Source organism: Berghia stephanieae, chromosome 1 (assembly GCF_034508935.2).
Source record: "Berghia stephanieae isolate SIO BIC M18660-M18661 chromosome 1, UCSD_Bste_1.3, whole genome shotgun sequence".
Classification (NCBI taxonomy): domain Eukaryota; kingdom Metazoa; phylum Mollusca; class Gastropoda; order Nudibranchia; family Aeolidiidae; genus Berghia; species Berghia stephanieae.
Genome location: NC_088360.1, coordinates 128,627,978 through 128,700,066, shown reverse-complemented (window position 1 = coordinate 128,700,066; position 72,089 = coordinate 128,627,978). Strand labels below are relative to the sequence as shown.

Genomic DNA, 72,089 nt, shown 5'->3' with positions numbered 1-72,089 from the left:
CAACGCTTCTTAATATGGAACCACAGCTTAGCAGTGGATAGAACTCTCAAGGGCCCATTAACCCTCCATGTTAGCTACTTGTCTGAGGTCAATGGAGATTAACTGATATCAGGCAATACTGTGTCCAAATGGGGCAATTATGGATATTTACGGTCTTATAATTTGTTGGAATAGTAGGGAAAACAACAGCTTTTTTCACTTTATTAATTTCATTTGACAAATCAGTCGTTTCTCTAAACATCAGTCGAAATTCGATATTATTGTGCTTAATACCTAATTGTGTTATTTTGTGTTTTATTTTTTTATTTGTGTTTATTTGTTGTTTTTTGGGGGGTTTTTTATATCGCAAGATGTAGGTCTACTAATTTTTAAATGCTTGTAAAGTTTGGTATTCAAAAGTCACCAGTATGGATTTGATTTTAATTAAAATCAAAACTAGATGTGTGCACATTTGTGTTCTTATGCAGTACTATCATACTGGCACTTGCTTTTTAAACCCTATTTTTAGTTTTGTTAAATGGCGTTCAAGCACTATTTACGACCAAAACAATGACAATATACACTGTAGAGTGAAAGCATAACTGGTATACCCTTTGTAAACATAAGAAATACACATTCTAACGTCTTTGAGATGTGTCATCTCTCAGGCACTGGTCAGTGCATCGCACTTTATGTATTCATGGGTCTCACCACACCCCCTTTTCGGCTATCTTGAAAACCTCGGAATAATGACACCCCTGGATAATGACATAATTTTTCTGTCTCAGGTGATGTCATTATCCAGGAGTTGCACTGTATTAATATTATTATTATTATTATTATTATTATTATTACAATTATTATTGTTATTATTATTATCATAAATCTTACCAGCCAAGGCTGAGGCATATCTGACAACTGAAGTAACTGAACAATTTCACATGCAGGGATTCTTTTATCACCAGGAGTTTTCACACATGATAATATCAAAACTGGCAAATGTGGCGATGACATCCGTTCTCTCAGAACAAGATTGAGCTCCGTCGTGGACATGGAAACTGTGAGAGAATATAATTTATTTTTTTAAAGAAAAGGACAAAGCATTGAGATATCTCCTTAAAATGAAATGGCCAATGAAAGTGTCAAAGGAGGAGACCAGGAATATGTTATTCCAGTCTTCCCTTGGAGTCGACCCTAATGTCAAATTTCTTGGGGATGAATAAAGAGAATCTATTCTATTCATCTATATCAAACAGCTGTTTATATATATATAATTTGGTCAGGTTGATAATTTAACTAACATTTGCGGTTCCAATTACATGCCCTGAGTTGTGTTCTGTTTTGTTTTTTGTAAGAGAGAATATGATATGAAGATAAACAAAAATAATACCTATCACAGTTATGAAACATCTATCAAAGTCACATTTTCTTCTCATAAAGGCTAGATTGAAAAATTGTTTTTGAAAAATATATTCAGGTATGGTTCATTGTATGAAAAAGTAAATAAATAAATAAATAGATGAATAAATACCTACGTAAATTAATAAATGAATAGATAAAGAAGTAAATAAACAACCTTGCAATTATTAATCTAGTGAAAAAAAATGAAACTCAAAAGATTACAAGGGGTTCCTAGCCAATAGCAACACCTAACATGTAGGACAAGACTTGATGCCTGTAAGGAACTGTCTTTTATTGATAGATACAATGCTGTTTCCAGCTAGATATAATTTTAAACATGAGTGCAGTGAGAGAAAGTGAATAAAGAACCTTTATTATGACTCAACTGTGCACTGCCAAGAGTGGGACTTGGACCAGGAATCTCCTGATAAAATTGAAAGAATTGGCAGGTCTGGTTGAACTTAAAAGAGGCGAACTATTTATAGCACTTACTAATGTCATGGTCCTGGGAAGCATCAATGACATAAATGAAGGCATCGACTGTCTGACAAAATTGTCGAACTTGAGGATTCAAGCTGTATAGTGACTCTCTGTCTTCACCGTCATCATTACCCTGAGCTCCCTGTGCCTGGAGAGATTTCAGAAATAGAAACGTTGAGAAGTATCCTTGTATTTTCATCATTCAAAGAACACTAAATTTTTGACATTTATTTAGTGCATTATAGAGGAAAATACTTCAAAGTCTTCAGGTCATATATTAGCAAAAGATCCTTTAGATCTAGCAATGCAAAATTCACAAATTCGTTATGAAACAAACTAACATTGAATATATCTGTCGGATGTTTGAATAGTTTTCAGTAAGATATGAAGTGAATAGAAAAGTGCCAGAAGACAATAGAGAATAAAAAATTTTTTCGCGGCGGTGGTGGGGTTTGAACCTGCGACCTTATTGGTACGACAACTCCGCCTGGCAGGTGAGAGCGTGGCTCTACCGTGTGAGCTATCCACGAACACAAAAATATTCGTTTCAAACTCAAAGTCATTACTAGATCCCTCTCTCACCCACTTCTTGAGACCGCCGATTCGTTCGTACACCACCATCGCTCGCGATGGTGGTGTACGAACGAATCGGCGGTCTCAAGAAGTGGGTGAGAGAGGGATCTAGTAATGACTTTGAGTTTGAAACGAATATTTTTGTGTTCGTGGATAGCTCACACGGTAGAGCCACGCTCTCACCTGCCAGGCGGAGTTGTCGTACCAATAAGGTCGCAGGTTCAAACCCCACCACCGCCGCGAAAATTTTTTATTCTCTATTGTCTTCTGGCACTTTTCTATTCACTTCATATCTTGTTGTTACCAACATAAGTGCCTGCTCCACTCACTTTTCTGAATAGTTTTCAGTGCTCTATTAAATGTTTCTGACTGTTCTGTATCAGTAATTTCTGGTAGTGATGCAATCCATTTGCAAATGATTCTAGGGAAAAAAAAACAGATTTTATATGTGCTGAATTTTGCAAACCGTTACATGTGTTTTGATGCTGTGTTTCTGCTTGTGTTGTATTTGAATGGCTGCTGATGGATCGTTGATGGATTTCTGAAATGTCTTAAAGCGGGCCACTTTGCATCATTTCTCAAGGTGCCTCCATTTGGGACTTTGAACGGCAGATGTTATGCATCCCCATTCTTTTGATGTGTAGCCTGTCACAAATCATACAGCATCTCTTTGCACTTTCTCAATCATATTTATGTCCTTATGCTAATGATGATCCCAAGCTGCACTCGCATTTTCCAATACGGGTCTAACGAATATAATATCGGCCTGCAAGATGATGGTCTTGGACATTGATATGTCGGTTTTCTTATTTGCTATTGTCATCACAAAGCATTTTAACAAGTGGAGTTTCATGTGCCATGTATTTGCAGATCTGTCTGAAGCATATACGAATCTCTTGTTTTGTTTGCCTCATAGAACAATACCCTGAGTGTTTTGGAATTCCAAATTTTCTCTGGTGATTCTTAGGGTTCCAATCGATCAGTTGTAAATGTTAACTTAATTTCTATCTGGATGTGACGTAGCAGGTTTTGAAAGTCAGATTCTCACATTATTCCTACCTGCAGCATCCTGTTTCCTTGCAATCTGTCACCTGCTCCCCTGTTTTCTCTCTCAGACCTGGACGATGTGTATAACACTGACAAATGGAGACTGTGGCCACTTTGTAGTTTCAACGAAATGCCTCCTCCTACACCTGAAAATAGACAAGGCACAATATGAACAAAATAAGATCATTTATCATTTAACTCCTCTTTAGGTTTCTCTTTGTCTCTCTCTCTCCCTCTCTCTCTCTCTTTGTATATACATTATATATATATATATATATATATATATATATATTATATATATATATATATATATACATAAAGAAAGAAATTGAGCTTTTATATAGCGCAATATCCACTAAATGTGCTCAATGCGCTTTACAAGGGGTCCCTGGTCAACAGCAACATTTAACATGTCGGACAGGACATGCCGCCTGTTAGGCGATATTACAATTTCTGCTCATATCAACAAGTACCCGCAAAATGAACTAGGACGAGGTGACTTGCTCAAGGCCACGGAACGTAGCAGGTAGTCGAAGTCAGTAACTTTTGGGTACAAAGCAAAGACCGTACCAATGAGCCACGCTACCCCCATATGCTTTCATATTCATTTTCATCTGATACTTTTTACAATCCAGAGCTTATATCAGCTTGGTATTCATTTCGAGTAACTTAAAGTAAATACTCCTTAATTGAAATAACATTTTATTCTAAACTACAGGGTGTTATTATTTTTAGTATATGATAAAGAATTGAAATGGCTTAAAAACTAGAAATGATAGAACAATTTTTTTTTTTAGAAAGTAAGTTTTTTGTGGTGTTATTTTATATATATATATATATATATATATATATATATATATATATATATATATATATATATATATATATATATATAGATATATATATCTGCCTCTTTCTCTCTCTCTCTCTCTCTCTCTCTCTCTCTCTCTCTCTCTCTCTCTCTCTCTCTCTCTCTCTCTCTCAATTTATGCTCATATCAACAAGTACCCACCAGCTTGTCCAGGAAACATAGCAGTGCGGGTGAACACAGGATTTTCAATGTACAACATATTCCTAACTAATCCACTTGTAGTTTGCTCTAATCCAGGTCCAAACATCGCCACTTTAGGGACTTTCTTTGGCAGTAATGATTTTAACATAGAGGAAACTTGATGAAAAGCTGAATTTGATTGATGTGCAAGCGTCTTGAAATCTGGTGAGCATTGTAAGTATCTGAAAGAGAATTGTGCAGGAATCATTATAAATTGTATTTTGAAATGTGAGAATGCAATAGAGTCATGAGCTCCAAAAAGACAGAAGTTCCATGTTATCTTATTTTTTTTAAGCTTTCATATTCATTTTCATCCGATTTTTGTACAGTCCAGTCCAGAGCTTCTATCAACTTGATATTCATTTCGCGTAACTTAAAGTAAATACTCCTTAATTGAAATAATATTTTATTCTAAACTACAGGGTGTTATTATTTTTACTATATGATAAAGAATTGAAATGGCTTAAAAACTAGAAAGGATAGAACATATATTTTTTTTTTAGAAAGTAAGTTTTTTGGGGTGAAAATTTCAGGAAGATGCTATAAGCCATTACAGTACAGTTCCACTTTTGTAAAGAGGGAGAAATTTGACTTAAGCAATTTTTTCACAGAAAAATTGGAAGAAAAATAAAAATGCGTCTGATTTAGTTTCACACAAAATTTATTTAACACACAAAACAGGGCCATGCCATTTACAGCTAAACCTCAACATGGGATCCTCCATTATCTCTCAACATATCTAACCACTTTCTCAACTCTCTCCAAGTGTTTTGTAACATTTAAGGGGTAACTTTTGCCACTTCCCTTCTCTTGATTTGGAGATAGTTGCTATCTCTTATTCGGGTGGCATACACTGTTTTTAACGTAACCCGGAAAACGAAATCAAGAGGGGTGAAATCAGGTGACCTAGGTGGTCAGTTGATGGACCCACCCCTTCCAATCCATCTGCCAGGAAAGATTTTATCTGAACAGGCTCTCACATTCACTCCCCAATGAGGCAGTGCACCATCTTGCTGGAAAACGACTTTGTTAATAGCAACTGTATTGGCAATGCAAAAAGATTCAAGCATTTCTAAGTATAATACAGCAGTTACAGTGTTTTTGTTGAAAAAAATGGTCTAATCACACATTCAAACATTAAAGTGACCCAAACATTGACTTTCGGAGAGTTATGATTGTATTCAACTAGTTCATCTGGCCCTTCCCTTTCACTACTAAGTTCTTATACCACAAACGTATTGTCTTCATGTTTGGTGGGGTTTTTTTTGTTGTTTTTTTTTGTTACCATATTCTCATTTGTACAAACTCCTTACTTATGTAGGTAATTTGAAATCATGTAGCCACAAACTCAACCATGTATTGCAGTTTTGCCATGTATTACTTTAAATGCCATAATTCAGTAACCAAAGTTTGTGTGCAATTAAAATTGAATAATTTCTTAATACTATGCCCAAAAAAAAAAAAAAATGTCTCTAACGTTTTTAGTTTTTTAAAGCTATTTCAATTTCTTATTAGGTAGTAATATAAAAATCACCGTGTAAAATAAAAGTTCACATAATGGGGTGAAAACACAATGCAGGGACCGTATCTTATAAGTCGTGATATTGATGAATAAATTCAAAAATGTAAAATCACTTGCATTTAAAAAATCAATACCCCTTCTCCACCCCCGCACAAAAAAAAATATCACCCCCCAAAAAAAAAGAAAGAAAGAAAAAGAAAATTATTTATGAGGGTAGTGATGTTATAAATATGCATTACAATATTCCAGAGAGCATTAAATGAAAACTTTTCTTACATCTCCTTATTAGACCAGTCCGAGTCTACATCGAGATACATTTGAGGATTTGATAAATATGATATTTGATTCCAATGAATAGTGTCTTTCTCCAAACGGCACTTCCACAAAAGGTCATCGCATGCTAGCTCACTCCACTCCTTATTTACACAACAAGCCATGCATAATGATTTGGCATCAAGGAAGGAAAATATATGAAGTTTTAAATCAACCTGTATAAAGAGTAAAAAACGCAATCATACATACAGATATTTATTGATGAAAATGTATAAAGGGCATTTCCACTGATTTCCTTGATGTTCAATGCGCTGTACGATGTATCATTTATCTCCCCAATAGCCATATGAAACCTTATATCCATTTCACACAGTAACAGTCACCTGGTAGGCTTCTTTTTTTGTCCTAACACTCTACAACATCAGTCACTGCCAATAGCCGGGTACTCATTCGCACCTGATTCAAATGGGGTAAAGTGTGTAAAGTGCCTTACCCAAGGACACATCAGCACCAGAATGTTCCACAACCACTGTTATCCACCTGGCAACTGACCATGCTTTAAATTGATTGACTTTTGTGACAAGACAATAACCGTTTGGCTAAGACACCCAGCCACAAGTATGTGCACCTAGAGCTGTGTCTTCACGGGGCGTAGGCGCTATATAAATGATTTATTATCATTATTATTATTATTATTATTAATATAACTATTATTATTACTATTAATATTATTATTATTATTATTATTATTATTATTATTATTATTATTATTATTATTATTATTATCATTATTATTATCATTAAAATTAACTAAGTCATTATTTTCAAATCTAATATTTAATAAAGTCCCAATAATTCAGAAATCAGCCATTGAACAGACATTTTACAGCAGCAGACTCGAGTTTAAGCTCTCTCCTTAGTTGAGAAATGAATATTGTAATTTGAATTGTGTACTTCAGACACATTGTGTGTATGTGAAAACAAGTCATTGAAACGAGCGAGGGCATCTGTAAGTAGCTCTATATTATCATTTATTGAATTGTAGCTGTAACTAGATAATGTAATATTCGGCGCTTGATTTTCTCAGCCCACCTCAACACTCTTATATTTAAATGATAAACTTTGTAAGAATATAGAATTGGATTAAATAAATGGATGTATATCATGATAACTACTTTTCCATATAATGCGTTCTAGAGAATTATTATGAAGAGACGAAACAACTGAAATCAAATAAACACGTAGCTTCAAATGACCCAACTAAATAACTCACCGGCAAGTATTGTATCATGCAAATGGAATCAGCTACATCTGAATAATTGAAGGTAACTTCCTCATCCTTTTTATACAAAGCTTTCAATCTATTTGAGATGTTATAAAATGTACTTCCACCTTGATCTAATTTTCTTTTACTTCGTCTTATGATGAACTGCTGTAATCCACCAGAAACAACAGATGACTCCTTTGACTTGTTATACATTCTGTATTTCACGAGAAGATTTTGAATAAAATACAAGAATTCTTCAGATTCCTCTTGGAAATGAGTTTGTTTGTTTGAGGCAATGACGTTTGAACAGGAGTTAGTGGGATATAAGTTTTGCACCATTGCCACGGGTTGAAGGGTTATTGCAACAGTAGCCATTATTCACTGGTGTGGTCAAATCAAGAAATTCATTAGAGTCTTTCTGTATCTTAATATTCCAAATGGTGAAATCGCGCATCAGTTCCATTTTAAATACAGACACCCACGTCTGACTGAGCTACGCGTTATACTCCACGTATGATGTCTTCAACTTCCTGGTTGCCATTGTAAACAAGGTAGGAGGAATAACTCCAAAACACCTTTCAAGGGGAGGCTATCTCTTTTAAATTTCCGTTTTTTTCTCATGTTCCTTAGCTAACATCGTCGATCGTCCTTTTTTTGTACTTCCGGTCTAACAAAATGGTGAGCATCAACTTTCGGTTATAAATTTCTGTCTTAAAATCCAGTATCATCATACTATTCAGTGAATCATATGGAGTTATTGTTTGAATACTAGTACATTATTTATTTAATTGATGATTGCTATTAGTAACGACGATGATTTACTATTATTATGGTTTATATTTAGCCAATTTCAACCCATACATTCATACATCTTTTACTCCCTTATTTACATTGTGATTTTCTGTTTCCTAGACCAAAGGTACATCTAGTTTTGGAAAGAGACATATTAAGTCTCACACCTTCTGTAGAAGGTGTGGGCGCAGGTCCTACCATGTCCAGAAGAAAAGATGTGCAAGATGTGGCTATCCATCAGCTGCACTGAGAAAATGTAAGTCGAGTGTTGTCAAGTGTAATTTTGTAATTAGGTACTTTGGTAAAAAATTCAAATTGGATTGAGCTCAATGAAACCTATATCATTTTAAAGTGCTTTTCAATACGTTTCTAATGATACCAAAATTGTGAAAATCAGATAAGCAGAAAAAAAGTTATGTTAGTTTAAAGGTTGAAAAATGGTCTTCTATTTGTACTACCGCAAACTCGGGGACCCAAAAATTTCCCCAATAATTTCTGGCCAAATTTTTTATATTTTTACGCAAATTCGGGGACCCAAAAAATTGCTGGCCAAATCTTTTTTATTTTTTTACGCAAACTCGGGGACCCCCAAATAATTTCTGGCCAAATTATTTTTTGGCCAAAATTTTATTTTTTTAATTAATTTTTTTTTAGATCTAATATCTTTTAAAATATAAAATCTAGATCCAAATTATTTTTTGGCCAAAATTTTTATTTTTTTAATTAATTTTTTTTAGATCTAATATATTTTAAAATATAAAATTTAGATCGCTTCGAGATCTAAATATATCTATTTCTAGATTCATAGTAGATAATTAGATCTGGACTGGATTTTGTTTTGTTTTGTTGGGTTTTTTTTTTCATATACTAGTAGTAAACAGTATTTATAACTCACCCTATACTGGATACCACTGCGAAAGATGGAGAATAATATGTCGAAGGGCTTCTTGGTGAGTCTTCCCGTATAGCTCCCTCCACATAAATTCATCCAAATGAGATTCCAGTTGACTACTGTGGACACCCAGCATAGATTTGAACCTGCGTTTGCAGTTCTTCCAATAGCACTCAATAGTGTTGGTGCATGCGCCTGTCTGGGGGTCAACAAAGTTAGCTGTGTGGTTCACCACCAGGTGTTGATATGGAGGTTGGCTATCCCGTTGTATGCAGCCCAGCCGTCACTGTGTATAGTGGAACCAGGGCGATGTGCTCCTGAATAAGTGGCAACAGTCTAGCCGCTGATCTGTCGTTATCCACGACCACTAAAAATCCCTGTCCCGTCTCCCTACACACACCACCAAACACCCACCGTTGCTCAGCAACTCGGCCCACGTTGTTTTTTCTTTTGGCCACTAGACTTTCGTCGATCTCGACTGTGAGGCCTGGACCACCTATTTGGTACGGGTTGTTCAAAAGCCACCACGAACAAATGTCTCGAAAAAAACCATACCACTGTAAAACAGAATTTTCACTCACTCCAGTGAGCCCTGTACTGTTTAGAATCGGCTCCTTGAAAGCCCACAAAAGGAGCAGCTCAACAATTTTCCTCAGAGGAAGACACTGATGTTCAAAGAACGATCCTCTCCTTAAGGGAACTTTGACACTCTTGTGGGTAGGGCAACGCCAGTACCTGTTGTCACTTGTGGCACTTTTCTTTATAAGAGTGGTGACTCGGTTGCAAGTCGCACAATTTGGTGGATTTCTTGTTAATAACCCGTTAGTCTGGAGAAAGAGATTAGCGTCTTCTTCTGTCCTCGCATGAGCATATAATAATTGTAACGCCATTACGAGAATCGAAATGCCGCGGCGCGAAAAACACAAACACACCAGACAAAAAAAAAAACGGCAAAAAACCCCACGTGAAATCCAAATGATTGAACACGTCAAAAAATGTTTTACTGTTTTTATTACCCATTTTCAAATATACGTTTATTTGTTCAAAAACGGGTTCAAAAACGTATAAAAACATTAGACATTAAATTCGCATATAATACATATTATATTCATGTACATACATAATAATAATAAAACACATAATTTTGTAGAAAATGCTGGTCACGAAAAAAGAAAATGCCAATCTGGCATACAACGATGAGAATCGAAATGCCGCGGCGTGAAAAACACAAACACACCAGACAAAAAAAAACGGCAAAGAACCCCACGTGAAATCCAAATGATTGAACACGTCAAAAAATGTTTTACTGTTTTTATTACCCATTTTCAAATATACGTTTATTTGTTCAAAAACGGGTTCAAAACGTATAAAAACATTATACATTAAATTCGCACATAATAATAAAACACATAAAAAAGAAAATGCCAGTCTGGCATACAACGATAAGAATCTGGCATACAACAATAAGCAACATCCGGTGTCATTCCAGGCGGCAGACCGTATCTAGGGTAAACTAAGCAAGAGAGACTCGGGTCCCTGAGTTTGCGGTAGTACCCTTCTATTTGCCTTTGTTATTTACTGACGGACTTTGTGACCTGAAAATTGTTGCATTTCCGGTAGTAACCACCATTTGGATTTCAAAACTGGTCTAAAATGGCCGCTAAGATTTGAGTAAGGATTTTACTGGAACGAATTTCATGGATGCGGTATACAACTTTGCCCTGAATTTAATTTTATAAAAAAGTTAAGAAGTTAAATAAACGTGCCAGCATGAAATTTTGTTTTACCAAGTTCTAATCTTTAAATTATCCAAAGCTAAATTATACCCTATTTTATCCATAATCAAAAGTTATACTAAATTGTCATTGATTTTAAAATAAACTACACCAAACGATAGAGTAATTTATCCTGAAGAAAATAAGACATCAATCATTAAAATCCATCCATAAACAAAAAATCTATGGAACTTTTTCTGAGACTCATCACTCAAAAGTCCAAAAAATCGGGTCACAGCCACTAGGCCATTTATCGGCTCCCTGCTGGAGGGCCAAATGGACGTTTACCAAAGTACCTATTGTAATGTTTGTCATTGTCAGTAGTGTTGTCGTTGTGTTAGTGTCAGTTTTGTCTGTACACTGACTGATTGTGTACTCTTAGTAGTTAGGTACTTATGTTATAGAAATTCAAATTGGGTTGAGCTCAATGAAACCTATATCATTAGGGCCTATATTGTAAAGTGCTTTTCAACACGATTCTAATTATGTCCAAAATTTTGAAAACGGAGTGTCACGTAAATGGCAGTAGGTTAGTTATTAGTGAGCAGCAGTCAGTGGGAGTCAAATTGTGACCCAACTCACCCATAAGAATTTGCGGTTTTAGTGGGGTTCAATTAAAGATGCATAACTAGGCACTTTGATAAAATTTTCAAACTCAAAATATCTTAATTTGACCCAGTCAGGGGGATGGGACTTGAAAAGACATAAAATTTGATACCTTATTTGTTTCTCTACTACTTACGGTTCCAGAGTTATTTATATTTTTCTGTTGAAATTTTTTGTCAATTTTACAGAGAGAATCTGTGATCTCACTGCTGCCTCAAAACCAGCATCTCGCGGCTATCGGGAAATTTTGAGTTTTGCAGTCAACATGGCCCACTTATTGTTTTCAGTAATTTTGTTTCAATTAAAAAATAAATGGCAAGTGTTAGGTATCATTTTACGTAGTTTTTATGCACCTCCATTGAAGGTGTATCTTAACGGATCGTTTTTATACACCTCCGTCACGCATGCGCATTCCACCCAATTTCATTAGCGATATTGTGTTTCTGCATTTGGACATGGTGAAAGTTATATTGTGACATCTGTAGGATGTTTTTTGTTAATAAATTTATATAAAAATAATAATAATTTAAAAAATCGAAATATAAAACCAGAAAATAGAAGTTGCATTGAAGGTAAAATAATGTTTTAGAAAGACCTTATTAAATGTGATGAACAGTCAGGTGGCGCAGTGGACAAGCTGTCAGACTCCAACCTTGAAAGTACTGGGTTCGATTCCCGTTGACTTTTTTTTTTTTGGATTTACTTTGTTTTTGTTTTCTTTTTTTTTCAAAAAACTTTTTAACATGTTTTTAAAAAACTTCGATTTCGATTTTCTAAAATTATTTATTTATTTGAGATCAGTATTTGTGTGCCATGTTTTTTACTTTTGATTTTTTAAATTATTGTTATTATTCTTTAATTTATTATCATTGTACATTGGTAATCACTAAGCAGCATGCTAAACTACAATCTAAAACTATTTAAACCTCATGGTCGTATGCAGCAACAACTTTACCATCACCGGCAACTGAGGTGCATAAAAACAGTGCGTTTTGTACACCTCCAACGGAGGTGTATAAAAACTGTGCGTTTTTGACACCTCCAACGGAGGTGTGTAAAGACGACACCATCATTTTAAAGGTCAGAAAATAAGCTTTATTTTCATATAAATCATTTTCATGTATGAAAAGTATGGAAAAACTTAAGGATAAATGAAAATGGGAAGAAAATATGAGGTTTTTGTCCAGAAAGTGGGGTTGATGGCGGGAAAAATAAAATAATGAGCGAGTTTATCAATTTTGATGAAATTTTGCAAAGATGTTCTTCAATTAATTGTCTACCGATGTATGAAGTATAATTAAAATGTATCCATAATTTAAAAAGTTCTTATAATTCAAAAATTGATAAATTTTTATTTCAATAGTTTCTGAGAAATACAATCAGGAATTAAGAATAAAATATACCGTGAGAAAGCTTGTTTTGTGTCCTTTAAAATACTAACATTAGTCACATAGGTTCACAAATAACGCCATGGTGACCAAAACAGTAAAGGGCCAAAAATAAAGTTCCAAAATACGAGTTTCACCTTACAGTGAGCCTCTCAGCGGCCACTGGACTGGAGTTGTCAAAGTACCTAGCATAACTTCGTTATAAAGAGTAATATCGCAGATATTTTTGGTCTCATTCTCATTATTTTCGTTTTTAACCGGGCACCTAGCCTCTACGTACACGGTAACCTTCAATCTCGTCTTTAACTTTAATGGGTTAAATTGTATTGTTTGATTTTAAAAAGGCTGCCTCTATTCTCATCCAGGGTGAGAGTAGGAAAACATTTGACCTCTCATCCTGGGTCAGAATAAAGGTAGTGGCACCTTTTCGCTATTCTCACCCCATTTTTTTCCAGCAAGAAGGGTAGCCTAGCTAGGCACTTTGATGTAATTTTCAAAGGGCCATTCCATGTCGAGTGGACCAAGGGTGGGAACCACACCCTTTTGAATTTCCTCAAACTTGGCTCAATTGAAGATACTTATGATACATGTCGAATACCAAATTTTCAGTTCAGTATATGGATATTTGAATTTTTTATAATTTTTTGATATGATATGATATAAGTCCAGGTTTATGTAGGCTTTTACAGCCTTTTATCTGCTCTTGTGCATTCGTGAGCGTATTTAATTCAAGTCTCTCAAAACTGGGCATGCCACATAGTGGAAGGAGGTGTCTGAATTTAACTCTTTTTTTTTTTCAAATTTTGTCTCAAAACGTCAAAATCAAGTTTGCTCGTGGGTCCATTTTTGAGAGGCTATAACTTTTTTTATTAATCAAGCTAATTCTCTCAATTTTGGTAATCGTGTACAACTTTTAGCATGGATTACAATTATTGGAAGGAATATGATTATATTTATCAACTTTTGGAGTCGTCAGCCCTTGAATATGGCTCCCCGTGGTGTTCGGCAAAAAGAAAAAGAATTATTTCAATATTTTTTTCCATGACTTCATTTTTTTTTGCCGAACAGCACGGGGAGCCGTATTCAAGGGCAGACGACTCCAAAAGTTGATAAATATTTTCATTTTCCTTCAATTAATTGTAATTTATGCTAAAACTTGTACAGGATAACCAAATTTGAGACAGTTAGCTTGATTAATAAAAATGGACCCATGAGTAAATCTAATTTTGACGCATTTTGAGACAAATTTTATAGATTGTAAAAATTTCAAGTATCCATATTCTGAACTCATAATTTGGTTTTCTTCATGTCTCGTAATCAAAGTGGCAATTCGGACCCGAGTCTGAATTGCTTCCCCTGGAAATTCGAACTCCTGCCACAATGCGCCTGTGCAATCACAGTTCGTGCGAGTCGTCTTCACACACACACCTAGTCAGTAAATAACGCACGCACAGAAGTGTGTTGAACCGGACCGGAAGGTTTCTCTCAATTTTGCTACCGACACACATGCATATCTCCGGTTCTTATTTCTGTCTCTATATTTTTTTGGTTCGGTCAGGATGTGAGACGGAAAATTAAATAATGCGAAATAATTATTTTTCTTCGAAAGCCCTCACACACCGCCTCCTTCTTCTTCTTCTTCTTCTTCTTCTTCTTCTTCTTCTTCTTCTTCTTCTTCTTCTTCTTCTTCTTCTTCTTCTTCCTCCTCTTCTATAAGAATTAATCCAAATAAACGAAAGAATCAGTGTAGACATTTAACACAAGCAGGAGCGAAGATAAACATCATTCAAAAGGGTAGGAATTGTTCTTTTCCTTTTATTTTACTAACTCAGACCTGGGCCCTCAAATAAATTTTTTTTGGGTACCAAATAAGGACCTCGTTGTAAATAAATAGGGGAAAGTGACATGATTTGACTAGTCAATTGACGTGCCATATCTGTGTTGTGTCCATATTTTTGTCCTGTTGTGTCTATTTTCGCGTGTTCAAAGAGTTCCGACAATTTTTTCACCAACGATTTACAGGCCTGTACTGTATATGCATGCACACTGACACTGCTCTGTTTCATACACTTCTTTTCATATTTCTAAAACATTTTTCTTTTCTTTCAGTCAACTGGTCTAAAAAGGCTCGCAGGAGGAGGACCACAGGCACTGGCAGGCTCAGGCATTTGAGGACAGTTTTTAAGAGATTCAAGTAAGTGCATCAATTACTTTACTTTTAATGTGGTTAAGATCATGGGTGAAAGGTCACCGGCTTATGTCGGAAATTAGCTGTTGTAAGAGTCGCCTGCCGGCATTTTGACTTTTGCCAGCTTTATCATTGTCCCACAACCGCAACGTTAACTAGAAATACTGGTACACCAAGCCTGTGTGGACTATTTTAATTTTCTGTCATAAATTTGATCTGTTTACATTGGACACATCAGCTGGTGCGTCACATTTTGTACTATAATTGTCTTTTCAGTTGGTTATGAAAACCTAGTTTACACTAAAAACCTTTCACACCATTTTTGAAGCTTTGCATTGAATTATGCTTATATAATTAAGTGGGGAGCTGTCAGAACGTTTTAGGTTTGAAATAAGTGTACTAATACCGTTTTGTGGTATTCAACTTGTATATTACAAAGGTGGGTATTTCCCATTTACTTTGAACCAAAAAATAGTCGTAGTTGTCACCACTGCTACAACCACTACCATCATCACCACCACTACCAGAGCATCATCGCTACTATAACCTATACCAACACAAGTATTATGGTTGGGGTCTCTTGGTCACTTTGGGGTGTTTCTTTTTCAGGCAAATTGGCTTCACCAGTCTGTCTTATGGGCACATTGATCCCCGTTAATTTTCAACCACGGTCTAGTTATTACGTTGTAAGACTATTCTTGCTGGCTTGATTTTGGTTGTAATGATAATTTTACTGTCCGTGAAGACAATTTTTCATTTGATGTCATTATGTAAAAAATATCTTTGTTGTTGCATTACCTTGTTGCAACATGTCCTCTCTCTTTCTTCCAAAACTTACTGATGTGCCAGGTTGGTACATGCGTCGCATCAGTTTCGTTAGTTACATCTACAGCTCCTCTCTCCACTGCCACCACTATTGCTTCACCAGTTGTTACACCCTCTGTCACGGCATCCTGTTCTTGTGGCTGGGTGGATCTTTGGTGATCTCAAACTATGCACAATGATAGTATGCTGTACTATCCCATTTTCTTTCTTTATACTGCTGCTGAAATGGATGTGTCGTAAAACTTTAAAAAACAAGACAAACAAAACATCTGCTGCTACAGCCATAACCACTTTCACTGACTCTTATATCAATACTACGACAATGGTAGGGGTCTTTTGATGATTTGTTTATGTATTGATATGAATTTTCTCGATATTTTTCAATTTCTGAGACTTTGTCTAATTTACTCCGTTGACCAGTTAATGCCTTGATCTCTATAGAGATTTTCATGAATGATTATTTCAATGATTCAGGTTTGGTGTTAGTTTTTACAGGGTGTCCGGGGAAGTTGGAAATGTTGGAAATAATGTTGAGGGTGAAATTTCCTTTAAAATTGGGGAAAATTTGAATTTCTTGCTTAAACTGCGATAGCAAAGATGTACGGACAACTGCTGTGCACGTTTTTCGTTTTTATTATTTTCCTACTACAGCTGCCAACACAAACTCCCACATCATCATCCCTATCACCAACAACACTCACTAATGCAACCACACCATGACTACTACGTCCACATCCCATACCATCATTACCACTACCACTTCATCATATCCACCACCACCACATCATCTTTATCACCACTACTACTACACCCACTCCCACATCATCATCCCAATCACCAACACCACGCCACTACTGCAACCACCACATTATCATCACCCCTGCTGCAACCACCACCATCACCACTGCTATAGCAGCCACCTCATCACCATCCCTAACACCAGGGCTGACGGAGTCGGTTATTTTTAAACCGACTCCGACTCCAGCCTTGAAACCGACTCCTCAAGCATAGTATTAATAGGTAATAATATGCAACCAACACTCGCAGCTACTTTTAGCTTTTCCCCAGTATATGTATTATAACAATACAAGCCGCTTCATATTTGATATTGCATCATTAAAAGTACAAGCTCTTCATCATTTTTTGGCTACAGACTGATTAGCTCATTTCGAATAAACACATTAAATAATATGAAGGTTGGGTAGGAGAGGGGATTTTGGAAGCATAGTTCACCTTTAGCTAATACCAATGTAATTTTTTTCAAATTCTATCGGCCTGGATACTATCTATATCTAGTATCTAAAATATTACACATTGAATGATATAAAAATGCAATGTCTGAAAGTGGTACGGAGTCGGGACTTCTAAAATCGACTCCGACTCCACCCTCATCACAACCGATTCCGGCTCGCCAGCCCTGCCTAACACCACCACTTCACTACTACAACTACCATCACATCTACCACCAACGCCATCACTACTACAACCACCACATCCCTATCTCTAACACCACCGCTTTTGCAACCACTGCCGCTTCATCCTCCCTACCGCCATCACAATCACCACTTCAACCATTGCAACTACCACTACACTAGTACCATACCACATCATACCTACCAACAAACAGGGATGTAAATCTTTCAGAATTATTAGAATTTCCTATTTTTCACACATTTTCTAGCTTCCCCAAACTATTTAAATATTTCTCAATACCTCACTACCAACAACTCTTGTGATAAGAGATACTGCTGTACATTTATAGAGAATTTGTAGTGTGTATCCATTTCCAATGCACTGAAACACTTATTAATACTACTGTTGTGTCAGTTATGATTATATGTGTATTTAACCATTCAACTTATTTCCACGACAGCTTCCGAATTTTAATTCGGAAGTACTAAGGATTGATAGCGTTCAATTTTCCGAATTTTCCTAATTTTAATTCGGAACTAGATTCACGTCTGTTGTGTAAACAAGGAGGGTTATTTTTAGTTTACCGGAAGCAAAACATGGGATCAGAATCGAAAGTAGAAGATGGTGGGTGCACATCGAGTATTGATGACTTAGCTCTGAAGTTGTTGTTACAGTTTCTTCCTAAGGCTCAGTTGGAATTTATTTCTGTTTCTGTAAGTAATTACTGTGTGGTGCAATCCATTTCAGTCATAATAAGTCTGAAGATACATTTCCCTTAGCCTTGGTCTTTGTGGGAAATGTCTATGGGGTCTCATTTCTGGCTGAGACTACGATGAACTTTTGACTGTGGTGGGGGGGGGGAAAAAATCAAATTTGTTTGTTCTCATTGAAAGCTACACCAACTGGGTGGGGATCCTGACCTCCCATAGCGGGCAGGGAGGTACATACTGTGTCTTCTATCCCCTTATATCTTATCCAACAAGCTTTCTGTCTTTGTCTTGGAATGAGATTACTTGTTTTTTTCCGGGCCCTCGTCGGAGTCCTGGCTGAGAGGGAAACAGTCAAATGCATAGTTATTGTTTTGGGAGATGATATTTTTTTCCTTGTAAATCATCTCTCTGTTATATATTATTATATTGGTTATTTTTAATGTATAATGTAAGCATTTGAGTCTATTCCTCTTTGTTGGATTTTGTGCTTGTGTCCGGATGAGACATAGGTGATCTCAAATTAAGTACATTGGTGGTATGCTCTTGGAATCTACATCTGATCCCTATTTGTTCCCATTCCCCTTTGTCTTACTTTCTCTTGGGTGCTTTAATTGTAATTCTAGAACTTTTTACTATCCCATTTTCTTCCTTTTTACTGGCGCTGATATAACCTAAATGTGTTGCAAGCGCCGTAAAACCCTTAAAAACAAACAAACAAAGCTACACCAATAAAGTAAAAGGCTTTTAAACACGATTCTAAACCTAATAATGTAGTATTGGAATTGTAATGTACTCTAATTGCCTTTGTTATTAGCAGAAGGGTTAGGGACCTGAGAATATGATAAATATCGGAAAGTGACCATCTTTCCAATTTCAAAATTGGCCTTAGTAATAATATGGCTGTTGAAATTTGAGTAAGAGTTTTTATTATTGTCAGATTCATTTAGTCATTGGGGGAATATTTTGACCTGAATTTAATTTTAAAGTAAAAAATTAGATGTTGGATTATGTGCAGTGAAAATAAGTTAAGAATTGCAAAATTCTGATTTTTTTCATTATCCCAAACTAATTTAACCCTGTTTAATCCATAAAGATAAGGATAAGATTTACTAAATGGGCACTGATTTAAGCATGAACAACACCAAATAATGGTATTTCCTCCTGGCAAAAAGGAGACATAAATCATTAAAATCCATCCAAAAACAAAATGATCTGGATTTTATTCTGAGAGTTGTCACTCAAAAGTCCTAAAAATCTTGTCATAATCACAAGGCCATTTATCACCTCATTCCTGGAGTGTCACTGGAGTTTTCCGAAGTAGGTACCGACTGAGACAGTCGATGTAGACTATTGAAGTGAGTTCACAGAATTTCAGAATTTTTTTCAAGTTTGCATTTACTTCCCTGAACAAATCAGAGTATTTTTTAAAAAGTGAAAATGGGGTTGGGTGGTGTGGTGGCTTTTGACATTGTATAATCACGTTACCGTCCTCTAAGTCTAAGTGGATACGATTTTTTATGTCGCGGTCAGTTTTTAAACTTTTGAAATTCCTCCGAATGTTGCTAAAAATTGCTGCGAGACACATTTTGGGTTGCATCTCTGTAAATTTTTATGAAATTCGTGAATTTATAGATTATAGTCGCGTGGATGGGTCATGATTTGTGATTTCCATCTTTTAGTGACCAGTCATTTCCACCTCTGCTCTTACTTTAAAATATGGATTGTGTTGAGATAGAACCTATTTTAAGTAGGATTGTCTTTTTTTAAGCGTATAGAACGCTGTGGGTGGATGTCTAGAATTGGTGAGATAACTGGTGGGAAATTTTAAGATTGGATTTCCCTGGACACGCTGTTTTATATAAATTATGTACAGGGTCGGTCTGGATATGAGTATAAATATGGAGGTAAATGATAATAGGTAGGTGTTCCTGTAGGAATGAGGGGAAATAAGGGGTATTTATGAATTTCAGCTTTTTAAAATATGTACGAGGAATGCATTCTGCCCTTTTTTCTTCTTGTTTTTATTTCTTAGTTATGTGATATTCTGAGTCTAAATAATTTTTTATTGGGTTTCATTGGAAGGATTTTCAGATCTGACTGAGTTGACATTTTTAGAGTGTATTTGGATTTTTGAGTTTTGTATGTTTTGGCAAGAGCCCCATCTTGTATTATTTGCTTTATGGGTTGGCATCTGTTGCTAGGTAAGATCTTGCTGTCTGAGTCCCAGTTCCGTGTGTTTGGATTAACTTTTTTTTTTTTTTCTTTACAGGAGTGGTTTCCAGGAAGGTGTCAAACCCAAGTCCTCAACCAAGAGAGCTAGTAGTGCTGTTGCTAAGGAATAAATAATGTATATTATTTAACGTTTTGTGTTTTTTGTTTGTTTTTTTATATTCATTGTGGTGGGATGGCCTAGTAGTTTGCTGGCTTTTCTCTCTCTTTCTCTCTCTGCATTTTTCTTTATTTTGTCCATGCCCTCAGGGAGGACCGCTTGCTTATATTATCTTTAACTTTTTTCTTTTCCTCATTTCTTGTAGTGGCGGAGGCAAATGGTCAAGTTGCCCTCAGATGTTCTTTGAGGGGGGGGGGGGGGTAGTCCTTCAGAGTCCATACAGTCTGAGATAAACTTGGTTTCTATAGCATGAAACTGACAATAGCATTTTGATCTTGGATGCTTTCTGTCAGTTCAAACAAGGGGGTCTCTTGTCGTGCCTAATGTTTACCAAGTTCTCGTCTGAAAGTGGGGTCCTTTGCTTGTGTCTGGATGAGAATTTGAGATGGTGTCCACCAGCCAAGCACATTAATTTATGGTTCTTGACATCTACCCTGTTTAACTGATCTCCTTTATCTTAACCTTTACTAGGGTGATTTTAATTATATGATTTGACTAGTCTTCTTCCTTTTTACTGACCACAGGATGATGGAAATTTTAATCCTTGCCTATAACGTGTGACTGCCTGTCTATTTAAAAGGTTGGAGCCGTGGTTCAGGTGTTGATTTCACCCAGAGAGCAGACACGGCGATTCGACTCAAATCTCATTAATACAGCACATGTGCCTGGTCTTTAGATGAGGACGGTTGATATGTTATAGCACAGTGGAGCCTCAGTATACTGTCCCCGTGGGAAAATGCAATTTTTCATCCCAAATATATGCCAAGAATACCCCAAATTATTATAATATATGTGCGTATACCAATATATTCGTATTTACAGTAATTTATAATGATAGCACTGATATTGACATTGTGTGGCTATGTGATGATACTCGCTTTCGGATCGGAAGGTCCCGGGTACAAGACTCGCGCTCGGCGCATAGTTCAGTCCTTGGAAAAGGCTCTTTACTCACATTCTCTCACTCTCACCGTACTCAGGTGTAATATGAGTATCTGATCGTTAACAGCGTTTTCTATGTCCGAGGAAAATTGTATTATCGCCTAACTGGCGTCATTTTTCGTCCTACGTGTTAGGTGTTGCTGTGGGCCAGGGGCACCTTGTAAAGCGCTTTGAGCATGTTTGGTGGATATTGCGCTATATAAAAGCTCTTTGGAGACATTGCATACCTAGAAATGAAATAAAATCACAAGTGAATATTAATTTAATATCACTATTACTACTAATACCAAACAGTATCAACAGTAATGTCAGTCATAATGATAAGTCTACTCACAAAATATTATGTTTCCAAGTATACATCATCACCAACTAAATTGGAAAAGGAGGAAAGCTGGCACCAAAGAACATGAAAAGGAGGAAATTCTCACATAAGTACCAATTGTATATAGTAATGCTACTGTAGTGGAGTAATGGCTACCCTCTATTTTTTATTGTACGTAAAGTGGAACCTATGCAACATGTACACTGGCAATAATCTGTCATCTGCATTATTTGCGGCCGAAAATATCAGGGCGATCCGCAAATTTCCCAATATTGGCAAATCGTGGCAAATTTTGGGGGGAAAAAGTGCGAAACTTGAGAAATGTTGCAGCTTTGCCTGGGCCCAAACCAAGGGAAGCTACTCTCTACGGATAATGATCTTTTAAAATCTTTGTAACAGCGCTATTGTGTAAATTAATGTAGCCTCCTTATATGTAATAAATTGTCTTTTATATATATATTTTTCTATATCGCACGTTAATATTTACTGAAACGCTTAAGTTCTCGACATATTTTTTGGCAAATTTTAGGTCCCAATTTGGCAAAAAATGCAGATGACAATAATACTCAGTCTGACTGAGTATATTTGAAGAAAGGGAAGGACAAAAAACTTCATTTGTGATTGATTGATTGCCACATTATCACACCACGAAAATACTGGTTGGGTTTTAGTTTTATGTACCCTGTGCTTTAAAAAAATAATTCTTGGGGTTTTTTTGTTTTTTTTTTGGGCAAATGATGCGGAATTGTAAACAATGGCTAAATTCAAGCTATTATTGATGGCACTCACTGAATTATCAAGATTATAACATTTTTTATAGAACTGCTTCTTAAGAGATACAGAAATTTGGTGTTTTTTGCGCTGCTTATACTATTACTATTATGACTAATATATAATATTTTTGACAAATTGAATGTTAATACTAGTCATTTAAAACAAATAGTTACTGAGTGCTTACCCACTATTACTATTACTATTATAGATTGAAAAAAATGTAAAAAAGGCAAAACACACAAATCAAACAAATAAAAAAACAAAAGCAGGGAAAATACCAACAAAAGAAAACAAATAAAAAACACCCCCCCCCCCCCCCCCCCCCCCAAACAAAGAAAACCTGCCGAATCTGCCTCTGTGCTAGCCAACCCAAAATCTCGAGCAGGTATTTGAATGGGATACTTACCGATAGGAGAAAACGACAATTGTTCCTTATAAGAAATCAATCGCCAGTCTGGAATAAAAATCATATCCCAGAAGAAAAAAAAAACCCCACGAAATAAACACACTGCACATAAACACTCAACTGATTATTTGACTCACAAACAGGGGAGGTGGGGTTTGTCAAACATTTAAGACGATACGGATATATCATGTAATTACGTGGATTCGAATCCAGCTCAGTAAAAACAAAAACGGAATATTGCCCTGCTTTAGTGTGAAGGACGAATAGTGCAAGCAACACTATTTGTCCTTACGTACGGCAACGACGGTTGATGCTATTCGACCTTAAGGACGAATAGGGCTACCCTTATCAATTTCTGTTGAGGTCACTGATGGTTAAAATAAATTTTCAGGCAATCTACAGGTGTAACTGGCACCTGGTTATAACAAAAGTTTTTTTTTGAAATATGTTTTAGTGAAATATGCAAGGTCTTTAAATAGTCTACTAATCGGATATACATATGTACAAAGGTCCTGAAACCCACTTATTTTCTCCGATTTAATACGATGGATTTGTCCTCATTCAAGGCTGAGGAATCTTCCGCCTAAATGGTGGTTCATCACCATCAGAACTCCGCTTTTATTCTATTTTTAAAATAAAAGACTCACCACAACCAATGCATCAACATCCCTACCACACTACTGCATATTACAACCAAAAATAAAACCCGGCAAAATACCATAAGTTATGATAAATTCGACATTTATGCATGTTCTTGCGTGCTTTTGTAACCCCCAAAACCTAATTTTTCAATAAATATGAATTCTGATAGGTTTAAACGCATCATTAAGTTGTTTCGTTTCATTAGAAACTAAAAAGCAGAAATATATACCAGACTAATCGGATTTCAATAGTCTGATGTCACGTTGCCCAGCAGTGGCAGCCATCGTGGTTCTAAACAAAGAAAGTCGGTACTTTTTACTTTTTATTCTTTATTCTGGCTAGAACTTTTCATGTCTTGTGATCAGAATGTGTAATAGTCAAAACATGATCAGATTTTTAATTGTTTTTATTTTCTCCTCTGGATACGCTTTTATGCTCGTCGGAGAAATATGTCATAAGGGCGTCCGCCATTATTCCGATAGTTTAGAGCCAGTTACCATGCGTCATTACGAGGGAAGTGACGTTACGACTGTTGAAGTTGAAGCGTATTGTCAATGTGGAACTACAGTATTTTAAAGAACATTGGTTTTAATCCTTAGCATGCTATAAAGAAAGAGTCAGAAAGAGGCCACCCAATGCAGAGTAGCGTGTTAAGAATGCGTTAATTTAAAAATGTCACCTAAATTAGCTAACATTTACATGGTTTGATGATTAGGAAAAAAAAGGTACACATGAATGACAATGATAAAGAAACGAAATTTCAACAATACAGTGTATTTTATTTATTACTGGCAATACTGAGACTGCATTTATTTGAAATTATGACAAGAACTGCTAATTCTTGTGAGTAGAAACTAAAAAATCGTCTTTGAAAATCACATGAATGTCTTTGAATTTGAAAATTACCTTTCAAAGATGTGTGAACTGCCAAAAAAATTTTGGAAATACAATTACCATTTACAACAAAGAATCAATGAAACTGTTATGATACATGAAAACAAGGCCCTTGACGTTATCCTCACTCAAAGGACGTCTGCGGTCTGAAAAGACCAGGTTGTATAATGAGAAACTTCGCTCTGCGTCAGCTGAATTCACAAGAGCGTAAATATACTTTCGTGCACACTTTGACAACTGGGGCAACTCACCTGCCTTGCTGTTCCAGAATATAATGAGACTCATTGGCAACTTTTTTATAGCTTTTTGCTGACGAATGCTTAAGGCCACAGGATGCGACCGCATCTTCCTGGAGCGACATTGTGACTTTTTGGTGGCCTGAACCCCTTGCTACCCCCAAGTCGTTTAGAGCCTTATGGTCTATGTCGCGCGACTTTATCCTGGTTTCTGTGATATTGAATGGACAGTAAAATTTGTTGTTTAACCTTAGATATGATGGTAGTCTGAAATAGAGTACTTTAAGCCGCACTTTGAAGACATAGCCACCCAGCTATTATTAACTCCCTTTGCTTGAGAGAAAGTGAACTGCCAACCTCATCAAAACCTCAATTGAAATCAGAGTATCTGTTCGTCCTTCAGGTCATATTCTTAAAATTAAAAAGTGTCTAGCCGTCCTTCAGTGCTTGTGCAAATGAGGTAGGCGTGAAAGAAGTACGCTGAAACTGACACCTTCATGACATTTTGTTGAGAAAGTGTTGGTATGTACTTCAAGTACAAATTATAAAAAAATTTCCAATGAAGGAATTGTTTTTGTGGGCTTTAACCTTGACCATGACCAATTTAATCGTTTAGAAGGAGCAGGGTTGAGGAAAGGGGGAGGAGGGGGGGGGGGGATCGGTCACCGGTTCTGTCTTTCACGACTTGAGACGTAAGCATCGTTATGAGTAGAAAGAAAATCATATATCATTCTCTCTCTCTCTCTCTCTCTCTCTCTCTCTCTCTCTCATCTTCTCTCTCTCATCTCTCCTCATTCTCTTCTCTCCTCTCCTCTCTCTCTCTCTCTCTCTCTCTCGCTCTGTCTTTGTTTCTTCTGTTATTTCTCTTTCTCTCTACATTACCTCTCTCCTCTTTCTCTCTCTCTCTCTCTCTCTTCCCTTCTCTTCTCTCCTCATCTCCTCCTCTCCTCTTCTCTTCCTTTCCTCTCTCTCTATCTTATCTATATCTATCTATCTTCTGATCTATACTATTCTATCTATCTATCTATCTCTATCTATCTATCTATCTTCTTATCTCTTCTAATTTCTTCCTCTTTTTTAAAAAAAAAACCTTTCTCTCTCTGTGATCTATCTCTCAATTTTATTCTCCCCCTCCCTTTTCGTGACTTCTAATCTAACCACCCCCCCCCCCCCCCCCCATTTAAAAAAAAAAAAAGAAAACCTGACGAATCTTCCTCTGTGCCCAGCCAACCCTAACTCTGCAGGCATTTGACAGGGATACTTGCCAATAGGAGAACACGAAAGTAGTTCCTAATAAGAAATCAATCCCCATTCTGGAATAAAAATCATATCCCAGAAGAAAATGAACAAAACAAAAAAGTTTTAAAAGCCCCCACGAAATTAACACATACAACAAACACACATAACTGATTACTTGACTCACAAACAGAGCAGGTATGGTTTGTTAAAATTTTAAGACGATACGGATATATCATGTAATTACGTGGATTCGAATATAGCTCAGTAAAAACAAAACGGAATATTGCCCAGCTTTAGTGTGAAGGACGAATCGTGCAAGCAACACTATTTGTCCTTACGGACGTATAGGGCTACCCAAAATAAAATTTAAAAATCATCTCTTTATTTGCTTCTTATCTCCTCTTAAATTTCCACCCCTTTCCGATTTCCAACAACATAAAACGACACCCTTTTATTTATCATGAAAGTATTTTCAAAATTGAATATTTTAGAAAACAAAGGCTCTTCGAAGTCTTTTTTTTTTATTTTTGTTTTTCTTTCTTTTATTATTATTGTTATTATTGTTGTTGTTGTTGTTGTTGTTGTTGTTGTTGTTGTTGTCATCATTATTATTATTATTATTATTATTATTATTATTATTATTATTATTATTATTATTATTATTATTATTATTATTATTATCATCATTATTATTATTATTATCATCATCGTCATCATCATCATCATCATCATCATCATCATCATCATCATTATTATTATTATTATTATTATTATTATTATTATTATTATTATTATTATTATTATTATTATTAATATTATTACTATTATTATTATTATTATTATTATTATTATTATTATTATTATTATTATTATTATTATTATTATTGTTATTATTATTTATCAGTATGATCTTCAGATTATAACCATTGCGAATGCCATTTAATGGCAATGCTTTTTCAGTTTTCTACGACATTGGGACGAATTCTCTTGTTTGTGTCTTTTGACGAGTCATTGCAAGCTGGGGGAAAGGGGGGGGGGGGGGGGCCCCCAAATTTTTACGCCCTTCTTTGATAAGACAAGGAGTTATGCCTTTCACAAAGACATAATCCCCGACAGTTGAGCAAGTCAACTCATAAAGGTCGCACAAAACCCACTTTTCACCCATCGAACACGGTTCGTGTTAGTGTTTGCCAAGGGGAGGGGGGGGGGTGGATCTAAACTTCTTTATCCATCTAATTTTCTTTCAAATGAACCGCAATTTTCAAATACAAGAGGTGTATAGTCAAAATGATATAATTATTAATTTGCCTTCACCATTCTGAGTTCCTGGTTGTGAGCAATCTATTGTGCGGCTATGTGGTCTAGTGGTATGACACTCGCTTTCGGATTGGAAGGTCCTGGGTTCGAGCCTCGGGCTCGGAGCATAGTTGAGTCATTGGAAAAGGCTCTTTACTCAAATTCTCTCACCGTACTCATGTGTAAAATGAGTACCTGGTCGTTAACAGCGTTGTCTTTGTCCGAAAAAATGTAATATCGCCTAACAGGCGTCTTGTCCCGTCCTACATATTAAATGTTGCTGTAGACCAGGGACCCCTTGTAAAGCGTTTTGAGCACATTTAGTGGATATTGTGCTATATAAAAGCTCATTTTTTTATTTAAAAAAAAATATATTGCTATACGCCTCATGCTATGAAAAAGAATTCCGCTCTTCTCACTGGAGAAATACTTAAAAACTTCCCTCATTATGACAAATTTGCATGTTTAATCCATATCGCGATCAGTTTTTTATGAATATTGAAATCTGAAAAGGCAGCTTCGCCTCTGGCTCTCAACTATTAAAATGTAACATTTGTTTATCTATGTCAAGTGTGTACAAAATGTCCAGTTTGCTGTGTCATTTTGAATCCAGGGTGGCACACGAATCTCGTAAAAAGTGAACCCCCGGTCAAGCCTGTGGGGAGCTCAGTGATCGTAATCACAAAATAATTCATTACTGTTGTTGTAAACCATCCATTTGTTCACTCATCCCAGACCCTTCGTTTTTTTATATACTGTAAAGAAAAAAAATCCCAAAGTATGGTACTGTAACCAGTGAAAACAAATCGACTTAATGTCATTAACAATTCAAGTGTTCGAGCCAATTTTCAATCAAATCCATTAGAAGGTTGTGCAGATCTACCAACTCGCTTTGGACAATATTTTAAAGAAAAAAACGGATACCATCAGGAAGGAACTCTCGTCTGAATCGATCCCTACAACATTTGACAAGTTTCATGGTGATTCGTTAACACATTTTTCAAAGATTACTGAAGCTGACTTACGTGATTGCATTATGTCGTCTCCAACTAAAAGTTGTGATTTAGACCCTTAAATACTGCCATTTTAAAAAAATGCATTGATGTAATTTTAACACCATTTACATGTATTGTTAATAATTCGTTGCAGTCAGGTGCTGTACCAGACATTTACAAAGTTGCTCATGTCAAACCCCTTTTGAAAAAACCTGATCTCGATAAAGAGAACTTAAAAAACTATCGCCCTGTCTCTAATCTTCCTTTTCTCTCTAAGATCTTAGAAAAGCTTGTTTTGAAACAATTACTGTCTCATCTTAAAATAATTGTCTTGAAGAAAAATTTCAGTCTGCTTATAAGCAACATCATTCGACGGAAACCGCACTTGTTAGGGTTGTTAATGATCTCCTCTCTGTTATAGACAATGGTTCATGTTCTTTGCTGAATTTGCTTGACCTATCGTCTGCTTTTGATACTATTGATCACAATCTTCTTCTCAAACGTCTTGAAATTACTTATGGCGTGTCTGGTGCAGCGCTTGATTGGTTTAGGTCATATTTGTTTAATCGTAAACAGATTATTACGGTGGATGAATATAGATCGGAGGAAATCTTTCTTGATTGTGGGGTTCCCCAGGGTTCAGTACTTGGACCCGTTCTTTTTGTTTTGTACGTTGGCCCTCTGTCTAAAATCATCAGAAGTTTTGGTCTGTCTTACCATCAATACGCTGATGATACGCAATTGTACTGCGTTTCCAATATGAGAAATTTACCAGAAGTATCAGCCAATAGTAAAAATTGTATCCAAAGTGTTAAGAAATGGATGAATGAGAACAGACTGAAACTGAATGATGATAAGACGGAGGTGCTGTATGTGGGGAACAGGAAGTGGAAAAGTGAAACAGATTTGAAGTTGGGGGATGCCTCTATTCAAATTGTTGACAAAGTGAAAAACCTTGGCACATTCTTAGACTCTGGACTGTCGATGGAGCATCAGGTTAATAATTTGGTTAGATCTCTCTTTTTCCAACTAAAAAAGATTGCTTCCATTAGACGGTTCATATCTGAGGATGTGACCAAGCACCTGGTTGTGTCCCTCGTACTATCGAAATTGGATTATTGTAATGCTCTGTTGTTTGGCGTTTCGCAATACAATCTGAAACGTCTTCAGATTGTCCAAAACAGCGCTGCCAGACTAGTATTTATGAAGCGTAGGTGCGACTCTGCCGGACCTCTACTTCATGACCTGCATTGGCTGCCTGTTGAGAAAAGAATTAAATTCAAAGCTTGTGTTTTAGTGTATCGTTGTCTTGAAGGTACTGCCCCTTCCTACCTTTCAGAACTAATTGAAAGATATTCAAAACCCCGCCCCTTACGTTCGGCCAGTGATTCCACAAAACTAGTTGTCCCCGAATTCGGAAAAATGCTGGAATGAGATCCTTTTCTCATTTCGGACCCTCTATTTGGAACGCCTTACCGCAGAGCATTCGTGAAAAAGAATCTTTGTCTATTTTTAAACGTTCGCTTAAAACATATTTGTTTCGATTTTAGTAGATGGTATGAGAAGCAAGATAGGTTTGGTTTGTGTTGTGTGTTGTGTTGTGTGTGTGTATGTGTGTGTGTGTGTGCTTGTGTGTGTGAATGAGTATGTTTCAGCCAAAGTAATTTGTAATTTAAGCGCTTAGAGTCTGGTGTCTCGGAGTTATAGCGCTATATAAGTTTTCAGCATTATTATTATTATTATTATTAAGATATACGTCAACCTGTGCACATGGGTTGGGGAACGGACTCCTGAACGTAAAAGTCATCCATATCAATGAACGGACTATAGCTATTTGACACAGGGTTAGGAATAATAATGGAAAACGATAGACATTTTTAACGAAAACTACTGGAAAACTAAAACATACTTCAGTTCTTCAATTTAGAGTAATAGTGCTGGGTCGAGTTTGAAACGATCAAATCGAGCGGGTTTTCGATCGAGTCCTCTAAAATCGAGTCGGTTTCGAGCGGGTTTCGAGTCAGTGACGTCATCGAGCAGTGATTCGTTTGAAAAAAAAAAAAACACGAGCAACTCGTTTGCCACAGGAAACTTCACATACCCCTCCCTCTCTTATGTCTGTGGCTGGTTTGACTGCAGCTGGTTATGATGGGGGCTGCCAGATGGCCAAGTTCAAAATTGGTTACTAAGAAACGCTTTTCTATTATTATTCATTAAAAAAAAAAATCTTTTATTTAAAAAAAATGAAAAGATAAGTTTATCCAACTGTAGTCGATTGTTTTGTTAATCAAAACAAATGAGTTTTTCAAGGGAGTCAGAATGCTTGTGGTGTTGGGCTATTTGGGGTCTATTTGACTACTTGGGCAAGAAGAAATCTGGCTGTCTGGCAGCCTTGATTATGATCGTTCGTCGCATCACACACACATACACACACACACACACACAACACGCCATCAAACAGTTGTTGATGGTGAAGGGTTGAGACCCCCCCCCCCCCCCCTCCCACCACCATCATCCCGCTGTCACCTTAACATTTCATATTTATGTCGCGCCAAAAGTTGTCGGCCTCCCATAATTTGTCACTGGTCGTCATCGCCTCTTGTGTGTGCGGGAAAGGTCGTGCCTTTCATTTCATTATTTGAAAATAAATGAACAAGAATGGTGTGTTTTTATTAGGTAGGTAGATAATAATAATATTTAGCAGGTTCCACACCCAGACACACACGGATTGCCCGGACACGATGATAACGATGCCGACGACAATGGATGACGATGATGATGATGATGATGATTATCGTGTTTCTGTTTAAAAAATGAAATACTTTAGCAGGTTCCACCCCCACCCCCCACACGGATAGACCGGACCCGAAGATGATGATTGTGGTTTTGCTGGCTGTTACGGCTGTGATGAGGATGATGATAATGATGATGATGATGATGATGACGATGGCGCAGATGGTGATTATTTGTTCGGTCGCTCAGTGGTACGGTGTCTCTTGTCACAAAATCAAGCCTTGTCAATGGCCGGATGAGTGACAGTGATTGTTGAAAATTGTGATCCAGACGTTAAGTCCGTGTGTCAGGCACTTGACTCAGGTGTGAATGTATTCTTATCTTATAAGCAATGACGGGTATTGTAAAGAGCTTTAATACAAAAAGACTCCAAACAGCGATCGGTACCTACTGTACGAAATGGATGTATGGTCGATATGGCGTGCCGGAGGAATAAATTAAATAAAATATTGTGAAGTTCATTGAGCATGGTAAATCCTTGGAAATGCGCTTTGAACTAATACACCTGCTAGACAACTCCGATTCCAATATAAACGACTGATTAATATTCCCATATATAAACTATAGTTAGCTGAAAATCTTTCTTTGTCGGGACTCCAAAAGTATGGAACGAATTAGACAAAGAAATCAAAGGGTCTTTTAGGAGCACTGATTGATTTTAGATTGATTATTACATTGAAATGTGTTGATATTTATTTTATCCATTATTATTAGGGTGGTGGTGGTGGTGGTGATGATGATGATCCCGCTGATATGATGGTGATGATAAATAAATTAAACATAATTCCCTTTATTCATCCCATAGGGGAGATTCGTCTTTCGGGTCTATTCTAAGGGAAGACTGGAATAACCCAAGCGATAGCCGCAGTGCAGCGCCGCAAATTTAGTTAGGGCAAGGTGACTTGCTCAAGACCACTCAGCGGCGGGTGATCGAACTCGGTACCTTTCGGGTGCCAACCAAAGACCGTACCGCTGCCCCTGATGATGATGATGATGATGATGATGATGATGATGATGATGATGATGATGATGATGATGATGATGATGATGATGATGGGAACTAACAAAGAATACACAGGCATCTAAAATTGAAACATTCCATATTCAAAGCTAATGTTTTACTTTAAAAAATTGAGCTTTACAATATCCACTAAATGTGATCAAAGCGCTTTGTAAAGGGGTCCCCGGTCAACAGCAACATTTAATATGTAGGACGGGACATGCCGCCTGTTAGGCGATATTACAATTTTTCAGACAAAGACAACGCTGTTAACGGCCAGGTACTCATTTTACACCTGAGTACGGTGAGAGAATGTGAGTAAAGAGCCTTGTCCAAAGACTCAACTATGCACCGAGCGCGAGGCTCGAACCCAGGACTTTCCGATCCCAAAGCGGGTGTCATACCACTAGACCATTATAATGCACGAGAGCCATGGTCGACTAGAGTACTACCTATAGTTACGTCATGACTAGACCACATAGCCGCACTACTGTAGGAGTGTTCATTGATAGAGGGATGCGTGTGTGTCATAGAAATAGCCTTAGTGTGTGTGTGTGTGTGTGTGTGTGTGTGTGTATGTGTGTGTGTGTGTGTGTGATAGTCAAACTTTAGTAGGTTTAATGAAGTCTTGTCACACACGCGTGATACACCTATACGAATTTCCCTGCCACTGCCACCCAGACACACTAACATCTGACAAGGAGTGAGGGCTGTGGAAGAACCACAGACTACCGTGTGCAAACATTGGCGATTGGTATCGGATGGCAAACTGTGATCGTTTGAATTTGAAATGATTCGAAACACTCGTTACCCCTCCGCTCGCTCGAATCCTGATCGTCTCAAGCTCGTCTCACGTGTCAAGATCGTCTCAAGCTCACAACCCGCTTGATCGTTTTACGATCGAGTGATCGTTTTACTAACTCGCTCTTCCGGCATTGAGATCGAGCACTGACTCGTGGCTTGGCGCTCGGTCGTCGATCGAGTAAAAGCGATCAAATAACCCAACACTAGCAATCTCCTCCGTTCTTTCCTCCCCCTTCCTTGTTAAACTTTAAAGTTAAAGTTTGTTTTGTTTTTGTTTTTCAGTTCCCTGGCCTGATTTTTTTTTTCCTTTCGGTTCTTTTTTCTTGATGAGCTATCTGAATTAATTTTTAACCTTGAAATGGTAAGAACGTCAAAAAATATGTGTGTTGGTGAGTGAGTGTCAGTCAGTCATGTTATGATGATACTGCTGACTGCTGGTGTTGTTACCTGAATCTGTATCTGTTACTGAACTGCCTATCCAAAAGTTTGTTTTTTTGTTTTTTATTTACTTTCTTCTTACTTCTTGCCGTGTTTGTTGGAAGGTAACTTCTTATGATCAGCTGATTTGCCATGACCTATGCCTCGTAATTTCCTGTAATAATGGACTTGTTTTTATTTTAAATTAATATTTTGTTTATCGGCCTTCCGAAAGCTCCTCGTGCTAAGGAAAACAATATTCAAATATTCCATCAACTAACTTTAAGAAAAGATAAAGCTTAGGACCTTTAACTACGGTAATCCTAAAAGGAAAAATAAACACCCTAGCACCTCTAATTACTAAGACTAAGGCATGATGAACTCTAATTACTCTAATACTAATAGTAAAAAAAAAAAAATAATCCTCCGACCTCACTTACTTATGCCCGTCACTCCTAGTGGAGCATAGGCCGTCGACAACAGTCCTCCATCTTCCTCTGTCCTGGGCCATCTTCTCCAACTCTCCCCAGGTGTGTCCCATCCTCTTCATGTCCGCCTCCAGGTCTCGCTGCCAGGTGTTTCTAGCCGGCCCTCTCTTCCGTTTTCCCTGGGGGTTCCATCTCAGCGCCTACCTAGCGGTGTTATTGGTTGGAATCCATCTCCATCGGCGGCGTCTGATTTCGTCTTCTGCTGGCTTTTGAGATGTTCTCTGCCACAGGTCTGCGTTGTTGATCCTGTCTGGCCAGTGAATCTTGAGGATTCTTCTGAGGCAGCTATTGATGAAGGTCTGTACTTTTCCAGTGGTGGTCTTCGTGGTCCTCCAGGTCTCCGCTCCATACAAAAGGACTGACTTGATATTTGAATTGAAGAGTCTTATTTTGGTTCGGTTTGACACCACCTTGGAGCTTCAGATGTTTTTAAGCTGCAAGTATGCTACCCTCGCCTTGCCAATTCTTGCCTTTACGTCTGCATCTGTACCACCCTGTTTATCTAATATGCTGCCCAAATACGTGAAGTGGTCAACCTCATCCAGTTCGCTCTCGTGCAGTTTGATTGGTTCTTTACTATTGGTACTCCGACCTCAGCTAACTGTAAAAGAAAAAAAAAAATGGCGGTAGAAAACCAAAACAATGGTCATATTAGGAAACTTTCACTAATATATCAAGGTTTGTTCTGGAGCTTTTAAAATGCTACTTATATATTGACAAATTGAATAAATAAACGCATGGCAAAAGATCCACGGTTAAAATACAAATTGAAAGAAATGCTAGAACGAGGAGCTTTCGGAGGACCTTCCGTGAAGTTCAAAGGAGTTCAAAATAAGTAGTGCTATCTTACCTCTCAGGGCTTCTTGAATTGTATAAACCTGCTAGACCACCCGATCCCAAAATGAACACATCATAAATGAGACAAAAAAAAAAGAAGTAAATTTATGATACAAAGTGGAGCACGGCTAAGGAGTATACCATGTGGAGCCTTTTGCCTTATTAATGTAGGGAACATATTTGTTGTATGTTCTGGTTTGTTGTTCCCAGCTGTGTTGTGAGCTGTTTTATGTCCATAAAGCACTGTCGGTTCGTGAGTCTTGCGTGTTGTTTCTTCTTGAGTATTTGTGACGTTGTACCTAGCTATAAAAGCCCATGTTAATGTATGTTTTCAGTCTTCCTCTCTTTGCTTGTTAGAATTGTGAATAATGACTCTCGTTTCTCCTGCTATGGATTGATATTTTCTTCACCTAGGTATGTGTGCTTATGGTATTTTGCTTGCCGGGAACCATGCCTGAGATAGCCAGTAGATTTATGCTATTGAGATACCCATGCATAATATAGAGATATAGACACAATATGAAGATGCCCATTGACGTATTAGTATATCTTTGGAGATTCCCACTTAGTCTTAGATTAGGTGACAACGCCCATTTAGATCTCTAAATGGAGAGCCCCACTTTGGTGGTGGCCGTCCACTTCAGTGGAGATTTTATTTTTTAAAATTTTATACCATCGTGGATAAGGTGTTAAAAACTAATCACGACATTAGGCTGGTTAGTAGGAGTGGGGGTATCACTTACAACTTATTTTAATTTTAGTAAAGCAAGCTTTTCAAATGTTTAAAAAATCATGCAGATAATATGCAATCTGCAATGACTTCAAATCAATACTTAATGTGTCAAATTCAAGACAAAGATTATCAAATATCGTACTGTTCTGATGTTTCTTCAGAGCTTGACTGTGCACTGAACTATACCACTCAAATAAAAATAATGACTATCCTGTACCTCTATTGTAATGACTTTATCTTTTTCTTCTTTGCATTCGTTATTGTAACAACTTATAATTTCTCTTAAACATAACCAAAAAAAAATTCAATTTATAAAAATTAATGTTTTGTTTGTTTCAGACACAAGATTTGAGTTGGAAATTCTAAAAAAAAAACATTCTATGAAGAAATGGCTAGCGGTAAGTCTTTCTTTTTTTCTCACAAATCAGCTGGAATTTTTTTTTGGTATTATTAAATAATAATAATAATGCTGAAAACTTATATAGCGCTATAACTCCGAGACACCAGACTCTAAGCGCTTAAATTACAAATTACTTTGGCTGAAACATACTCATTCACACACACAAGCACACACACACACACACACATACACACACACACAATACAACACACAACACAAACCAAACCTATCTTGCTTCTCATACCATCTACTAAAATCGAAACAAATATGTTTTAAGCGAACGTTTAAAAATAGACAAAGATTCTTTTTCACGAATGCTCTGCGGTAAGGCGTTCCAAATAGAGGGTCCGAAATGAGAAAAGGATCTCATTCCAGCATTTTTCCGAATTCGAGGGACAACTAGTTTTGTGGAATCACTGGCCGAACGTAAGGGGCGGGGTTTTGAATATCTTTCAATTAGTTCTGAAAGGTAGGAAGGGGCAGTACCTTCAAGACAACGATACACTAAAACACAAGCTTTGAATTTAATTCTTTTCTCAACAGGCAGCCAATGCAGGTCATGAAGTAGAGGTCCGGCAGAGTCGCACCTACGCTTCATAAATACTAGTCTGGCAGCGCTGTTTTGGACAATCTGAAGACGTTTCAGATTGTATTGCGAAACGCCAAACAACAGAGCATTACAATAATCCAATTTCGATAGTACGAGGGACACAACCAGGTGCTTGGTCACATCCTCAGATATGAACCGTCTAATGGAAGCAATCTTTTTAGTTGGAAAAAGAGAGATCTAACCAAATTATTAACCTGGTGCTCCATCGACAGTCCAGAGTCTAAGAATGTGCCAAGGTTTTTCACTTTGTCAACAATTTGAATAGAGGCATCCCCCAACTTCAAATCTGTTTCACTTTTCCACTTCCTGTTCCCCACATACAGCACCTCCGTCTTATCATCATTCAGTTTCAGTCTGTTCTCATTCATCCATTTCTTAACACTTTGGATACAATTTTTACTATTGGCTGATACTTCTTGTAAATTTTCTATATTGGAAACGCAGTACAATTGCGTATCATCAGCGTATTGATGGTAAGACAGACCAAAACTTCTGATGATTTTAGACAGAGGGCCAACGTACAAAACAAAAAGAACGGGTCCAAGTACTGAACCCTGGGGAACCCCACAATCAAGAAAGATTTCCTCCGATCTATATTCATCCACCGTAATAATCTGTTTACGATTAAACAAATATGACCTAAACCAATCAAGCGCTGCACCAGACACGCCATAAGTAATTTCAAGACGTTTGAGAAGAAGATTGTGATCAATAGTATCAAAAGCAGACGATAGGTCAAGCAAATTCAGCAAAGAACATGAACCATTGTCTATAACAGAGAGGAGATCATTAACAACCCTAACAAGTGCGGTTTCCGTCGAATGATGTTGCCTATAAGCAGACTGAAATTTTTCTTCAAGACAATTATTTTTAAGATGAGACAGTAATTGTTTCAAAACAAGCTTTTCTAAGATCTTAGAGAGAAAAGGAAGATTAGAGACAGGGCGATAGTTTTTTAAGTTCTCTTTATCGAGATCAGGTTTTTTCAAAAGGGGTTTGACATGAGCAACTTTGTAAATGTCTGGTACAGCACCTGACTGCAACGAATTATTAACAATACATGTAAATGGTGTTAAAATTACATCAATGCATTTTTTTAAAATGGCAGTATTTAAGGGGTCTAAATCACAACTTTTAGTTGGAGACGACATAATGCAATCACGTAAGTCAGCTTCAGTAATCTTTGAAAAATGTGTTAACGAATCACCATGAAACTTGTCAAATGTTGTAGGGATCGATTCAGACGAGAGTTCCTTCCTGATGGTATCCGTTTTTTCTTTAAAATATTGACCAAAGCGAGTTGGTAGATCTGCACGATCGATTAAAGATGGGAGAGCTGGTTGCGTCTGTTGTCCCAGCAGTTCCTTGGTCAAGGCAAAGAATTGTCTCGAACGTCCACGTTTTTGAGGCTTTCTTCATAGAATTTCTTTTTGGCCCTGAAATTGACGGCTTTTGCATCATTTCTAGCCGCGATGTATCGCTTCTTATCGACAGCATCTCTGGACTTGAGCCATTTTCTTTCTGCCCGCCTCTGGCTAATCCATTCAATTTTATTTCGGTATTATACCAGGGTGCTTGACGTCTCACTTTTACTGCTCTAGTTGTTAAGGGAGCATGCTTGTCCACCGTACCAACAATTGACTCGTGGGAGACCATTCGCATCATGTTTATTTTTAACGTTATGGTCAAGGTCTTGTTTAAAAATGTTCATGTTTATATTCTTCAAATTACGAGATGTTATCATCTTTTTTACTTCGTGCTTCATTGGAAATAAAACGCAAAACACAATTAAATGATGGTCAGAGATTAATTTATCAATATTTGAGACAGGTGAAGAGAGAGAATGTTCAATGTCTGTAATGACATGATCTATTGTGTGGCCATGGTTGTTTGTAGGACCGCTTACAAGTTGAATATAGTTGTTTGTGTCAATAATCTCCCGAAATACTTTCGATTCATTTTTGTTTCCGAAATAATCAATGTTAAAATCACCCATAAAAATATTATGCTTTTTGTTAATGGATTGCATAGACATAAATTCTCCGAACTCAGATAAAAAATCAATTGTTGATATTTTGTTTTGTTGGCTTGGTGGTGGGCGGTAGACACAGTGAAACGACTTTTTAAAATTATTTTCATGAATGGCAAATCCAGCGTATTCAAAACTTCTAAAATTATCATGGTGAAATGATATCTTGTCAAAGAGTGACAAGTTGTAAATAATTGCAATACCACCTCCTTTCCTCCCAATGCGTGGAAATGATTTAATACAAAAGCCTTCGGGTGTAATTGCTTTCATAATTGGATCATCATATGAATGATTAAGCCATGTTTCCAAGATGACAAAAATATTAATTTTATGATCTTCAATAATGTCGATTATGTCTTGAGTTTTATTACGACACGATCTAACATTTAGTAATCCAATTTTTAAACTGGTATGATCACTACGTGCAGGTTGTTGTTGTTGTTGTTGTTGTTGTTGTTGTTGTTGCTCAAGACGGTGCTGTTGCTGCGAGTTGTTGTCATGGTGGTCGTTAATTTCATACTGACTGTCACGGACAGTGTTGACATTTGACAAGGAACGGTGAGGATTACTCATTGAAGTGATTAGATTGTATTATTACTAGGGTAAGTCATAGATTGGATAACATGAATTAGTGTTGAAATCAGTGACATGCGGATGCTAATCTGATAGAAGTTGTGGACTGTAAAAAAGTATTAAACAAATGAATAGGTCAATTTTTAGCTCAACACCAACTAGCATATTGCGCAATAACAGTATATTTGTAACATTTATTTGGTTGTGTGTTCCAAAAAGGAACATTCAACTGGATAGGTTGTTTCATGTTTTGTCTCCATTAAAGGATTCACAGAGACCTTTTTTGATGATCATGAAGAAGAAGAAGAATAGCAATACCAATAAAAAAGATTTATTATGGTATTACTAATAGAAATAATAATTATTATTATTATTGTTATTGTTATTATTATTATTATTTATTATTATTATTATTATTATTATTATTATTATTATTATTATTATTATTATTATTATTATTATTATTATTATTTATTAGCCTTATTATCATAATTGTAATAATAAAGTTTATTTTTTTATTATTATCACAATTGAAGATATAGGGAAAAAAATTGTTGTTATTGTGGTTCTTATTGGTTTTAAAAAGTGTGTTTTTATCAGTGTCGTTGTCATCCTCGTCATCATGTTTATTTATGATTCTACTTTATGTCTTAACATGTGACTTTCAGACCGTCTTTCTACAATACATCAGCATCTCATAACCCGGCCAAGCGTTTTACAGTCTCGAGATTCATGTTTTCAGGCATGTGCTGCAACGGCCTCCACTGGGATCCAGAAAACAAAAGCTCCTGTTATCAATGCACAACCAAAGGTAGAAAATCCCATTATTAGACATTCTATGTTTTAATACTCATTTCGCTCCAGTCTTTTTAAAATATTTTTTTAATGTCAATATTATTATTTTACTTTATTAAAGTCCCAGGTGTGAGAGATTTTAATAAGATGAGGGTCATTTTAATCAATATTTGGAAGATGATTTTTCTAGCTCAAATTTTAAATACTTTTTGTTTTCAGTGTGATGGCAACCTCTTTAGTTCAATTTTTATAAGTTAAGATTAAATTTCTATTTTTAGCATCAGGTTCACATGGACATAATACCGTTTTGAAGTGAAGAGTCATATATATGGAGACATGGGAAATTTGTGCTTATGTGCCAGAAAACTTTACTTTTCAGATTGTAAAAAAAGAAAATTGAAAGCAAAGATGCAAAAGAATACAATAATTTCAGATTTTAGGAAATGACCAACAGTGACCTTTACTCAACAAGATTTGTATGTTTTTCCATATTGCTTAGATATCTGTGAATATTTGTGGAAAGTACTTTACCATAGATTAGCATCGTCTACCAAGGGTAGCAAGCAATTGTTTCTGTGTGTCTAGTGTTACAGAAAAGGGGATAAGTGCTGACTCCATTGGTTTCACGGTTCTAAAGAACAAATTAGTTGCAAATGTTTGATTTTCATTTCACAGGTTGCTCTATATGACGAGAAGATCTATATTAAGTTAGATAACTTTCCAAGCAATGAAAAGATAACTCTGCATGCCCAGTACATCCAAGGGAGGAATAAGATTATCTTTGCATCCTGTGGTCATTATATGTCCGATGAGTTTGGTCAGGTCAATGTAACACAGCAGCCATCCATAGGTGGAACATACACAGGTTGGTGCCTTGCATAACCATCTCGCACAAGCTGTCAGGCTTGACCAAGTGTCCAAACCCTGTTTCACTCTTTAAACCATTGCAAGCAGTGATTCTTGTGTTCCCGGCGTTTTTCCACCTTTTCAAGAACATCCTTATTCGTCCTAATCATATGTAAGAGGAGCATCTGGCCAAAAAGTCATTTTCATAACATTCCACACAAAAAGACATCAATTTTTAATTATTTTGGAAAGCTGTGGAATTATTTAAACATCAACAGTTTCTCTCGGAGGAAAAATTAAAGATATCCCAAAACCAGAGTGTAGGATTATAGGAGTTATAGTTGTTTAAAAGTATTTAAAAGAGTGGACAAAGTAAGTGAATAATTTTTTGTTCTACTGACGAAAAGTTGAGAGTTTTAAAAATGTTTGCTCGTTTAATAGTGCAAAAGGAAAATGAATAAAAACGAAAACAAAACTAGTATTTTTTGTCAGACAATGTAAACAAACAAATAAACAAAGAGGATGAAAATCAGTAAGATTCTCTTTCTTTATCGAGCATTGCAGCCTGGGAAAGAGTGCTAGGACAAGATGACTTGCTCAAGGCCACAAGCCACAAGGCACATCAGGGAATTTCCTATGTCATAAATTTTGTTCCAAGTTTCAAGCATTTTTATATATTCAGGACACCTTTCTCAAAATTCATAATGGAACTTTTTAATCTAGGTCATTCAGATACCATACCAGATATAGGCTATGAATCTCTTAATGATAATATAATGGTAAGAGCATTAATATCATGCTGTATGCCAAGGCCTCAGAGTGCTTTACATAGATCAATTGCATAAAGCTTGCACAGTGCAGGTTCAATTCTGCACACACTTGCACACATCTACTCCCCTACAATGCTTACACACATACACGCACACACGCACGCACACACACACACACACACACACGCGCATGCACACACACACACACACACACACACACACACACAAGTACACCAACAAATAGCAGTCTCAGTTGAATCCCATATTTGTAAATAATGAATTGGTTGCCTAGAAAGTCAGAAAACAATGGGTCTCTACAGCCAAGTGGTAGAGCATTCTCCTCACAATCATGAGTACTGGTATTGATCCCAGAATTGTTGAAATTATTTCAGACTCTGTTGTCCACCCAGCATTGATTGGGTAGCTGGGTCTGGTTGATCTGGCATAAAGTAATTTGCAGTCTTAGTATAGACGAGCACCCTATCAAAAATATAGCAAGCAATTGCTACTGTCCATTTAAACTACAGAAATGGGGATAATATCTGGTTTCATTGGCCTTATAGCTCTAAAGGACCTCTTTTAGTGGAGGGGGAAGGGGGTTATTCTATTTTGGCAAAGATAGGAAATTTATTTATCATAACTGTTCATCCTTTGCGTAGGTTTGGAGCCAATGGGCATTTTATGGAGTTTGCAATCAGCACCTGGCCAGCCCCGCTATGCCAGGATTCTGTCCAAGTCTACAGACAGGCCCATGGTCATTGTGTTGACATCATACCATGGTCATTTACAGCTGGAGGATATTTATCAGTCCAAGTTCAAGCCAGAAAGCCTTGCAGACATAGTACTTGAACGTTGGTTCAGATTTCCCTCTGAAGTTGCCAGGGTGGAGGTTCAAGCTGGCAATGTACGTGGTGCCTTGTATCTTCCCCATGGTGAGTGTTATGCCTCAACTTCATTTTTTCTATTTTGATTTCTCTGTCACATGATAATTTTTTTCTGTCAATTATCATATTAAAATTGAATTAACTCTTAAGTTTTTTCTCTTTTTCTTTATATAAATTGATGTTTTCTGTTTTCATTATAAATTGATTTTCTTTTATATATTAGTGGTTTTATATATTATACACACCAGGGACGTCTGAAAAGAAACCGGTAAATAGACATAACTTTTGAACACATTTTTTTATCTGTAAACACAGAAATGTATGAAATTTAGTTTTCTTATTTTTTTCAAAATATCAACACCATTTAACGCTATTGTTTTTAAGATGGTGACTCCAATCACAGAATAGTCAAGGCTGGTGATCAATGCTGTAGCTCGCTTTTTGTTTACAAAAGGAAGAAAATGTTCTGAAATTCATCATGAAATAATGAAATATATAGTGAGAATGCAATGTCTACTGTAGTTTTTCTCATTTCAAAGACAGTTGTACACCTCTAGAAAGCAAACATAATCAGGACACTGTTTGAGTTATCAAATGTGATAGGAGAGAAAAGATTCGGGAGATTGCTTTGAAAGTTTAAAAAGCATGTTGTCATGTTGCATGGGGACTTCAATAAAAAGTAGCTTTAGAGCGATTCTCTATCATATGTGAGATTCAAGTGGAAATAGTCAAAACTTCTTGAGTTGTGACAAGATTACGATTTCTTTTCAGACGTCCCTCGTATTAACTGACTGACTAGAGCAGATTGATAATTAGTGTACATGTGGATTTCCAAAAGAAAGAAAATAATCTAAGGTCCTTATAATCTGGAAAGTCTGAAGTGCATTTTAAAGGTCTCAATTTAGCTCAAAAGCTTGATACTTGCAGGTAAGTTGTTTTGTAAGGGAATCATATTTGGAGAAGATGATTAAACATCACTGTCAATTTTGGATTGAGGAAGATTACATTTTTGAACAAGAGGATAAAAGATTAAAGGAAAATGGTCTCTTTCTGATGTGTAACGGGTATGTGTCTGATGTGTCAAAGGTGTGTCCTCAATATGTCTTATGTAGGGTGTATGTCCGGCATGTCATAGGTGTATGTCTTAGTGTCTGGTGTGTCAAGGATCTGTTTCTGGTGCATCAAGGATGTGTGCCTAGTATGTCAAGGGTGTCTGGTGTGTGTCCAATATGGTGAGATTGTGTGTCCGTTTTGTCAAGTGTGTGTTTTGGAAGATATAAGAGGATGGAAAAGTATAGGAAACTGGTCTCTTTCAATAGTCAATGTTGTATGTCCAATGTGCCAAGGGTGTGTATCTGATGCGCCAAGGGTGTTTGTCCAATGTCTCAAGGGTGTGTGTCTGTTATGTCAAGAGTGTGTGTTGAAAGATACAAGAGAATAATAGAGTAACCGAAACGTGTCCCTGGTGTATCAAGGATTCCCCCCATGTGTCAAGGGTATTTTTATGAGTCAAGAGTATGTCTGATGGGTCAAGGGTGTGTGTCTGATATGTCAAGGATGTGTGCCTGATGTGTCAAGGGTGTGTATCAAGTGGCACAAGAGGATAAAAGAATAAAGGTAACTGGTCAAGGGTGTGTTCCCAATGTGTCAAGTATGTGTGTGTTAATGCGCCAAGTGTGTTTCCCCAAATTGTCAAAGGTGTGTGTCCAATGTATCAAGGGTTTGTGTTGAGAGATAGAAGAATATAAAAGAGTATAAAAAGAAGAGTCTAATGAGTAGTCATTTCTTTTAATATTTTGTCCCAAATATCTTCTTGAAAGTTTTTAGATGACGGTTTTTACCTGATTTCATTAGCTTCATTATGGAACATTTTATATAGTTTTTAATTGAAATGAGCACACATTTGAAAATAAATAGAAATCAAATTCCCTTCATTCATCCTCAGGGTAATTTTTCTTCAGGGTTTATTTTGAGAAAAGACTGTGATAACCTTAGCGTCAGCCACAGTGCTGTGCTGCAAAATGAAAGTCTAAATTTCTTGTTTATGGAAACAAAGAGTATGCAGAGACACTTGAAGTCGAACCTGGGTCTCCCTGCTGGGTGTGCAATGCCTTATTCACTCATCCATCTCGCCACCATTTATTGTCTTCCATATATTTATTCATTATTATTCATCGTCCATCACTCATAATTTTTCTCTTGTTTTTCACCATCAGGTGACGGTCCATTCCAGGGTGTCATTGACATATATGGGTCATCGGGTGGAATTGTGGAATTTCGAGCTGCTCTTTTGGCATCTCGTGGTTTTGCTGCCTTAGCTTTGCCATTCTACAATTATGGGGATCTTCCCTCCCACCTCTCAAATGTCACTCTAGATTATTTTGAGGTAACCCAATGTGACCTAGTGTGCTGCTTTGTGGTCTTGTGGTACGTTACTCAAATTTCTACCCATAGGTTAAGGTTCTACTCCTGATGTGAGCTACACAAAGAGCCGAAATATGTCAACTTCATTTATTCTATATACAACATTGACAGCAGTATCCAGTCTTAGTCAATCACGATATATTAAGACAATGAATAAGAATAAGAATCAGAAGTTTGTCATCATGTCAGCAATGTCATCAGCTCCTTAAGCATAATACTCATCCAAGATGTTCTTCAACACTTTATGAGATGTGCTTAGGGATAAGCATTACACCTACACATGGAGGCACTGGGTTTGAGTCATGTTATCGGCATTTTATTTTATTTTTTTTCCATGCTTTAGAAAACTTAGCCTTTACTACTTACTTTGGGATACTGCACTGTGCTTGTAACATGGGTTGTAATAATTTTTTTGATGTTTTTTTTTTTTCTTTACATAGATCCTTTGCTAAAATTTCCCCTAAGATGAATAAATGGAATAATTACGATGATGATGATGATCATCATCATAATAATGATAATATTAATAATAATAATAATAATAATGATGATGATAATAATGATAATAATAATGATAATTATGACTATGATGATGGTAATAATGATAATAATGATAATGATGATGATAATATTAATAATAAAAATAATAATAATAATAATGATAATAATAATAATACTACTAATATTAATAATAATAATAATGATAATAATAATAATAATAATAATAATAATAATGATAACAATAATAATGATGATATTAATGATAATAATGATGATAATGATAATAATTATCGTTGTCATAGCTGTCACCATCATCATAGTTTTTACTGTCCTGGTTGCCTGGCCTCCCCTTAAAGAATTTCCTTCCTAGCTGGCTCATTTGGCTGATTGGGAGTTTTTTTCAAGATGTAGAAATAGATTGTTACTCCTGCCTCAGTGTCCAGTTTTTGAAGCATAACATTGGCTTTATGGGGCTTGTGGGTATACAGATCACAGTCTTGCTAACTTTTGTTTTAGCCCCGAATATGATTTTGTTGCTTTTTGTCTTTGTTTTGGAATGAGACCATTGATTTTACCCAGGGTCTATCTGGAGTCTCTTGTGATGATTTGGGGAGCAGGCACTGGTATAAGATAAAAATCTGAAAAGGTATTTATGAAATTGTGCAAACAAAGCAGATAGAAAAAATATGAGAAAAATTCATCCCAGAAAATCAAATTATACTGGTCAAGCCTCAGACTTTTTTCTTGATATTTTGTTTCCATGCAAATTATCTCTTTTTATGATATTGACTAATACAAATTTATTTTGCAAGAATCTGAGTTCATCCTTTATGTTAGATGTTTTGTGAGTCGGGTTGGGGAGTAATGAAACTTTAAACTGAGAGAGAGAGCTTAGAGACGTGCAGGAGAGAGAGAGAAAGAGGAAGTCATGTTTCCTTGCCCATTTAATTTCAGGAAGCTGCAGTTTGGCTGTCCTCTCATCCCAAAGTCTTTCCACACGGTATTGGAGTTGTGGCTGTATCAAAGGGGACCGAATTTGCCTACTGTATGAGTGCTTACATCCAGCAGGTAGATCAATTTAAATGTCAGTGTAAAGATAAACCATATCATACCTATGTCAGTATAAAGATAAGCTATAACATGTCAATGTAAAGATAAACCATACTCATGACATTGTAAAAATAAACCATACCTGTGTCAGTATAAAGATAAATTGTATATATGTCATCGTAAAGATAACCTGCACTTATGTCAGTATAAAGCTAAACCATGCCTATGTCGTTGTAATGATAAACTATACCTATGTCAGTATAATTATTAACCATACCTATGTCAGTGTAAAGATTAACCATACCTATCTCATTGTAAAGATAAACCTTACTTATAGATTAATGGATGCTTGCCTATGCGAGGACATTCATATTGTTTTATAACTTGTCATACTCACATATTTTCATGCTTTTTTGTTTTTGTTTTGAGTTATTGAAAGTTCAGTATTATTTGCTTTCCAGTAGTAACAAGTGTGAATACAATTACAAAGATTCAAATTAGTGTCGATTAAAAGAGGAAAACATTTTTTTAAAAAGGTTAAAATTAATTTCTGTTTTTAGGTAAAGTGCCTTGCTGTAGCCAATGGTTACCCCTATGTTTCTATGTACGATTTACATCACAAGGGCAAGTGTCTCCTTAAGGCTTCTGAGTGAGTTGTAATTTTGCTTTTTCTATTTGGAAGTATTACCACTGAAAAGATGTGTGTGTGTGTGTGGGGGGGGGGGGGGGGGGGCGTAGACATCAACCATAGACAGAAGACTATTTATTGGAGTCTCAAGGCATGTCAATAAAAAGTTGTCCTTCAGAGTCATGAGTGCTGGAGTTTACCCCCCACTTCTGAACTGTTGTTAAACGAACCATTACAATTGCTTGCTACCATATGGTTAAGATGCTTATCTATAGTAATGAACTGTCCACTATATCTAAAAGTCCCAAATCCCTCTCCCTCTGTCTCCTTATTATAATTTGGATGTCGAGAAGAATTCAATTACTTTATTGTTTGTTTTATTTTGTTATGCCTTTTCAGAAAAATTGACTTTGTTTTTCTCTTAATTGCTTCCTCCAGGTTTGATATATCTCGTTGTCACATGACTCAAGAGGGAGAACTTATTATTTCACCAGGAATGCCATACTCAGATAACTTGATTCCAGTAAGTCTACATACTTTTGTTGACTGTTGCTAATAGGGCAGAAAAGTCAAACGTCATACCATCTATTTTTCCAGTTCCAATATCCTTGGAAATGTATATGTAACCAGCCCTTCTTAGGACAAATAATGAATAGGCAGATTATTAGGATTACGGGACTTACAAGAGCGAGGCTGGACGATCTTTCTTGACGATCGGCATTAATTAAGGCTAGAAAATAAGATGCAATCACTCTGAAACCAGAAGATCATTTTCACAAGGTATGTATCTAGTCCTTTAGAAGAGTGGTTTTACACTTCCAATGAGATTGGAACCAGTTTTTTGACATCACACTTTTGTTCTTCCCCATTGAAAACCTAAGAACCTGACTCAAGACATGAGATAGGAGAGAAAGCATTTTAACACTAGGGCCATAAGACAAAATTATCTACAATTGATCTTCAAAACTTCATCTTCTTCTTCGTCGCTGTCTTCATGTTATCGTTTTTTCTTCTTCTTCTTTTTCTCCTTCTTCTTCTTCTTCTTATTATTATTATAGTCCACTCCGGATAATCGTAACTCGGCTAGTCACAACATTTCCCAAGAAACAGAATTAATTCTGTATAAAAGCCACTGGTTAATTGCAACAAACTTTGGTTAATCACAACAAATTTTCGCCCTAAAAAAGTGGCAAATTCAAGAAATCAATCAAACAAAATATGATTAAATTTTGCCATGGATGTAATCGTGACAGGTTGAAGAAGCGAGAGTGAGTGGGATTTAATGCAACAGTAATGTGTCAATACTCTATTAGAGACAAAAGAAGGCGAGACTTTGCGTTATGGGTTTGTGGCAATTAAATAGGAGGCGAGGGGGCTGGGCATAGTCTTGACAACAGGTAGACAATGACAATTGTAAAGAGAGACTGAGCGATATATTTTGTGTTGGGATTGACAGCTCTGCATTGTGACCAACGAGTTTGGTGAGAGCTTATTGTCTCTCATCACAGCTAATCTCTTTGAATCTTACAAATATTGAGAACAAAAGAGTGAAAGTTAATCCAATCTGAATAAGATGTCAAACATGCATCGCATCAAAGCTGCTTTTGCTTGCCAAAATTTATACAGGGCTGCCATAAGGTTTTTATTTCAATCATATTGCTCAGTCTGTGGTGGACTAAGAACAATGTTTACAACAACTGGTTAGAGTTACCATATTTGTGTAAAAAATTGCAATAGTGAACAGGAAACTGAACTTCGGTTAATTGCAACATTTTCACTGATCCCAAGGTGTTGCGTTTATCTGGAGTGGACTGTATTATGGTTATTATTATTATTATTATTATTATTATTATTATTATTATTATTATTATTATTATTATTATTATTATTATTATTATTATTATTATTATTATTATTATTATATTATTATTATAATATATGTATATATATATATATTTTTAAAATTTTTAATTTAATTTAATTTTTTATTTATTTTTTTTTAATTATCATTATTATTTTTTAAAAATTCATCCAGGCTTGGCAAGGTGATGCCAAACATCTTATTATGGCATCGGAGGACGATTACCAAGTAATTGTAGATAGCTACAAATTACTGACAGAGTCTTGTCCAGATGCTAAGAAGAGTAATTTTGAAGTAGTGACGTACCCGGGAGCAGGACATCTTTTGGAACCGCCCTACAGTCCATTGTGTCGAGTTGCTGTTAACCCTGGTTATCGTAAGATGACTTCATTAATAATAAAGAAAATAATGATAGTAGTAATTATAACAATATTAATAATAATATAATGATGATGATGATGATGATAATATTATTATTAATAAGAATAAAAAGGATGAGGATAAAGATGATGCAATCAACAACAAAACAATGATAACAACAATAATAACAACAATGATAATAATAACAACAATAAGGACAATGATAATAATAGTGACAACATAAATATTTATAACAATAATAATAATGGTAATTATGATGATAACGATAACGATGATAATGATGATAATAATGACTTTTTTTTTTGCATTACATCCACTAAATGTGATTGACAAGGGGTCCCAAGACAACCTCCACACTGAAACATGTTGTGTGATGACGGTTTTTTTTTTTTTTAATTGAAACAATGCTGTTTCAGCTCAGGTACTCATTTTACATCTGAGTATTGTGAGAGAATATAAACATATTATAAAAATATTATTTCTACAGTCCCCATCCTGGGACTGGAACAAAACCCTTAGCTTATAAGTCGCAAGCAGTGTTTATGTCACAAGATATTAAAAATAGACTTTTATGTAGCACACTGTATCCTCAGCCATTGGGCATTTTGAGGCTTCACATCACTATTTTTAAAAATTCAAGAAAATACATGATATTAAAAATTAATACAGTCGACTCTGCTTAATCGCACACCCTTGGGAATTTGGGTTAGTGTGTCAATTAAGCAGAGTGGGCGATTAAGCGGAGAACCTAATAATAGCAACAAGCACCAGCTTTCATGTGTGATTCATGTAAGACCTTCCCCTCTGGGTTTTCTATGGGCTTGAAACTGCCATGTTCAAGACATGGCCTCAATAGAATGTTTGTTTTTTATTTTGTTTTTTGACAAAATGTAAGACCAGTCATTGTACATGTTAAGTGTTCCTGTTGGCTTGTAAAGTGCTTTGAGCATGATTAATGGATAATGTGCTATATAAAAGCTCAAGCTTTTTTGTTATTAATTTTTTTTGTCTGTCATCTTTTATTTCATCCAGAACTCCTGATGCTGTTTGGTGGCCAGATGAAGCAACACGCTCATGCCCAAGAAAATTCCTGGCAACGGATACTCAAACATTTAAAACAAAACATTCCTACAATGTAGGGAAGAAACTATAAATATGTGTTGTGTACACAAACACACACACACACACACACTCTCTCTCTCTCTCACACACACACACACACACACACATACACACACACACAATCTCTGTCCAGTCTTTCATGTGATGAAATTGAGATTGTTTTGACTTCATATCCAAGAGTGAATTTGACAATTGATTTAGAAGGAGCTTTTGCCCTGCATTTACCAATTTAATTCTCTTTATCTTAAAAGCAAAATAGATTGTATGCGCTTCACATTGCTTTATTTATGCCCCCAGAAAGCCAAACAGAACTGAATTATCCCTTTCATTCAGTGGAAGTTTTCTGTTAGACGTCCATTTTTGTTTTGCTCTGTTTTTTTTTTTAATGCTCCTTGCATCAGTCCTTAGCTAGCAGGGAGACAGTCAAATGTACTTTTTTTTTTTGACAGGTGATAGCTTTTATTTTTTCCTCGTAAATAATCTGTTTTGTACTATTATAATTGCTATCTAGTTTTGAATAGATTGTAGTTTGTAAACATTTGAGTGTATCCATTATAGCAGGATCCTTTGCTTGTGTGTGGATGAGTCTTTTCAGGTAATATTAAAACCTATGGATAACGACACCCCTGAATAACGACAACCCCTAGATAGCGACATTGACTTCTGGTCCCGATTTTTTTGCTATATGCTATAAGTAATAAAAAACCCCAGAATGCAACATACATTTTAGTAAAACCCCTGTTTAGTGACATCGTTATAACAATAATAAGCAGTTGGGTTCGGGCACTGTTTACGATCAAAACAATGACAATACACATTGGAGAGTGAAAGCGTAACTGGTATACCCTTAATAAACAGAAGAAATACACATTCTAATGTTATTGGGACGTGATTTCTCTCAGGCATTGTAATCACGGGTTTCAACATGCCCCCTTTTGCAGCCATCTTGAAAACCCCGGAATAATGACATCCCTAGATAACAAATAATTTTCCAGTCCTGGACAATGTCGTTATCCAGGGGTTGCACTGTAGGTTGTTCATGGAATCTTCTGTTCCTTATTTGAATCAGTCCCATTTGTCTTTCATTTTCTTTGGTGCTTTTAACTTCCGATCAACAACTTTTCCTCTATCACCACCCTTTTTATTGGCTTTGAAACCTAATGGTGTCGAAAGTGCTGTAAAATCCCTAAAAACAAACGTTGGCCTTTATTTAATTTTTGTTTTATTTCTTCATTGCCTAATTTGAATCAGGCTGAAAGTGATCACCCCATGTCGAGTGTATTATGGGACAAAACTCTTGGTGTAATTTGGGTCTTGAGTACTCTTGAAGACAAAGGGTGTGATATATTAATAGCCTTGGTTGGGGATCACAGCATGTCACTGGGTTATGGTCACGTTTGTCAGACATTTTGTATGAGGAAGGATTTTTTTTTTCCAAGGAAATCATCTCTCTGTTGGATGTCTTGTGTCTATGTGCTTATCTATTTCATGTATGTAAATAGCACCATTATGCAGAGATTGTTCCAATTAAACAGCATTCCAATTAACCGATCCCACTTGTTACCTCTATTGAAACAACCTATCAAGACTACATATATCTTTTGCAGTGGCTCTATATTTATCTAGTAATACAGAATATCCAGTTATTTGTTTGTCTAAAGTTGTATTTTACATTTTTGCCAGCGGGTGGTTGGATGGGAGCATCACCCTTGAATCGTATACCTATGATGTTCGCATGGGTGTACGATCCGATAGTGATGTCGTTTCTTCTTCTCTTTACTAGCCTATCCTGCTTCTTTGGTTTGTGATTGTATTTTTGACAGGGGATATTTTTTTTCTGTAAATCTTCTGCCTGTTTGTTCTTGGGGATTTATAATTTAGCTTATGATATCTTTAGGTTATGATTTTGATTTACATTTGTACTATTTTTGTTAGTGTTAGATTGCTTGTTTTTTGTTTTCAGCGGTCTCTCATATAACCTCAATTGTGTTGGAAGAGACCTAAAGCAACAAACAACAAGCTTGTTTTTTTGTTCCAGCGGTCTCTCATATAACCTCAATTGTGTTGGAAGAGACTAAAGCAACAAACAAAAACATTTTTTGCCATGTTTAATATTACACGCATGTTGTCATGATGATAGATGATAGAGGATGTGTTACCCATTCTTATACATTTACATTTATCTGGAATTGTCACTACTCTCAAACCTAGAAAAGAGGTCAAGTGGATCAAGGGAACATTGATACCTGTTCCACAATATTCAGCAACACATCATACAATTGTAATTAACGCGGTATGCCTTGTCAAAAGCTATTGCATCATTACCTGTGCTCAAATTAATCATTTGCTGTTCTCCAAGACTGGTGGTGATAGACTCAATGTCTTTGTTTATTAACCAACCTTTTTGTTATTTGAAGACGCAAAATGACTCCATTTTTGTTCCTTTCAATGGGAATATTCATGTTTTTGATAACGTGAACTTGAATAGTTATTTATGCCTATTTTCTTACTTTTCCTGGTGCTTGAATGACCCATGTGTGTTGCAAGTGCTATTAAACTTCTTCAAAAAACAACTAGTCTAGTTAGGAAATAAATTTGAATTGAATCACTTATTTTTTGTCATTTATTGTATTGGCAAGAGGGCATCACACGTTTACCGAGAGACTTGGATTAAAGCCCTGCTCCAGATGTTGGTATCTTGCTTTTTTGCTCCCTTTGTGGCCCTGAAAGTATCCTTCATAGAAAGATCCTTTACTTGTGCTTGGATGAGACTTCTAAGTTAACGTCAAAGTAGGCACATTGATGAATTGCTCATCGATCCTCTGTTTCCTATTATAACCAGTGCCCTTTGTCTTACTACTTTTTCTTTGGTGCTTTTAATTTTAACTTCAAATCTACAACTTTTCTCCCTGTCATCTTCCTTTTCACTGGTGCTGAAACGACCTAAATGTGTCAAAGAGCACCTAAAACTCCCTAAAAATAAATGATCAGATCTTTTCTTCGATTTAGAGTTATTCACACACTTCATGACTGTATGTTTACAATTAATTTATTATTTATATTAATAATACTATTTGGCTTTATATAATTATCTTGTGCCATAGACAAATGTCGTTATTATCTATCTCCATGAACGATATAGCAAATGTGACTCACCGTCTCAAAACAGTATTATGTCGATAATTAGGACCCTGAAAATTGAATTCAGAATTATAATGATAAGACCTAAGAAGTTTTTTTTTGTTTTTTTCTCTGTAAGAAATTGTATTTATTCTTCTGATTGTATGAATAGAAATTAACCTCAAGTTTCTGGGTGGGGATCCTGACCTCCCATAGTGGGCAGGGAGGTACATGCTGTGTCTTCTATCCCCCCATACCCGTTTTCCAATTGTTTCCTGTCATTGTCTTGGAATGAGATTACTTAGTTTTGTCCTGATCCTTGCCAGAGTACCTTGGCTGGGATGGAAACAGTTGAATGTATAGTTATAGTTTTGGGAGATATTTTTTTCCTTGTAAATCATCTATCTGTTATGCATTGTATTGTGTTTAGTTTACATATTATATTATATGATTGGTAAACATTTGAGTGTATTCCTCTTAGTTGGGACCTGTGCTTGTGTCTGGATGAGACTTTTAGTAGGTACGGCAAACTGCCGCTAATGCGCTCTGGCGGACAATTTTCGATGTGTTTTACATAAATTTTACTTCGTTGTATTCCATTAAATATCAAAATGACAAGGATAAAATTTATATCAATCGAAAGCTTATTCAAATCCCTTTAAAATGGTGTCTAAATGATTTATCTGCTTTTTTTGAAGATAATTTAAGTGGGTTTTGAAACAAGGACCTGGTTGATTCGGACATAATACCGATTTGAGACATTAGGTCACAAATGTGAAATAAAGATTTTAAATTTATACTGAGAACCTTGTATCTGTAATTTGTTGCCATGTGTGTTATATATTCATGTAAAAAAATAGTCAATCAGTATCAGAGCTGGCGGGTGGTTGGATGGGAGCATCACCCTTGAATCATATACCTATGATGTTCGCATGGGTGTACAATCCGATAGTGATGTCGTTTCTTCTTCTCTTTACTAGCCTATCCTGCTTCTTTGGTTTGTGATTGTATTTTTGACAGGGGATATTTTTTTTTCTGTAAATCTTCTGCCTGTTTGTTCTTGGTTATTTATAATTTAGCTTATGATATCTTTAGGTTATGATTTTGATTTACATTTGTACTATTTTTGTTAGATTGCTTGTTTTTTTGTTTCAGCGGTCTCTCATATAACCTCAATTGTGTTGGAAGAGACCTAAAGCAACAAACAAAAAGAAAAAAAAAGTCAATCAGAGCTGTGAGGCCTTTAGAGCCTTTTTAATTCTGATCTGTGCAATGTTATACATACAGACAGTCACAATTGCCTACAATCCTTTTAATAGGATAGTAAGTATGTAACAAAACTACTTTCCTCCTTATCCGAAACACCCAGTGTTGATGGATGGACAAGAGATGGAAAGGAGGGTCAGAAAAAATTCCTCAATTCAACCAAGTCTCTTTGTCCCGTGCAGTATCAATAAAAATCAACAAATTCGTGCATGAAAAAAAAATCTGAAAAGATGTGTATGAAAAGCACCAGACAAAACAGAGAGAAAAATACTTGGAAAAATAAATGATCCCAAAAATATCAGCCTTCATTGAAATGGGGATTGAACCTCAGACCTGATTACTGGTCAAACATGCTACCATTACACAGCAGAGAATAACTGACAAGTACAAGGTCTTAGGTTTGATTCCCAGCCAAGGCCAGCTGATATTTTCTTGTACATAGTTTTCTTTTTTGCTCTTTCTGGCACTGTTTCAGGCACACCTTTTCACATCTGCCGAATTCCAACAGGCTCTGCAATACAGCATGCTGGAGCTGCGTGACCGAATTCTATAATAAGTCATTACCTCCCATGAGTTCTGATTTAGCACTCATGGATTCTTTCACTTTTTTTTTTTTTTTTTGGCTTCTCTCGAGAATGTGCTGGGATCCAATGAGTACTGTAATAAATGCATGATATTGAGTTTAAGAATTATAATTAGCAATGCTCTGTTCTGCGCATGTCGCCGCATGCCACGATATGGTTTTGTAGGGCTTTCTTTGTCATTACACCTGGTAGATCCCTGGTTTGAGCCCCACTCTCGGCAGTGCAAACTTGCATCCTTGGAAAAGGCTCTTTCCTCACATTCTCTCATCGTACTCTGGTTTAAAATGAGTATGTGACAGTAAGAGGAATGTCTCTGTCGAAATGAAAAAGATTAATATTGCCTTTACAGGCGACATGTCTTGACCTACATGGAAGCGTTGCTGTTTTCTGGGACCCCTTACAAAGCGCTTTGAGCATGTTTAGTGAATGATGTGAGATATATGTACACATTTTTAAAAAAAACAACTTAAATGCTTAAGTTTGACTAGGAAGGAAAACTGCCATAGTTGTGGATATGCGCAAAGATCTTACCTTTTAGTTGAAAGGGATTTTGTTAAATCCCAGAGATAATTTTTTTTTTAATAAAAAAATTCCCGTTATTCATCCCCATGGGGAAATTTGTCTTTGGGTCTATTCCAAGGGAAGACTGGAATAACCCATGCGTCAGCTGCAGTGCAGCACCACAAAGTGAGCTAGGGCGAGGTGTACTTGCTTTAAGGCCATAATACAGCGCAGTGGTGGGCGATTGAACTCGGTACCTTTCAGGTACAAAGCAAAGACTGTCCCCCTGATGATTTAGAATCTATGACAGGGTTGCCAGACTATTTTTGTTGTTTTTTTTTTGCATAAAATGACACGTATGAAAGAGCGAAATGTTCTGGGAAAAAAGCGATTTGGTTTGAGACATCACATTTTAAAAATAAAATGCACAAAGAAATAGAAATACATCGTTTTTCTTTTACCGTACAGCCATGAGAATTTCACTGTCTTGCCAATTTAAGGGTGGGAATTAGTGGAGGTTTTTGTCTATTAAACGTGTCTTTTTTTTATGTAATGACATTTTTAAAAATGGCAAACGGTTTTAATAAATACCATGATTTTTTTTTTATTTGGCATTGTAAACGCCAAACTGGCATAGTTTTTTATTTTTTTTTTTTTCTAAATCACAGAAGAGTATAAAATCGAGGTGTGGAAATGCTTACATGATGACACCAATAGGAACTGTTCAATCAAACGTACTTCCCTGTAAAAATGTCCATTGGCTTAATGCCCGATTCGCCTAAATGCTAGCTAATTTGGTAAAACAATGATTTCCCTTTTGATGAAGAGGATAAGATAAGATTATATATACTTTATTCATTCTTGTATGGAAATTATAATTCCGTATGACAACAATTCAGTAATAAATGAAAAATAAAAATTGGCAAAGAATATCAAAAGTCTTTGAGAAAGTACAACAAGCGGATATATGATGACTATTTGTTGATAATGCTTATGTTAGAATTCTTGCATAAGGATGTTTTCAATATAAATAAATGAATAATCAAATGGGTTTATAAACTTGTAAAGGGTTAAAGGGTTTCATAGTATAAGTAGAGAAGGATAATTCTTTTTTTTTTAATCGTGTTATGGCGATTGTGTAAACATTTCTGCTAAGGGATAAATAAATCATTTTGCGCGGTCACAATATTTTGATTATCACCCAAGGACACCTACACCAGGTACACCTTATTCATAAAAATATTTATCATTTGTTATAAAGTAAAAGAAAGTATCTAAGAGCTTGTGCAGGAGTTGTATATTATTTCTAAGCAATACAAGGTTGTATAGATATAATTATTGAATTACCTCTCTATAATTTTATTATTATTTCATTCATAGATAACTTAATAGTTGGCTTTAAAAATTGTAAATAACTTTAAATTTAAATCTAAGACGGGACACAACATAAGTTGATATCGTATATTAGCAATAATAATAATAATAATAATAATAATAATAATAATAATAATAATAATAATAATAATAATAATACTAATAATAATAATAATAATATACTTTATTCGTTGTTGATTTTTTCATTATATGACCAAGAAAGTCAAAGTCTAAAATTTATGAAAATTTTTATATCTTCTGGCAGTGCTTCAAACTTCTGCCGATCTTCGACTTTTCAGAACTTTTGTTCAAACACTAGCGTCGTACACTGTTAATGCAGGTGTCATAAAAACAGAAAAGGCAGCGTATTGTCCAAATTCACCACATTGAGTTCTCTTCATACATTCTCATTTTAAGCTTAAAGCTAGTAGATGGCTTGCCGGATTTTTAAAAAGGAGTTCGTTATAGGTTCAAAGTTCAATTTTCATAGAGAAAATCATGATAGCTTGAATTGAGCAGGCAATTAAAAAATGTTGAACTGCTGGGTAAATGTGTTGTGTGGACACACACACACACACACACACACACACACACACACACACACACACACACACAGAGAGAGAGAGAGACCCAGTGACTTAATCCACTTCCCAGGGGACTGGGGGTTCAGAAAGAAAAAACAATCTCAACCTCACCCAGACTCGATTCCACCCCCTTTGTGTGTGAACCTAGTGCTTTACCAACTGTGTGTATGTATTTGTGTGTGTGTGTGTGTGTGTGTGTGTGCGTGTGCGTGCGCGCGCGTGTATTTTACAAACGTCTTCATTCTTCTGACTACACCACTATACAAATGTCGATATATTGTCTTCTAACTCAATCAAGCGATGTTGAGCGTAGTTAATGACCGGGCGGGGCACAATGATCGGAAAACTCTGGCCCTTTGGTTATGACCTTAGTTAAGGCTATTAAAACATATTCATCCCAATCACAGAAGAGGTGGTTATGATTAGCCACCTAGCTTTTAGACTGTGACATATATTTTTAAGTGCAGCGACAAAAACAAAGGACGCCTAGCAGGCAACTTGTACTATTTGAAAAAAAAATGTTAATCAGCTGTGACAAAGCATTGTGAATAATAATATTGAGGTGTGGTACTTGTAGGTAGAAGTCTCGATAATGTGTTAGAGCAAAAAAATGAAATTTCACTCAATTTTGCCGAGACGACTGTTTCTGTGTTTCCTTTAATCAACTTTTCATGAATCCATTCTCAGAGAATGGATTATGCGATGAAGAATAATTAAGGAAAAACACAGAAGTCGTTCGAAAATGTGATGAAATTTACATTATATATATATATATATATATATTATATATATATATATATATATATATATATATATAGGCAGACTGACAGATCAGATAGATAGATAGATAAAAGACATGCTGATAGACAGACATACATTATAAATGATAGATAGAAATGGTTGGATTGATAGAAAGGCTGCGGATTCGACATATTATCAACCACTCCAATGGTATGCCCCTGGACGACGTGTACATAATATAATATATTATATATGTCTGGGGTCTGAACACAATTATGGAATTAATTTAACATGGTTGTAATGGGCAATGTTTTGCGTCATTTTTTTTTTTTTTTTTAGATTTCCAATACAACAATGAGCCCATAATAAATTGGGTTATCAGACCAGCAAATAAGTGCAGAAATCAGGGGTCATCATAAGCAGTTTTCAAATATTTTCCTAGTGTTATCGGAGATATGATTCAAATTCGGAGGCACCCCAGGGTTAAGAACTAGGCACTGTTGTCTTTGAAAATTGAAGAGTGGTTTTCCAGCACTCGCAAAGTACGTAGTTCTTATTTTAACTCATTTCCAGCACTGCAATGTATACCCCTTTTCTTTCTATCTATCAGTGTAATGAAAGCCCGATTGGTTTTTCTACACCATACTCATATAATATATATATATATATACATGTAGTTCTCTGTTCTCATTCATACTCCACATTTAAATTCATCACATTAAATCATTATAAAAAGATTAATCTCATTTTCCAAGATTAATTTGATAGTGAAAAAAATATATTAAGATTTAAGTTTAAAAGTTTTTGAATCTAAGATACACTAATATATATTTATATACAGGAAGTAAATAAATATTTTAGTACCTTTTAAATATTTATTTAGCGCTATTTAAGTAAACGATAAAAAGTGCCATGCAGGAAATAACAACCCGATTCTTTCATTCTTTCCTTTTACAGCAAGATTTCACCACAGGCTGGCAACAGCGTGGTAAGTAAGGGTATATAAATAAAGAATAAGCCTCAAATCAATGTTTATAACGTTTTCTTAGTTTTAAGGTAGTGATTCAGGTAAGATTGATTTTCAGATTTGATATTTAGAAATGGATGGACGATGCTGGTGTAATTCTATACGTCTGAAGTGATCACCTACCAATTACCGATAGCTTGTATATTTTTGTCGGCCCTTGCCCGTACATTTACTTTTACTAATAGCAGGCGGGGTCGATTTCTTCTTCTTTAGAAACAAATACGACTCGTACTCTTTATCAGTAGATAATTGAAAGCTGTGTAATTGATACATCAATAAAACCCAAGTTGCATGGTGGATGTGGCTGCAACGTTGAAGTTGAAATCATAAATTTGGAAATTTTTAAATTGAGAATTGTGAGGGGTCATCAGTGGGCATCAGTCATAGTATAGTCATAGTCGTATGTCATAATCGTGTCTGGCCTGGACGAAATTCATCTGGTACATTTCAGGTTGAATAGAAAATATTATCGCGTAAGTCAAGCCATTAGTCTTAGTTCAACAACGATGAAGCTGAGTTATGATTATAATTATAATTATTACGGCTATGGCGTTGCATAAAAACGGCACATTATTTTGCACCTCAACTGAGGTCACCTTAATTTTACGTTTGAAAAAATATCAGACCACCTAGTTAAAATGAAGCCTTTGATTTGAAGTGTTCTGTTTTGGGGTTGCATTCTTCTCATTATTATTATTATTTGATGTCTACTTTTCAGATTGAATTATCCATCAACCATGCCTTTGTTTGTCCACTCTCAGCAAACTCATGTCTTGGATCTGACCCAGCAGAAAACTGTTGGAGATGTCAAGGTAATTATTTTGGTAGCGTCAATTGCCAAGGACCTTGACAATTGTCAAATCGTCAATTGCCAAGGACCGTGTCAGTTCATCAACTACGCATGTGTACTTTTAACTGCCACGGAGTACCTTTAGTGTCACGAAGTGATGCATTGCCACAGAGTGATGTTATGTATTAATATTAATATTAATTAATACTCTCTTTTACTCTTGTTTCTCTCTGTGTGTCGTTTTCTCTTTTTTTCCTATATTACACACACACTCTCTCTGTCATTTTCTCTTTTCCCTCTCTGCCATTTTTTCCTCTGTGTATGTATTTCTCTGTCATCCCCCCCCCCCCCCTCTCTCTCTCTCTCTCTCTCTCATATTTCCTCTTTTTGTTATGGACCTTGCCAGTTGGTAGATCATCAACTATTTACTATTAATGCCACGGATTGATCTTGTTGCACAAATGTTTTACGTTAATTATTCCGTATTAAGACGATGTGCAGTATATTTCCTTTAAAATAAAGGAAATCTTATTTTTCTTTTTTAATCTAGGACATCTTGGCAGGGATTTGCCACATCGTCCTTCTGTTTTTTTTTCCCCCGCTGAATCAGAAATCAACAGTAATTTTTGTTTGATATTATTTTAAATCATCTTGGAATTCGTGAAAAGACATAAAAATTAAAAACAAATGCCAACAAGTGTGGATTTGATCCTTTCCACAACGATTGACAAGGAATGAGTGAATGGCGAATGGAAGAAAAGAAAGTGACGGGGTTCGAGATTCATATGCGCGCAAATCGAGGCTTGACTGAAATCACCACATGCAGCTGATTGAGGCCCGACTGAAATCACCACATGCGGCTGAAGAGTTCCAATTTGACTCCTTGGCAATTGATGAACCGTCAACTACCAAGGACTCACTCCTTGGCAATTGACACTTCCAATTATTTTTGACCAATCTAACACGGGATCTGTGACACACCTTCCAACCCGCTAGGATTAACATAGCTGGTTGTTTACAAACAATAGAATGAAGGAAACTGACATCACTACTCTGCTCGTTTATTGTTTTTAGACCGCTTGTTAGGTGATTGATTTATTTTAGGCAGTTTAGTGAGCAGTGGCAGTCAAATTTTGACCCAACTCGCCCATAGGAAAGTTGTGACTGGAAATTGCCGTTCGCGTTTTGGGGGTTCAATTAAAGATGCATAACTTCGTTATAAAGAGGAATATCGCAGATATTTTGGTATAATTATTTTCGTCTTTCAATTTCCTTTTAAATGGTGCCAATTAAGGAAAAATCCATTAATAATTCCAGAAGTTATATGAAGTTAAAATTTGGCAATTTTCAAATGCATTTATTTTTTTATTTACCGCGTGTGTTTTTAAAATTTAAACGCTTGTTTTTAGAATAACATCTAAACTTTATTCATGCCAAATTTCAGGGCTCTATATCGATGCGCAGACACCTTTTAACTCTGCGCCGAAATGCCTTGTTTACATTATCTTCTCATCATGGCTGCCGGGTGATATCGATATTCATATCGATATTTTAAATTTAGTTATGTATTATGTTAAATTTAGTCCATAATATTTTCAGTACTATTATTTACTATGTTTTTATTTTGAAATACATACTTTCCAACTTTATTTATAGGCATTTTATAGTTTTTGTTTTAAAAGTTCGTATATTTCTTCTCTTTGTGAAATCCGATATTAATAATATCGATATTTTAAAAAACCCAATTGCTTTAATTTAATTTAATTTTACTTTGCCATCAAGTGATCAAGTTTCTTTCCCATATGTTTAGATATGTTTGTTATCATTTGTATCCATATTCTAAAGGCCTTAGCCTTAATAATTATTATGGTAAGAAGTTCTATTAGTTTTGACACCCCCATACATTGAGAGAGAAAGGGGGGGGGGGGGTAAAATTATATTAATTGTCAGTTCAAATGATGTTATAGCAATAAACCCAAAGTGGTTCAGCATAATTTTTTAAAGTATTAAAAGCCAGAACTTTCCTTCTAATTATAATAGGGAATCTGTTTCAATTTATTTGAACTTTTTCAATCTACCATTTTATTTATATGCAATTAAATTGCCATAGGTAAAAATAAACTCATTATGTCATTACACAACATGTTTATATCTTTTCATTTAAATACTCTCAAACCCTTTTTTATTCTCTATGTATTAATTAAAAGAGGGTAATTATTTGCAATTGTTTCAGTGAGATATTGGGGATAAATCCAAAAGTGATAGAGCAAATTGTTTCTTACGTCTAGCCGAGTTTTTGATTATGTAACATTTGCGTCATATTATGTAATAATGTGTTAATTTGAACTGTTTATCTTCCTCTTTATTAATGTAAATGCATTGTCCTCGATAAGACGAACATTTTGGTATACATTATATGATAAGAACTCCATATTGACTGTTTTAACCATTTTTAATTAACATCACGCGATTTCAGTCACAACTTTGCAATGGTAATTTTGGGGTAAAAACGGTCTGAAATTTCAGACTTTGAACTGCCATAACTACATTTCTAATCAAGATAGAAACAAAATTCAAACTGTTTTGTAATCTGTGTTGCCAGCTCTTTCATATGACATTGGTTTCAAGTGTGTGAGGTACATTTAGAATTTCTATTAAACTCCCTATTTATTCTCACTCTAGTCGCTCAATCAGACTATGAAAGTTAAAGGTTAGGCTGCCTCTATTCTCACCCCCGGGATGAGAATAGAAAAGCAATCAAGTTCTCACCCCCGGGATGAGAATAGAGGTAGTTGCCCCTTCTCGCTATTCTCACCCCTGTTAACCAACAGGTAGGGAGGGTAGCCTAGCCTAGCCGCCGTCCGTTTTCTGTTCGATCAGGCATGTAGAATAGTATTTTACTTAAAGGATACTATCGATGGCAGTACTCTTGTAATTTCCTTAGTTTATATGTCATTCTTTACATTCATGTTAGAGGGTGTAGTTATCCTCCCTTCTACAGTGAATTTATTTATTGGTTTTAAAAGTTTTCATCACAGCTGCTAAATATATGTCAATAAAACATTTGTGCTTGTATTTTTCTTCCTCTGTAAGATTTTCGCAGATTTGAATGTTTTCTCATTAGTATTGAATTCATCTTAACATTTTATTGTAAAAAGTTGTTTTATTTCTGTTTCTCGAAAAGTTTCTGGGCAGGTTCCATGCTTCCTGCTGTATATATTTTAACAATCATTTGATAGATTTAAGTGATCTGCTTGCATTGCTACCTAATTATATTTTTAGTTTTCCGTCAAGCCTCTGAAATCTTTCACCCACACAAACTTGTCAGGTGAATAAGTTATTTCCAAAATTGCTCAACAGCAGAGAGTGATATGACCGGAGGGTTACCTTTTCAAATTGTGCGCTTTTTCTCCAAATCATACACATTTTTTTTACAAGAAATATTACTCTTTCTTGTATTGAGGTCAACAACCCTGTTCACAATACATTATCACTACATTGCTGCCACCACTACACCATTGTCATCTCGTGTACCACTACCACCTCCTTTTTTATCACAACCCCTGTTAGCATTATCATCATTGTTACCACTCCCCTTGTCATCATTATCACCATCGCCTACATTACTATTATAAGCCTGGTCACCATCATCTTAACCAGCATTATTACCTAAACCCCTGTCATCAATATTGTCAGTTTTATTTGGGGTTCATAGGTCATTGGGTTGTGTACCTGGCAATTCTGTTAGATGACTTTAAACCAGATTTAATCTTTGAAAATGACCTCCTCACTCTAAGAGATAAAAGAAATAAATTAACTGCTGTTTAATTGAGACATAAAAAAGAAAATATAGGAATGAGTCAAGAACAATAATATTTGCAGACTACTTCGTTTTCAAATTGATAAATTATATGGATAGCTCAATAACTGAGACATGGTTTAATTCTATGAAGATGTGACACTGTGAAGAATTGAATAAATCAATTTAATACATGTTTTCTTTGATTAATTTCTTCATTTATTTTTTCCCCTCACAGTCCTTTGTGAACCAACGCGAGGGTCTCCCCCTTGATGGGATGGCTGTTTACTTTGAAGGTCAACCTCTGGATGACATCACACAGCTGGTCACATTCAAGAATGAGTCTACATTGAATGTGGAACTTAGATTACTCGGAGGTAATTTACATTTGTGACCTATTGTCTCAAAGGGGTATTGTGTCCGGATAAACTTGATGCTGAAAATTGAATTTGTAACTGTTACTGTGTCACTGAACATCTTTATTGACACTACTACAACTCTCCTGGTTTCATTTTCAAGTTTAATTGATTTCACTTATAATTGTAGCCTAATTTGATTGTATCAAGCAAGCCTCTGGGGTGGGGTCTCCTGACCTCCCGTGTGGGCGGAGAGATCACTTCCTTTCCCATGTTCTCTCTGTCTTTGTTGTGGATTGTTCGAGCCTTTGTTCTGGTGGAGATCCTTAGCTGGGAGAGTTTTTTTCAGAGAAGATATTTTTTTTCTTGTAGATTATCTGTTATGTCCTATATAGTTTGTTTTTTTCATTCAATGATATTTGTAAGCATGTTTGAGTATGAAATTCAAAAAGGAAAAAAGCCAATCAAACCCAGATTTATTTGATGTCATTGCCTTTACTCGTGGTCACTTTCATTCTTTATTTCATTGTTTCCTATGTCATCCTCATCCCTTGAAACTTTTAAAACACAACTAAAAACCTAACTTCCCAATGTAGCCAGTTAATGATTTGTTTTATTTACCTAGTAATTAAAAAATTTCATATAACTGTTAAATGTAAAGTGTGTACTGCTCGTTTAGACAGTGTACAGCGTAATAGTAAATGCTATTATTATTATTTTTATACTGCAATCCGCTTCAAGATAAACTCTGTTCTTAATTAGCTATTTAAATTGTTAAAGACAAGTCCTATCAACGAGATAATCTGGAACACATTAACTTGCCGCAATTAAGAAACAACATGCTTTATATTATCTGAGTGTGCAGTATGTGTGCAACAATTCACTGAAATACATGAGCCCTTCCCTCCCAATTGTCTCATCCATGACATATTTCTTTGAAAGAGTGAGTGAGAGTCAGTGAGTGAGAGTCCTTTATTCTTATGTAACTTCCATCCTGTAGCTTGTTACTCTATAATGTTGTTTGTCTCTACAATAATCTATGATTATTATTATTCCTTCAGGTAAAGTCCACGGCAGTTTGGCCCGTGCCGGTAAAGTCAGAGCCCAGACTCCTAAAGTTGACAAGCAAGAGTCCAAGAAGAAGAGGACTGGACGTGCCAAACGCCGCCAGCAATACAACAAAAGATTCCTCAATGTTGTCCCAACATTTGGCCGCAAGAAGGGCCCCAATGCCCATTCATAAAATGTTATATTGAATAAAATATATGTGCATAGAACGCATTTCATTTAAGGATTCCGTCTCTTTTTTTTTACAGTACTACCATGCTTATCTTCTGGATTCATCTGTCTTCTTCTTAGTACAAACAGTTATTTGGGTTGGAGTATCCATAGTGAGATCACTCTTGCTGTATCTTCAACAGTGCTGATGGTTTTCCTCGGATCCGCAGAAATCCACGATTTTGGGTGGGGTTCCTGACCTCCCATAGTGGGCAGGGGGGTACATACTGTGTCTTTTATCCCCTTATCTGTTTTCCAACTTGCTTTCTGTCTTTGTCTTGGAATGAGATTACTTGGTTTTGTCCTGGCCCTGGCCGGAGTCCTAGCGGGGAGGGAAACAGTCAAATGCATAGTTATTGTTTTGGGAGATGATATTTTTTTCCTTGTAAATCATCTCTCTGTTATGTATTATTATATTTGTTATTTTGAATTTATAATGTAAGCATTTGAGTGTATTCCTCTTTGTTGGATTTTGTGCTTGTGTCCGGATGAGACTTATAGGTGATCTCAAACTAAGTACATTGGTGGTATGCTGTTGGAATCTACATCTGATCCCTATTTGTTCCCAGTTCCCCTATGTCTTACCTTTTTCTTGGGTGCTTTATTTGTAACTCTAGAACTTTTTACTACCCCATTTTCTTCCTTTTTACTGGCGCTGACATAATCTAAATGTGTTGCAAGCACCGTAAAACCCTTAAAAACAAACAAAATCCATGATTTTGGAGTCCAGAGGAATTTCCTCCTTTTTAAAATTACATTTTCTCGAAACAATATGCTAGCAATGAGAGAGTTGATGTGTGGTGGAACACACAGGTGCAGTTTCCCACTCTCCAGAAGTTAGCTAGAGTATCAATGATAGTCTTATCATCTCAATTGCTCTAAAAGTGGGGTTTAATGCAGTAGAAATGGGGCTTAAAGGCAATTGTTCAACATTTTTCACTTTTTGTCACCATCACCACTGCTTCAACTTCCTTTTATGTTTTTCCTTTACAGACTGCTCCTGTTTTTGTTCTGAATTGAGACTGCTCTTTTTTTTTCTCTCTTCCTGGCACTCAAGTTCATTAACAAAAAGTAAATTTTGAGATACATTTTCCCGTTGTAAATCATCTCTGTTATGTACCACATAATTTCCCTTGTATATCAGCTGTTTTATACTGTTTGGTTTTGACTATATCATACTTTGTAGACCTTTTAGTGTATCCTTAGCGGGATCCCTTGCTTGTGCTGGATGGGACTTATAGGTAATGTCAAAACAGACACATCAGTGAATTGGTCTTGGAATCTTCTCTTCCTAATTTGAATCGGTCCCCTTTATCTTTTTCTTTAGCACTTATATCTTCAGATCTACACTTTTCCTCTATAATCTTCCTTTTTATTGGTACTGAGATGACCTAAAAGTGTAGCGAGTGCTATAAAACTCCTAAAAACAAAATTAATTCTGTCCAACTGATGGAATTCTCTGTGGGAGAACATATCTGGTCATCCTGGACAGGGGGATCTGACATCAGTTCATGTCCTTTCTATCTCTTCTATTTTGAAAGTACCAAAGTGAAAAAAAAACAAAACTAGATATCAGGCCTACCTGAACATATTTGCAGGTCTGGTAACCAATCGCAATTATGGCTTTGATTTAACGTTGTAATGGACAATATTTTGCGTTAGTTCTATCACAACAATGATCCTATCACAATTTGCGTTATCAGACATGCAAATAAGTACACATCAGAGCAGGCATTGGTGAACTGAAAAAGTGCCAGACAAATCAGAAAGAAAAGCATTGAATTAATTTTTAAAAAGTCGTCATGCAAAATTGAATGCCTTTGGCTGATTTTCTCTGGCATTTTTCTTTCTGCTTTGTTTGGCACTGTTTCACACATACCTTTTCAAATTTCCATCTCTTCTACTTCTACTTCTATTGTCGTTTTCCCTATCCCCCATTTAGTTTTGTGTCTTTGTTCAGCCAAAGAACGCATTTTGTTTTGATGGGGCCCTGCATGAAGTCCTTTGTATAGAGGGAAAGTCAGAATAATTGATAGAATGCATTCATTATTACCGTATGGGGTTACATGGGCCACCAGGGGCCACTTTTGTTGATAAACATTAGTACATCCAATCAACTTTCTTTTTTTTTTAACCTTAAAATGGGTGATTTAAGGGGGTTTTATGGCGCTTGCAACACATTTAGGTTCAGCGCCAGTAAAAAGGAAGAAAATGGGATAGTCAAAAAGTTCTAGAATTACAATTAAAGCACCCAAGAGAGAGTAAGACAATGGAGAATTGGGAACAAATAGGGATCAGATGTAGATTCCAAGAGCATACCATCAATGTACTTAGTCTGATATCAACTAAGTCTCACCAGACACAAGCACAAGATCCAAAAGAGAATACACTCAAATGCTTACATTCATATATACATTAAAAAGAACAAATATAATACATATCAAGAGATTATTTACGAGGAATAATATCTCCCAAAAACAATAACTATGCATTTGACTGTTCCCTCCCACCCAAAGGGACTCCGACCAGGTTGGGACAAAAACCAAGCAATCTCATACCAAGACAAAGAGAGAAAGCATGTTGGAAAACAGATTAAGGATATGAAGACACAGTAAGTACCTCCCTGCCACTGTGGAGGTAGGAACCCACCCTAAAATGGGTGAAAATATTTCGAAATATTGTTAACTTTTGCAAGCAAAAAAGTTTTTGGGTGCACTAATCCTTTTCAAGAAAGTGGCCCAAGCTGACATAGCGGTTTTTTGCACCAGAAAAATAAAAATCCAGAATTTTGCAACCAAATTCCCAAATTTTGCAAGAAAAAAAACAATTTGCAAAATAAATTGCGATTGATTTTCGTAAAAACCAAGTTCATAAAAGAGAAAGGTGTAGTGGGACTGAGAGTAATTGGTGGATGGAGATTAACTGAAGAGATGATCATATTACAAAAAGCTAACAAGATTTTTTAAAATCATTACTGTTACTCTTACAGGCATGCCTACCCTCAATGACTAAAATTCAAATTTCAGTAACATTTTACAGATAAAACATCAGATTTCAGGAACAATACTGATGTCCATATCCTATGATCCTGTGTCCACCCACATAGTCCCGGGTTCACTCCCCAGTGGTGTCCTCCCATAGCCACAGGTTCACTCCCCACTAAAGTCCATATCCCAGATATGGTTCCATGATCACTCCTCAGTGACTCAGTGGTGTCTACCTTCCATAGTCCTGGGTCACTCCCCATTGGGTGTCTACCTTCCAGAGTCCCAGGTTCACTCCCCACTGAAGTCCATATACCTGGTATCTGCATTTGTTGCCATTTCTTTGCCCATAAGTTGCCACAAAAATGACAAAGTTACCAATAATTGTCCCACCTCTCATTGCCCCGGGTTCACTTGCCACTGGGTTCCATATCCGCGTTTACTCACTAGTGGTGTCCACCTATATCATAATCATAGTCATAGATCCAAGTTCAGTCTCAACAGCTGTGCACCTCTCATAGTCTCGAGTGCACTCCCCTGTGGTGTCCACCTCTACTCTCATATCCCCACTGTCTACCTCCTAATTATAGACTCGGGTTCACTCCCTACTGGTGTCCGCCTCCCATGGTGTCCTCTCATAGCCCCAGGTTCACTCCCTAGTGGTGGCCCACTTCACAGTTGTGTCCATATCTCATAGTCATAGCCCCAGTTTCACTCCCCACTCCCGTCCATATCCCACAGCCCCGGGTTCACTCCCCACTGGTGTCCACCTCCCATGCTCCTGGGTTCAGTCCCCAGTGGTGTCAACCTCTCATAGCGCCTTGTTTACTCCCTACTGATGTCCACCACTCATAATCTCATAGCCTTGGTCTTACTCCCCTCTGGTGTTAACCTCTCATAGTCCCGGGTTTTCCCCACTGGTGTCCATACCAGGTGGTCTTATGTTCACTCCCTAGTGATGTCCATCTCTCATAGTCCCAGGTTCACTCCCCGCTTATGTCCACCTCCCATTGTCCTGTCAATCCCCACTGCCATCTCAAAAAGTAGGTACATTCCTCTTGTGTCCATATTCTTTCTACACTCCCGGTTGACTTCCCACTTGTCTACATATGATATTAGTATTAGAGCCTCCAGCTCATTCCCCCATTGGTGCTGCCATCCCATAGCCCCAGGTTTACTCCCCACTGGTGTTCACACCTCAAAGTCCTGGGTTTCCTCTCCATTTTTCATAACATCTCTTACTTAGTCCCTGGTTCACTTCCTTTTGTGTTTACATTACGTATTCTCGAGTTCATTCCCCACAACTGTTCACATTCCCGGATCTCTCTGTTTCTTCCCTCTAATACATACTGACCTCTCATTATCTTTGGTATAATCTCCACGGGTGTCCACATATCTACCAATCAGTCTCGGGGTCAATCTGTACATAGTAGGGCTGTGAAGACCAGGTGTATGAATCCCGGATCAACCAAATATAAGCAACAGATTGTGGGGTTCGGCAACTCGCATCCTGGATCAAAAGTATTCATTTTTTATCTGGCCAGAATTATGTAGCCGGCAACCTGATCCAATGTATGACTAACTACTAATCAGTGTTTGAAAATTTTTCATCTGGTGTTGTGCTTGAATATTACAGACCCAGTGTTTTAGTCCATTGACTGTTGTCAAATTTATGGTTAAAGTTACGTTTGGTTGTAAAATTATTCTGTCTTTCAGTCTTGTTCAAGAAAATAAGTTGTCCACTATTTCATGTAGTACCAATTTTCAAAATGCTTGCTTTGAAAACATCAGAGGAAGATTGGATTTTGGAAATTTTTTTGCTTCATTTTCTCTTTTGTTCAGAAGTATTCATGAATAAGAGTAGGTTGTTGGCAATTTACAGAAGTATTCATCCATGGAACCGGCAACTAAATCGCGTATCTAGCATGTAGCCTCTTTATCCTTTGATCAGAAAATAAGCAATCCGTTGCAGTACTGCAGTTGGAAACACCATAGTGATAATGGAGCTCTTTTCAATAAAAACATTACTGTGTTTTTTTTTTTGGTCTATGATCACTCCCCTCATAGCCCCGGGTTCCCTCCCAACTGGGGTCTACCTCCCATAACAACTGGTGTTCATCTTCTTATAGTCCCAGATTCACTGGTATCCATATTCTGAAGCTCCAAATTTACACTCACAGTCATGGCTTTACTTTCCACTTCCACTGGTTTCAACCTTCCATAGTCCCAGGTTATCCCCTAGGTGTATAATCCCCAAAATTACAAGACACATCCCCTTCCTGCCCCCTTGTCAACACCCACATGAAACAGTAACCACACACTTGCTTGAATGTCAACCCTTGAAGACCTGAGATGCACATTCCCTCCACCAAATCCAACACATTAACACACTTTATAGTCACCTGGAACAACTACAAAAGAATTTAACTTCTACGTCATGGCACAAGACCGAGGGCTAGAGCTCAGTGGTCGCTGGTTCGATAAGTAAGTAGGTGTATATATCCCGTATTTACTCCCTACTAATGGCCACCTTACATAATTTGGGTTCACTTCCTACTGCTAACCACCTCATATAGGAAAGACATGGAGAGAGTGACTCTACCCAACAAAAGGAGGTCGAAAGACCCCATGAATTGTATTTACAAAGTATAATTACATATGAAATTGTTTTAAATTTATTTTGACAAATTTTCACAAGTTAAATCATAGCATTGTCAAAAGTGATTTAGACAAATCCATTCTCTCTCAACAAACATTTTGAATTTATTTACACACGTTTCTTGTCAAATACAAAATAGATGTGCATTGTGAATAGGCCGTTGTAATAGCTCAGTTGGTAGACCACTTGCTTCACACAAAAAAAGGCCAAGATTGATCCCGGGTGCAGTCAAATTTTTTTCTGACCCCTGTCCCAGCAGTTAATGGGTAGCTGGGTATGTTAGATATTGAGGAAAGCACTCTGATAGACTAGCGTCTTATCCTAAAGGATAGCAAGTAATTGATATTGTCCGAGATAGAAACTGGGATAGACTCCAGCTCGAAGGACAACTATATTTTTAAATTGTGAATAAATGGGTGAATTTCTTTATCTAAACAGATAAACAGTAAAAACTTGTTCATTCAAAATGAGCTCACTGAAAAATAATTTATTATTATTTTTTTTTAATCACCGGGTGGAAAAATTGCAGGGAACTGGATCTGATAGATATGTTTGTGACATCACCAGAATGAACACAATTATCTCCTTTTTTAGATCTCAACACACACACACACAAACATCTCAAAGACCGCCTGACATTTGCACACATCACACTTTAAAATTCAAAGCCACAATTGTTGCACACGTCACACTGTAGACTACAAACCCATTTACTATTAACTGCTACATACATAAAATTATGGTAAACAACAACAAAATAAAA

At 36.2% G+C, this 72,089-nt stretch overlaps 5 protein-coding genes and 1 pseudogene across 8 annotated transcripts in view; 3 read left to right on the top strand and 3 right to left on the bottom strand.

Moving 5' to 3' along the window:
- LOC144963125 (F-box only protein 4-like) overlaps window positions 1–8,163 on the bottom strand; it is a 10,719-nt gene extending 2,556 nt beyond the window's left edge. Inside the window, exons 1-7 of one of the 4 annotated variants that reach the window (XM_078896792.1) lie at window positions 7,976–8,163; window positions 7,600–7,807; window positions 6,330–6,541; window positions 4,493–4,713; window positions 3,493–3,626; window positions 1,873–2,008; window positions 871–1,037 (exon numbers count right to left, since the gene is read on the bottom strand). In XM_078896792.1, coding sequence (XP_078752918.1) covers window positions 871–1,037; window positions 1,873–2,008; window positions 3,493–3,626; window positions 4,493–4,713; window positions 6,330–6,541; window positions 7,600–7,806 — 1,077 coding nt within the window. In that variant the 5' untranslated portion in view covers window position 7,807; window positions 7,976–8,163. Of the gene's footprint in view, window positions 1–870; window positions 1,038–1,872; window positions 2,009–3,492; window positions 3,627–4,492; window positions 4,714–6,329; window positions 6,542–7,599 lie in introns of all 4 variants that reach the window. The other 3 variants (XM_078896793.1, XM_078896790.1, XM_078896789.1) reach the window with 3 other exon arrangements.
- LOC144962860 (large ribosomal subunit protein eL37-like) lies at window positions 8,031–20,542 on the top strand. The gene is made up of 4 exons (XM_078896213.1): window positions 8,031–8,075; window positions 8,506–8,641; window positions 15,156–15,240; window positions 20,452–20,542. The coding sequence occupies exons 1-4, from the start codon at window positions 8,031–8,033 to the stop codon at window positions 20,522–20,524; spliced, it is 339 nt and encodes a 112-aa protein (XP_078752339.1). The 3' UTR covers window positions 20,525–20,542.
- Window positions 9,211–10,240, bottom strand: LOC144963126 (uncharacterized; annotated as a pseudogene).
- A 12,580-nt stretch (window positions 20,543–33,122) lies between the features above and the next one.
- Window positions 33,123–54,184, top strand: LOC144963123 (acyl-coenzyme A amino acid N-acyltransferase 1-like). The gene is made up of 11 exons (XM_078896787.1): window positions 33,123–33,275; window positions 35,729–35,787; window positions 39,670–39,812; window positions 40,472–40,661; window positions 42,072–42,344; window positions 44,513–44,682; window positions 46,176–46,289; window positions 46,832–46,920; window positions 47,338–47,422; window positions 48,935–49,136; window positions 50,174–54,184. The coding sequence occupies exons 2-11, from the start codon at window positions 35,778–35,780 to the stop codon at window positions 50,278–50,280; spliced, it is 1,383 nt and encodes a 460-aa protein (XP_078752913.1). The 5' UTR covers window positions 33,123–33,275; window positions 35,729–35,777; the 3' UTR covers window positions 50,281–54,184.
- A 5,151-nt stretch (window positions 54,185–59,335) lies between these two features.
- Window positions 59,336–65,691, top strand: LOC144963122 (ubiquitin-like FUBI-ribosomal protein eS30 fusion protein). Its single transcript, XM_078896786.1, has 4 exons — window positions 59,336–59,421; window positions 60,179–60,272; window positions 64,288–64,426; window positions 65,467–65,691. The coding sequence occupies exons 2-4, from the start codon at window positions 60,198–60,200 to the stop codon at window positions 65,646–65,648; spliced, it is 396 nt and encodes a 131-aa protein (XP_078752912.1). The 5' UTR covers window positions 59,336–59,421; window positions 60,179–60,197; the 3' UTR covers window positions 65,649–65,691.
- A 5,628-nt stretch (window positions 65,692–71,319) lies between these two features.
- LOC144963121 (lysophosphatidylserine lipase ABHD12-like) overlaps window positions 71,320–72,089 on the bottom strand; it is a 29,121-nt gene continuing 28,351 nt past the window's right edge. The window contains exon 12 of the mRNA XM_078896785.1: window positions 71,320–72,089. This exon is cut by the window's right edge and continues 538 nt beyond it. The gene's annotated coding sequence lies outside the window, so the exon portion shown is untranslated.

Coding starts and splice junctions, on each gene's coding strand:
- LOC144963123 (XM_078896787.1), top strand. Junction 40,662..42,071: donor CATAGGTGGAACATACACAG/GTTGGTGCCTTG, acceptor TCCTTTGCGTAG/GTTTGGAGCCAATGGGCATT. Junction 46,921..47,337: donor TGTCTCCTTAAGGCTTCTGA/GTGAGTTGTAAT, acceptor TGCTTCCTCCAG/GTTTGATATATCTCGTTGTC.
- LOC144962860 (XM_078896213.1), top strand. CDS start 8,031: ATGGTGAAATCGCGCATCAGTTCCATTTTAAATACAGACACCCAC. Junction 8,642..15,155: donor ATCAGCTGCACTGAGAAAAT/GTAAGTCGAGTG, acceptor CTTTTCTTTCAG/TCAACTGGTCTAAAAAGGCT. Junction 15,241..20,451: donor ACAGTTTTTAAGAGATTCAA/GTAAGTGCATCA, acceptor TTTTCTTTACAG/GAGTGGTTTCCAGGAAGGTG.
- LOC144963122 (XM_078896786.1), top strand. CDS start 60,198: ATGCCTTTGTTTGTCCACTCTCAGCAAACTCATGTCTTGGATCTGACC. Junction 60,273..64,287: donor AAACTGTTGGAGATGTCAAG/GTAATTATTTTG, acceptor TTCCCCTCACAG/TCCTTTGTGAACCAACGCGA. Junction 64,427..65,466: donor GGAACTTAGATTACTCGGAG/GTAATTTACATT, acceptor TTATTCCTTCAG/GTAAAGTCCACGGCAGTTTG.